The sequence below is a fragment of the Vicia villosa genome, unplaced genomic scaffold (assembly GCF_029867415.1).
Source record: "Vicia villosa cultivar HV-30 ecotype Madison, WI unplaced genomic scaffold, Vvil1.0 ctg.003431F_1_1, whole genome shotgun sequence".
NCBI classification, from domain to species: Eukaryota; Viridiplantae; Streptophyta; class Magnoliopsida; order Fabales; family Fabaceae; genus Vicia; species Vicia villosa.
The window spans coordinates 77199-149287 of record NW_026706204.1 but is presented as its reverse complement, the minus strand read 5'-3'; the positions used below and the strand labels follow the sequence as shown (position 1 = coordinate 149287).

At 36.1% G+C, this 72089-nt stretch overlaps 5 protein-coding genes across 5 annotated transcripts; 4 read left to right on the top strand and 1 right to left on the bottom strand.

The window, feature by feature from the left end:
* The first annotated feature begins 21124 nt into the window (after positions 1-21124).
* Positions 21125-22760, top strand: LOC131640975 (cyclin-dependent kinase A-1-like). The gene is made up of 8 exons (XM_058911320.1): positions 21125-21177; positions 21273-21515; positions 21603-21717; positions 21801-21959; positions 22069-22232; positions 22325-22412; positions 22506-22559; positions 22674-22760. Exons 1-8 carry the CDS (start codon positions 21125-21127, stop codon positions 22758-22760), a joined length of 963 nt encoding a protein of 320 aa, XP_058767303.1.
* A 2425-nt stretch (positions 22761-25185) lies between these two features.
* LOC131640974 (cell division control protein 2 homolog 2-like) lies at positions 25186-26859 on the top strand. Its single transcript, XM_058911318.1, has 8 exons — positions 25186-25238; positions 25335-25577; positions 25662-25776; positions 25872-26036; positions 26133-26296; positions 26389-26479; positions 26575-26628; positions 26737-26859. Exons 1-8 carry the CDS (start codon positions 25186-25188, stop codon positions 26857-26859), a joined length of 1008 nt encoding a protein of 335 aa, XP_058767301.1.
* A 6179-nt stretch (positions 26860-33038) lies between these two features.
* On the top strand, positions 33039-35825 carry LOC131640971 (ribulose-phosphate 3-epimerase, cytoplasmic isoform-like). Its single transcript, XM_058911316.1, has 8 exons — positions 33039-33312; positions 33495-33499; positions 33942-34004; positions 34107-34213; positions 34331-34428; positions 34601-34693; positions 34991-35032; positions 35439-35825. Exons 1-8 carry the CDS (start codon positions 33196-33198, stop codon positions 35583-35585), a joined length of 672 nt encoding a protein of 223 aa, XP_058767299.1. The 5' UTR covers positions 33039-33195; the 3' UTR covers positions 35586-35825.
* Positions 35826-42302: 6477 nt separating this feature from the next.
* Positions 42303-44653, top strand: LOC131640970 (protein LYK2-like). The gene has a single exon (XM_058911315.1). The coding sequence runs from the start codon at positions 42454-42456 to the stop codon at positions 44548-44550; it is 2097 nt and encodes a 698-aa protein (XP_058767298.1). The 5' UTR covers positions 42303-42453; the 3' UTR covers positions 44551-44653.
* An 18091-nt stretch (positions 44654-62744) lies between these two features.
* LOC131640972 (putative calcium-binding protein CML19) lies at positions 62745-63466 on the bottom strand. The gene has a single exon (XM_058911317.1). The coding sequence runs from the start codon at positions 63302-63304 to the stop codon at positions 62870-62872; it is 435 nt and encodes a 144-aa protein (XP_058767300.1). The 5' UTR covers positions 63305-63466; the 3' UTR covers positions 62745-62869.
* Positions 63467-72089: the final 8623 nt, after the last annotated feature.

Below are 72089 nucleotides of genomic sequence, written 5' to 3'. Positions count from 1 at the left end.
ATGATGATGAAGCCAGTGAGTTCTCGAAATGTGTCAAATTTGAGAATGGTCTTCGTGATGAGATCAAGCAGGGTATCAGGTACCAGAGAATCCGGAGGTTTGTTGATCTGGTAGATTGTAGCAGGATTTTTGAGGAGGATAACATCAAGCTGAGGTCATCTCACTCTCGCGAGTTGGTTGACAGAAAAGGAAAGAAACATATGGATAGAGGTAAGCTGTATGGTCGCGGTAAACCTACTGATTGGAAGAAACCCAGTGGGGGAGATTCCAGTGCTCGTGTCAGATGTTACAATTGTGGTGAGATGGGGCATCGTAGGAATGAATGCAAGCTTGATCAGAAGAAGTGTTACAAGTGTGACCAAGTGGGTCATATTGCTGCTGACTGCAAAAAGAGGGTTGTGACTTGCTACAACTGTGGTGAAGAGGGTCACATCAGTCCTAATTGTCCTAAGCCGAAGAAGAACCAATCGGGAGGAAAGGTTTTTGCTTTGACCGGGTCAGAGACTACTCCAGAGGACAGGTTGATTAAAGGTACGTGTTTCATTCATGGCACACCTTTAGTTGCAATTATTGATACTGGGGCAACTCACTCTTTTATTTCTTTGGATTGTGCTGAGAGGTTAAATCTTGAGATATCTGACATAAATGGAAGTATGGTTATTGACACTCCTGCGTCGGGTTCAGTAACTACTTCGTCTGCATGCTTGAATTGTCCGGTTGATATTTTTGGTAGAGAATTTGGGATGGACTTAGTGTGCCTTCCGTTGAAACAACTCGATGTAATCCTGGGAATGAACTGGTTGGAGTTCAACCGTGTTCATATCAACTGTTTTGCGAAGACGGTAATTTTTCCTGAAGAGGTTAGTAATGATGATCTGGAAATGACAACTAGACAAGTGAATGAAGCCATCGGAGATGGGGCAACAGTGTTTATGTTGTTCGCATTGACGAATGTGAAGGAGAAAGTGGCGAGTGGCGAATTGCCTGTGGTGTGTGAGTTTCCAGAAGTTTTTCCAGAAGATGTGAATGAATTGCCACCGGAAAGAGAAGTGGAGTTTTCTATTGATTTGATTCCGGGAACTAGTCCAGTGTCGATGGCGCCGTATCGTATGTCGCCATCTGAATTGGCTGAACTGAAGAAGCAGTTAGAGGAATTGCTTGAGAAGAAATTTATTCGTCCTAGTGTTTCTCCGTGGGGTGCGCCTGTGTTACTGGTAAAGAAGAAATAGGGTTCAATGAGACTGTGTGTAGATTACAGACAATTGAACAAGGTTACTATCAAGAATCGGTATCCATTGTCGAGGATTGATGACTTGATGGATCAGTTGGTTGGAGCACGTGTGTTTAGTAAGATTGATCTGAGATCGGGGTATCATCAGATACGTGTGAAAGATGATGATATTCAGAAGACTGCTTTTAGAACGAGGTATGGACATTATGAGTATTCTGTAGTGCCGTTTGGGGTTACTAATGCACCTGGTGTTTTTATGGAATATATGAACAGGATCTTTCATCCTTATCTCGACAAGTTTGTAGTGGTGTTTATAGACGATATCCTGATATATTCTAAGAGTGAGGAAGAACATGCAAAGCATCTTAAAACTGTGTTAGAACTGTTGAAAGAGAAGCAACTTTTTGCCAAATTGTCGAAGTGTGAATTCTGGTTAGAAGAAGTCAGTTTTCTTGGACATGTGATTTCTAAGGATGGTATTGCTGTTGATCCTACAAAGATAGAAGTTGTGTCTCAGTGGGAAGCTCCGAAGTCAGTGTCAGAGATTCGTAGTTTTCTTGGTCTCGCAGGTTATTACAGAAAGTTCATTGAAGGATTTTCAAAGTTAGCATTGCCGTTAACTAAATTAACCAGGAAGGGATAAGCCTTTATTTGGGATGCAAAGTGTGAAGAAGGATTCCAAGAGCTTAAGAGGAGATTGACTAGTGCTCCTATTTTGATTTTGCCGAATCCGACAGAATCATTTGTGATTTATTGTGACGCATCACTGATGGGTTTAGGTGGTGTATTGATGCAGAATCAACAAGTGGTCGCTTATGCGTCGAGACAACTCAAAGTGCATGAAAGGAATTATCCGACTCATGATTTGGAGTTGGCAGCTGTGATTTTTGTTTTGAAGTTGTGGTGACACTATTTGTATGGTTCGAGATTTGAAGTATTCAGTGATCATAAAAGCCTGAAGTATCTATTTGATCAGAAAGAGTTGAATATGAGGCAGAGAAGGTGGTTAGAATTTCTGAAAGATTATGATTTTGGTTTGAATTACCATCCGGGTAAGGCAAACGTTGTTGTTGATGCATTGAGTAGGAAGACCTTGCATATGTCTAAGCTAATGGTGAAGGAATTGGATTTGATTGAGCAATTCAGAGACTTGAGTTTAATGTGTGAAAGTACTCCTACTAGTGTTAAGTTGGGTATGCTGAAACTGACCAATGGTATTCTTGAAGAAATCAGAGAGGGTCAGAAGGCTGATGTCGAATTGGTTGACAAGATGACTTTGAGTAACCAAGGCAAGAGTGGTGAATTCAGAGTGGATGAGAATGGTATACTGAGGTTCGGTGACAGAGTTTGTGTTCCTGATGTTGATGAACTCCGAAAACGTATTCTGGAAGAAGGACATCGTAGTGGACTGAGCATTCATCCTGGTGCTACCAAGATGTATCATGATTTGAAAAAGTTGTTTTGGTGGCCTGGTATGAAGAAAGAAGTCGCTGAGTTTGTGTACTCTTGTTTGACTTTCCAGAAGTCGAAGATTGAGCATCAGAAACCATCTGGGTTTATGCAACCGATGTTTATTCCTGAGTGGAAGTGGGATAGCATATCAATGGATTTTGTTTCGGGTTTGCCGAGAACTGTCAGAAATTGTGAAGCTATCTGGGTCGTGGTGGACAGGTTGACGAAGTCTGCACATTTTATACCGGTGAGAATGGATTATCCGATGGAGAAGCTAGCTCAGTTGTATATTGAGAAGATAGTTAGTCTTCATGGTATTCCTTCAAGTATCGTGTCAGACAGAGATCCGAGGTTTACATCTAAGTTCCGGGAAGGGTTGCAGAAAGCTTTGGGTACTAAGCTGAGATTGAGTTCTGCTTATCATCCGCAGACTGATGGACAGACTGAGAGAACGATTCAGTCGTTAGAGGATTTGTTGCGTGCTTGTGTGTTGGAAAAAGGAGGTACTTGGGATAGTTATCTGCCTTTGATTGAGTTTACCTGCAACAACAGTTATCATTCGAGTATTGGTATGGCTCCGTTTGAGGCTTTGTATGGTAGGTGTCATACCCCAATTTTTGACCTAAGATACCACCTCATATCATTGCATATGCATCATTTGCATCTCTAACAAATTGCATAGCTTGTGTTTGTTACTTGTGCTCAGCAGGGTTTAATCAAGAGATCACTCATCAGTGCAAGAAACAGTCAATTAGGGTTTTGTTCTCCCTCCATCTCAAAAGAACTATCTTCATCAACAATCAACGTTTGGTCCTCAGATTCATTTCAACAAGCTCAAAGGCTCTGAACCAACCAGATTAGGGTTTTGACTGAAGATAGTATACTCCTGACTTTTGCTCAGGATTTGATCTAATGACTTGGGACATGACCTCAAGAACCCAAATGCATCATTTTGGCTTAATCCATTGGCTCAAGACATCTCCTACACAAGGATTGATCAACAGTGAAATTTCAAATCATCAGATTAGGGTTTTGAACTATCAGGGACTGAAATCAGGGATCACATTTGGGAAACCCTAAAAATCCCCAGGAAGTCAATCAAAGGTTTCAATCATCTTCAAATAATCCCTATGACAATATACAATGGAAATTACATCTCAATTCAAGACCTACAGTCATCAATTTCATCAGGTCGACAATTAGGGTTTTTGACCTAATTCATCTGAACAACTGACTTTTTAATCAGAACATGGTGCCACAACTCAAACCATGGCTCAATATCCTCTAATGCTTCAATGTGATCCATTCATACCATTCATTTGATGAGGATAGCCTGTTTCATTTGAAATCTCCAGAAACGCGATTCGTCTGAAAAAGTCAACTGTACAAGATCACCATTAACTTTTGGGGAATTTTGGTCAACCATGACTTTTGAAGTTTTGAATCATCAATATATGATATATGAAGTCATTTGATCAAGAAAAATCAAGAAAATCAATCAAGAATCAAAAAGTCAAAAGTTTGACTTTCATACTTAGAAAATTTTTCTAAGTGTTTTTCATGGTTTTTTCCAAACTTTGGAAGGGAATTTCTCAAAATTTCACCTACAAACTGAAAAAAACTTCCAACATGAAAGTTGTAGATTTTGATCCAATAAACAACTTTGACACATATAAATTTTTTCCATAAGATCAACCATTTAAGAGATATGGAGCTTCAAAGTTGGCATCTTTGGAAAATTTCACTTGAAACTTCATTTTTCTCAAAGTTCATGGATCTTTTTCACCCACTTCCTTAAAGATCTTGAAGAAACTTTCAACTAGGGTTTTGAAGTATGTAATATGAGCTTTCCAAAATGTCCAAGAGCATGAAAAAATATGGAGTGTAGCTATGGTTTTGAATTTTGACATTAGTGAACTTTTCACTTGAAATTTCAAGTCATTTTGCCAAAGTTATGAACCATTTTGCCAAATGATCCAAGTAATGATGCATAGAAGCAATGATTGAATGATATTTTCTGATTTGAGATCAGAATGGAAAGAGATAAGAAGCTTGGCCAAAATAACCATGGTTTAGTTACTTTAACCATTTGCATTAAATGTAAAGATTCCACTTTATCTCCAAATGCCAAATCACCAATTCTTGAGCAAGTTGCAAAGCTCTGCATTCAGAACTCATGGCCTATAAATAGAGGTCATTTCCACTCTTCAATTCACACCAAAACCTCACAATTATAGGTTTTCTCTCTTCTTTCTTGAATTGCAAGTTTCATGAGTTTCAAAGAGGAGAAAGTGCAAGTTCCATCCCTTGCAAGTTCTGAGCAAAATGATGCTTCCCACAACTCATAAACATCATTTGGAAGTTGTTTGATCCATCCATACACCCCAAAAACACCAAGAACTCAGAATCACTACCTCACTTCTCAAATATGCATAACATAAGCCTTATCATGCCAATTTTCATTCAAGCTCAATTCTGTCCAATCTAACCATCCAGACACCATCCATGTACCATATATGAACTATTCCAACCATCATCCATGATCTGAAACACCAAAATCATCAAGCTTGATCCTCACTTGAGCCATACTGCAGATCGAGTACCATGGATTGATCAAGAGGTTTTCAAATTGTGCCAGGCATCCAAACATGTTCCATAAGGTCCACTGAAGGTGTTCAGATCAAGAAACAACAACTGGAACTCCTCATTTGCAGAATTCGATTCTCACTTTTGCCGTTTTTGAAGGTAAGCTACTTGAACTTCAAACTCTATCATGCACGCATCATAAATGAAATATTGATATACCATCTTGTTTCTGCACCTATGAGGATCATTAACCCTCAATCAATTGCATCATATCATGATCATACATGATTTCACAATGATTTGTCATATTAGGGTTCTTCGTGTTCATCAGAGAATTGATAGCCTTAGGGTTAAAATAAATGAAATTAAACGCTACCATCATGTTCCTCGTCCAAAACCGAGTAAAATAGACCCTTCACTTGATCAATTTGGTTCAGTTTCAAAGAATTTCAAAATCCAGTTAGGGTGTGTTCTTGGCGCCAGATTTTGTTCAAAGTTTTCAAATATTTGTTTTAAAATATAATTGAATGGACGCGTGTGAATAACAAGTTGCACGCGCAGCTCAGTTGGTTGTTGTTTTGGCTGGTAAGTATAAGGGCGTGGGTTCAAACCCTTGTGAAGACAAACCATTTTTTTAACACTATTTTTCTTTCTTTTTTCACACAACTTTAATTAATTATTTAACACATCAAATTAATTCATTTTTCATTCATTTTTTACGCACTTCTTGTTTAACACATATATTTTAAGAATATCAAAAAAGATCATCAAAAAATATTTATTTGATACATTTTTAAATAAGTTTAAAATGACTTGTTTTTAAGTATTTTTAATACTTTTAAATATTATTTTTCATTTGATTTTCAAACTTAATCACTTGTAAATATTTTTTGAGCAAACCCTGATCATCTAAGTGTTAATTAAAGATAATCTTTTTTGTTTATCTTGATTAATTTGACTCCTTTCAAAATTCAAACCATTTTAAAACAAGCAATCGCAATTCTTTTCAAAAAACGATAAACCATTTCTTTTTGAAACTATTGATTAAATCTTTTTAATTGATCAATTGATTTTCAAAACGATGTGGGGCCTCTCGAATATTAGAGAGTATAAGACCCACTCTTTTTTTCCTTTTATACAAGTTTTTCTTTATACAAAAAAACTCTTTCAAAAACAAAAACTTTCAAACAGTTTTTTCAAACAACGCGTCTGTAAATAAACAATCAACCATGTTTTGTAAATACCATGGGCCTCCATGTAGGTATAAGTCCCAAGCCCCTTTTGTACATACCCATTCCTGTACATGAAATTAGGTATTTCATTGTACACACACATTTTTGTACATATCTCAATCTGTTTTTTAAACTTTGAATAACAAACCAAAAATGAAGGTTTCTTTAAATCTTCCCAAAAATATACCATGGGCCTCCATGTAGGTATAAGTCCCAAGCCCTTTTGTAAAAACCTGTTTACATAGCTTTGAATAAACTCAAAGGGACCTCTCCTCGAGTATAAGTCCCGAGCCCCGTGTATACAAATGGATCATGCTTACAGGTATATTTCCTTCATAAACTCCATTATATACACACACTTTGTCATATATATAATTGTTCATACCTGTTCATGTTTGTTCATACTTGTTCATGTTTGTTCATATGTGTGATATATGTGCTTGTTCAACTTAGTACAACACTAGGTTCCCCATAGCCTCCTATTGGGCTTCGTGCAAAGAATCTCCCTAGTTTAGGTTAGGACATAGAGTATGGTTTCCCGGTGAAATCGCTCTAAGAGCTCAAACCAACTATACCATGCCTCCCCTTGGGCTTTGTACAAACGAGTGACCCTCCCATAGCCTCCTCTTGGGCTTACAATGCAAGGACCCTGGATTGTCCCTCCCATAGCCTCCTCTTGGGCTTACAATGCAAGGACCCTCGGATAGCCTCCTCTTGGGCTTCGTACAAGGACCCACGGGCTTCTTATAAGCATCCCCAATATCCAAATCAAATACCCTAGGAGATTAGACATTTTTCATCTCTATGATAGGAGTATCTCTTCTATATCATCACAAACAATCAATCAATCAAACTTTTTTGCCACAAGGCTGGCTAATCAATCAAATTTCTTTTGCCACAAGGCTGGCTAATCAATCAAACTGTTTTACCACCGTACTGGATGATTAATCAAAGTTTTTGTCACAAGGCTGACTTCATTGAAACTTTTGCCACAAGGCTGGCTGATTAATCAAAACTTTTTGTCACAAGGCTGACTTCATTGAAAGTTTTTGCCACAAGGCTGGTTAAACCAAAAAAACATCTTTATCATTCTAAGCGCCATAAGTGGCATGGCCCCGGGCTTATAATGAAAAGATTTTCAAACAAAAATCAAACAGATGTATGTGATGATATAGATTAGATACATCGAACATTTAGATGACATTTGTCTCTTTTCCTTTGCTTCCACTAGCATAAGTGGGAACTACGATTGCTTTGACTTTCTCAACATCCCTTTGAGAATACGTAGGCACAAGGTCGATCCTTGGCGAGCAAAACAAAACAAAAAAACCACTCAAACCTTAGCACCCGTAGACCCCGAGCTACAGATGCTCTGATTCCCTCTAGGGGATATGTATGCAGAGGATCGCGATGATCTTTGCGAGCATAATCAAACAAACACCTTAGGTCCCACCTATTTCACAAGAACCTCTCAATAACATGGAATGAAAAACAAAGCAAAGAAACCTATAGAGTACTATAGATACGTTGGGTGCTAATACCTTCCCTTCGTATAACCAACCCTCTTACCCAAGATCTCTCCCCCCCACTTTTAGGTTATTGCAGCTTTTTTCCTTTTCCTCCTTTGGAAATAATAAAAAGTTTGGTCGAAACAAAGAAAAATCATTTTTGAGCACTCGAGCCCAAAGAAGGCATCAGGTGTCTCATCCCGAAAAAGGAACAACGATTTTTCGCCCGCGATAGTAGGAGATGTAGGACGCCGTTGTGTTGGTACGAATCTGGTGAGAGTGTTGTGATTGGTCCAGAAATTGTACAACAGACTACGGAAAAGATTAAAATGATTCAAGAGAAGATGAAGGCTTCTCAGAGTCGTCAGAAGAGCTATCATGACAAGAGGAGGAAAACACTTGAGTTTCAAGAGGGAGATCATGTGTTTATGAGAGTTACTCCTATGACAGGGATTGGTCGGGCATTGAAGTCGAAGAAGTTGACTCCGCGTTTTATCGGACCATTCCAAATTTCTGAAAGAGTGGGAGAAGTGGCTTATCGTATCTCTTTACCGCCGATGCTTGCAAATTTACATGATGTATTTCATGTGTCTCAGTTGAGGAAATACATTTCAGATCCGTCCCATGTGATCCAAGTAGATGATGTACAGGTGAAAGATAATTTAATAGTTGAGACTTTACCTGTGAGGATTGAAGACCGAAGACTGAAGCAATTGCGAGGCAAGGAAATAGCTTTGGTCAGAGTAGCTTGGGGAGGACCAGCTGAAGGCAATGTTACCTGGGAGCTAGAGAGTCAGATGAAGGATTCTTACCCAGAGCTCTTTACCTAAGGTATGTTTTCGAGGACGAAAACTCTGTTAGTGGGGGAGAGTTGTAACACCCGTATAATTTTATTATTAATTTAAATTGGATATTTAATTAATAATTAGAATTATTAAGAATTTTGTGGAAATAATAGAAATAATGGTTGATGGCATTTGGGCCATGTGAGAGATTAGTAAGAAGAAGGGGGTGTGGTGTAGTAAAGCCCTTACCAATTTAATATTATTTTTCATAAAATAATCAGAATTAGGAATTGGGAAGAAAAGGGAGAACGTGAAAGAACAGAAGTTGGAACAAGGAACGTGAAAGAGAACTGTAGAGAGAGAGACCAAGAACCAAGACTTTTATCTGAGGTAAGGGGAGACTCTCCGTTTAATCTCTTTTATCGTATTATGGGTGATAGTATGGATTAGGAGTATGATTGGATCCATTGATTCTATATTCTGAATTTTCATCTGTGTTCATCATTGAATTTGGACTGTTAATCCCTAATAACTGATAGATTTAGGGTATGATGAATGAAATTGATTATGGGATCATATACTATGGTTATGGACGAATTCGTATGCTGTTTAGATGTGATTTTTCTGGTTTTTAGACTCAAAATCGTGGACTGGTATGAGTAAAAACGAATGGGTTTTGGACTGTTACGAATTCTGCAGGTTCTGGGCATTTTCTGGTGTTTCGCGTATGAAACAGTGCCATACGCGTATGGGATGAGGTCATACGCGTATGGGGGACACTCCCAATAGGCTATACGCGTATGATACGCAGTTGCCCTGTCCCAAATACCACGTACTGGTGTTTTGCGTATGAGAGCGTATGAGGATGCTCATACGCGTATGGGAATTTGGAAAGAGGAAAATTATTCTGGTGATACGCGTATGGCTATACTGATACGCGTATGAGGTTGCTTGTAGGCAAAATCTGATTCTGTTGAGATGCGTATGATACGCGTATGAGGCAAGGGGATACGCGTATGGACGCGTATGGGCCCTATGATACGCGTATGGCTTCCTGTATGTGAAATTTCTGTTTTGTGATTTTTCTGGAAAGTTCGATGATGTGTAACTTTCGATTTGTAGGCCTGTTTGTATGCTGTTTGAGATTGTGTAAACCTTGTGATGTGATTCTGTGGTTTACTGATGATTGATTGTATTGAATGATGTCAATGTATATATGAACATGCTTAGTATTGATGATGATGATGATGAAATGAGTATAGATGATGCTACTCATAGAATGGTAATGATGAAAGTATGTTATATATATGTTGCATGCATTCATAAACATGGGCTGAATCCTATATGATGAGAGGATTCAGCGAGGGGCAGAATTCCCATTGTGTGGAATTTGTGCTGGCAGGGCCGTATCTGGATGATGATAGATCGGTCGATGGATTATTTCCACTGGTGATGATCGGTACCACATGCATAGTGTCAGTTTCATACATGTGCATGATTTGTTTATAGCATGATGATATATGTTACATGTTGAATGTCTGTTCGTCTGTGGATGTATGAATGATTGATTTGTCTGAATATGAAACAATTGGGTGAATGATATAACTATGATATGTTATTATTTATGATGCAATAACATTGGTTAACTGTGATGAGACTCACCCTTACTTGTTGTCATTTTCAGATTGAGGATAGCGGCGCGACTTGGTGAGGATTAGCTCATAAGTCTGTTTTTAGTTATAGTGTCGGTGTCATGCTCTGGTAGATGTAACACTGGGAACACGTTTGTTTTGAGTTGAATATAACTCTAATTGGCTTTGTTGGTTGAGTCGGATACATTAATGATGAATGTTGACTCTGTGCTTTTAATTCCGCTGTGTAAAACATGATTTTATTTAATGAGTTATAATTTCAGTTGTTTCAGTGAATGCATGATATGTACCGACGTGTGTTTTCTTCATTTTATGAATTGTGACACCTCTTGCATGTTTACTCTGATTAATACTTATTTAACTGCCGCGGGTTATTAGACGGGTGTTACATCGATCATGTCTTGAATCTTGTTTTTCATTGACCAGCAACTATTTGTATCTTGACCAGGACTATCAGAGTGATATGCACATCTCACATTAGGATTATAGCTATGAGCAGAAGTACTAGGATTCTTAGGGGGATCCTTTAAAGTGGTCCACTGCGACTTCAGTAGGTGTTGTAATGATTGAGCCAATGACATATTGATCTTTGTGAATTGACGCTTAGGTACATCTGACTTGCGTCTTTGTTGCGGAACTGGTGTAGAGATCAAAATTGTCCCCACAGATTCGTTTTGTTCATTGCGACCTTTCTGATTGTGCTCAGCATTAGTCAGGTGAGGTTCTTCAGATGAGTTGAAGGCAGTGATCTTTTCATCAATTAAGTCTTGAATCTTGTGCTTTAATTGCCAACAATCCTTTGTATCATGACCAGGACTATTCGAATGATAAGCACATCTCGCATGGTACTTATACCCAGGAGTGGGGTTGGTAGGAAATGAATATGGAGGTAGTAGAGTTATCAAATTCTGATTGAGCAGTTGTTGGAGAACTTGAGACAGCGGTATACGTAATGGAGTAAATGACCGCTTAGGCTTGGATCTCTGATTATCTTGACCACCTTGATGCTTATATCGATTCTTCTCTTTCTCTATCAAAAGTGCCTTCAATTCTTCTTGCCCCTTGGCCAAGTGAAAAATTATTTTCTGGAACTGGTTATTCTGAGACTGAAGATTTTTGACTGATTATTCGAGATTCATGATGCTGAAATAAACAGCGAGGAGGTGAGAAACCTGTGGTAAGAAACCTGTTATGCGATGTTATGAATGCAAATGCAATACTTTCAAGGATCTTTAGGCATTTAGTTAGCAACATTAGAAAATGATTTGACCGCGTCCTTATTTGAAGAAATCTGAACTTTGTCTCTGAACGTCTTTCTTTGAGAATCAAGTTCACCATATCGAGTGGGTCATCGCCTCTGATTCGGGACACTTCTGAATTTGAAGATACATGGCTAGAGGAAAATAAATCCTCTTGCCCCTTGATAGGTACTGAGTCTTTGAATTGGAAGGCATGCGGCTTGAGGAAAATAAATCCCCTTGGCCCTTGATTAGGAATTCAGTCCTTGATAAGAGCACCTGAAATAGTGCGCCCTAAATCCCTAAGATCCTTGAAAGGGTCAGTTAAATCATGTTATGCTTATGATGTCATGATGTCATGAAGTTATGCAAATGCAGTTCATTAGGCATAGTGTGGGGTAGTAAGGACCAACAAGTCCTTTTAACAAAACCTGCAAGGAAACGAAAGTTAGTAGCAAACACAAACAAGTCACGCAAGTCACACAAGTCACACAATTTTGCCTTATGGTTAGGCTTGCACGTGGTCAAAAGGTATGTACCCTCCTCCTGAAGTTTAGTTGGTTCAAACCTGTCCTATATAAAGATCGGGTTCTAGGGAGCTCATATCATTGACCTTTCTCGAAGGCGCTTATCTCAGTTCGGCAATCGAATCGCCAACTGAAAAGGTCCTGAAAGTCCAGTCCATATGAGTGTAGCTTCGAGTATCAACCAACTTCAGTCGGAACCAAAGCCAGCCATCTCGCTACTTTCTAATAGGCTAAAGTCAAGTTCGACTAAGGTTCTAAGGGCAAATTAGTGCTTAATGACACCACGCGGCAGCCAAGCATTTCCTCAGGTCGGATCCCAAGGAACACCAGGACAAACCAATGTGTCACACTAACGATGGCCATCAGATCAACCACATCAGTATACGCTGTGCAGTCTCCTTGATCTCATGCCATATACCTAAGGTACTCAAATCCGGGTTAGGATCTTTCACACATCAAGATACCCAAAACAGTCCTGCAAAAATAAAGCAAGCAAAGCAAACAATAGAAAACATTTAAGGTGAATCCTAAACTTTTAAGGTAACCCCTCTTTTATCGAAATTAATCCCCAGCAGAGTCGCCAGTTCTGTAATACGGTGAACTGACTTTTATAATCGAAGATGTCGCGGTAAGCAAGAGTCGCCACCGACTTTTATTTTATCCAAACAAGTTAGAAAGGCTAAAAGAAACAGGAAAAACCTTTTAAATAAAATAGGGTTCGGGGGGTAATTATGCAAAGGGAAGGTGTAAGGCACCCTTTGCATCCATGGTTTTCCATGGGCTCTTAATTGCTTTGCTCTTTGTTTTTTCAGAAAAAAGTAGAAGAAAAGAGTAGGGACTTTAGCTCGTAAATGAGCGTAGCCCTTTTTTGAAGAATTATGAGAAAGAACATAACAAAGGTTTAAAGCAAGGCAAAGCAATTAGGGGCAATTACCTTAAACTTAGATGATAGGTTTCTTTTAGCCTTTCAGGATGAAAGGGTCTATCCTTGCCATAAGAGGGCAGGAAGCCTTTCGTTTGGAGGTTGAAGGGTCATCGCTTTATCGTTCGCCATAAGACTGACCCATGCCATAGAGAGGCAGGTAGTCTAAGGGAAGGATCAGAATAGCCTTTCGTAGGCAGCCAGAGGATACCTTAGCCTTTTCGTAGGCAACTTTCGAGGGTCGAGATCATGTATATCAAAGGCAGCATCATTAGGGACCATGATCTTAATCGAGGCAACTGGCTAAGGTATCCTCATATTCGAGGGACTGTCTATTCTGCAAAACAACATAAGGCAACAGGCAACAGGCAACAGGCAACAGGCAACAGGCAACAGAGAGGTTACCCCAAAAGTGTGCGTGGGTGCAACAATCACGTGACCATATTCGGTTATTTTATCTTGTAAATTAATGATTCTATGTTAATTACCATCTTGCACTCCCTAAGATTACTAACCACGCAATAATATAAACAATAATAATAGGGAAGGGAAATTGTAACCAGCGGAGGAGAGGGGAATTGAAACCAGCGGGATATAATTAAAACAAAAGGTTTAACATAAGTAATAATTGAAGACAGGGTTTAGGGTTACCAATGTTCGTAGCTTTGGCAATTTGACAAACCCTGAAAAGGCGTAAAAAAGAATAAACAAAGAAGGGGTGAGTGCATTATCGGTTCGGCCATAAATATGGTTAACCTTAATCAATAAAAGTAAAAATACAAGGAAAGAGTAAAGACACTTAGCTTCGATTGATGAAGATTGATGGTCGGAGGTTGCCTGAAGCATTGACTCTGATCATTAGAGGGCTGGCAAAAGAAATAATAGGAAGTAGTGAGTGTATGGCTAATTCAATGGCAATTAAAGTTAACCCTAAAAAAAACAAAATAAAATAGAATGATTATTTAAAGTAAAAATAAAATAGGACTTAGCTTGATTTGATCTGATATGGTTGGCAGTCGGAGGAAGCCTCGGGGTTAACCCTGAAAAATGGCAAAGGCAGAAAAGATGAAGGCCAGACAAACCCTAATTTTAAAAGGAAACAAAATAGACCTTTAAAATAAGTAGGGTACTTAGCTTTGGGTCTTGATCAGGCGCGTAGTCGGAAAGCGTTTGAAAAGTAACCCTGAAAAGGCATAAATAAAAAATATTTTCAGTGTAGGATTAATTCTCGTAAACCCTAATTTGGGTGTAAATTGAGTAAAGTAACGCCATCGATTTAATTAATTATTGGTCTCGCGACCTAATTAATTAAATCGGGGAAAGAAAAATAAAATAAGGCACAAAAACATTTTTATGATTTTTTGAATAGATATAAATAGATAAGTAATTAAATATAATATAATTAAGAAAATAATATAGTTTAAATAAAATAAATATTAATTATAGATAAATGAATAAATAAGAAAAGATAAATATTAAATAAGGAAAATAAATATATATATATATATATATATATATATATATATATATATATATATATATAATAGTTTCTATATAATAAAAGAACAAAAAAGAAACAACTTAAAAAAAGACAATATAACGAAAAATAACCTGGGATTCGAACCTAGGCTCCTCAGCTTAGCAAGAAACGCCTTTTGCCATTCCTGCTGTGTTCGTCAATTGATATTTTCATGCGCCGCTTATAATATAACGAAAAATAAATTAAGAAAAATTTGAAAAAAAGAAGTTTCGCGCCCAGGAGTCGTCTTCTTCGTGAAGACACCCATGAATTGCTACGAACGCCTGCGGATTTGCTACGAAAACTCTTCGTAGCCATGCCCTATAAACATCAAAACCGCATCATATTATAATATAAATTCAATTCAAGACCATGGATCAATTGGTATTGACATCCCGAATACGCTGGTGCCTATATCTTCCTCCAATTTTGGTTAGAACGAGGATCCCTAATTTGGGACCTCTAAACCCTAGCCATGGTGAACTTCAATACCTGCGATTAAAATCAAATCAAACTATATGGATAGCTTCACGACATCAATATAAACACGAATCTATAACCAAATTATATGCAGCGTGTGTAAAAGCATGAAATCGAGTTTGAGAAAGTATGCTCCCTTTGTGAGCGTATATTTACGCTTCTGGGCAGCTCGGGTCCCTGGAGATGATTGAGTTAGCTTCAGAATTCTTCAAGGAATGTATTAGAATCTTTGGATAGCCTCAAAACCTTCTCTAATTCCAGAACCGAATTCTCCTTGTTCTTGAGACTTTATGGACCTGAATAGGTGCCTTGGCTGCAAGAATTCGTCCAATCCTTATGCATGAAGTGTTTGTCCATATATATAGATAGTATTAGGGTGATAATCTTGAGAGAAATCAGATTGAATCTCCTATTTTCATGATGAATCTTTGATTGGAAAAATTTGTATGGAAACTTCTAATTTTGCATCAAATCTCAATTTTTTCAAACAAACCACATGAGCCCGAATTTGAATCAAATATATACCTTAAATGATGATTTAATTTGATTGGAACCAAAATAAAATCAATATTTTCCTATTTTCTTTCAAATATTTGATTAATATTGACTTTTTAATGAATAAAAATTCATATAAAATCAATTAATTATCAATAATTCGTGGTATTGGATATGGACATCATTGGTGACTTGTGGAACAAGATTGGGCCAAAATAAATTGGGTTCCTTTACAAAAAAAATCCATTTTGAGGCATTTTCTTCACATTTTTTCTCTTAAAATCGACCAATTTTGACAAGATGTATCTCCCTCAATTTTTGAGGTATGGAAGTGTTCTAGGACTTTTTAGAAACCTTAGAGAGTCCTCTAACCAGTTTCTTTGGTCTCATATAAAAATAATTTTCCATGCTCCTTGTGTGTCTTTTTGAAAAAAGTGTCTTTTTGTTGATTTTTGAAAAGGACTTGTAATGTTTTTGTCCATATCTCTTAAATGAAGCATTTTTAGACTTGGCATGTGTGACAAAATTTTGTAGATAATCAAATTTCCTTCAAAATGAGCTTTGGATGGAAAATTTTGGGTGTTCCATGTGAGAGTTATGGCTGGTCAAAATTCAGTTGACTTTTCCTATACAAAACCCTAATTTAGAACTTTTGAACTTGTTGATTTCTGATCTTCCCTTGATGAACCATGATCAAGACTTGATCAAATGGTGAATGATACTTCATAATGAGGGTATTGACAAAAAATCAGAAGTTTTGACTGTGGTTTGACCATAGTTTGACTTTTAGGTCAACTAGTCGATTATTGATCGTTTGGGCCATTGAATGAGCAATCTTTTGAATCAGAGCTTGAAACTTGGCATGAGGATTATTTGAATCATATGAGGCCATGGAGTCCATTGGAGGTATCAGAACCTGACTTTTCTCTGAAGAAATCAAAAACCCTAGTTTTAGAGCCTTGTGTAGGAGAATGTGTCTAGGAGCTTTGTGTATTGATTTGAATTGAAATGGGAAAAATTTATGGGCAAATTTTGGGGTATGACACTGTCTGTTGCATATAACCTACGTAACCTGGACAAGAGATCTGGTATCGATGAAGAAAGGGAGAGCAAAACCTGTTCCTCTGTTGTGTATTTGCGGCTCAAAGCATCAGCAACCACGTTGGACTTTCCATGTTTGTAAAATATTTCAAAGTTAAATCCTTGCAACTTAGATGCCCATTTTTGTTGTTCTGAAGTTTGAATTTTCTGTAACAACAAATTTCTTAAACTCTTCTGATCTGTATAAATATGAAATTCTTGACCAATTAAGTACTGACGCCATTTTTTGATTGCTTCTGTCACAGCAAACATTTACCTAACATAGACTGAGGCTGCTTGCATGCGTGGGCACATTTTTTTGCTGAAGAATGCAATGGGATGACCTTCTTGGGATAAAACTACACCGATGGCAACTCCAGACGCATCGGTTTCCACAATGAATTTCTTTGTAAAATTAGGAAGAGTTAAAACCGGCATGTCGATCATCTTTTGTTGTAATTCTGTAAAGGCGTTCGCCGCCTCTGTACTCCAGACAAACTTAATGGAACATAATAAATCGGTGAGGGAAGCGGCGAGAGTGGCGTAATGTTTTACAAAGCGACGATAAAAACCGGTGAGGCCCAAAAATCCGCGGAGTGCCGTGAGAGAACGTGGTTGAGGCCAGTCCAAAATAGCCTTGATCTTTTCTGCATCAGGTGCCACAGTGCCCATTGAAATAACATGGCCAAGGTAATGAACTCTAGGAACTGCAAACACACATTTTGACAACTTCACAACATAAAAATTGGTCATTAGTAAATTAAAGATAACCTGCAAATGAGTTAGATGTTCACTAAAATTTGAACTATAGATAAGTATGTCATCGAAAAACACCAGGACAAATTTGCGTAGATAAGGTCGTAAAAGATCATTCATAGCTGATTGGAAAGTAGAGGGTGCGTTTGTCAAGCCAAATGGCATGACCAAGAATTCATAGTGTCTGTCGAAAGTACAAAAAGCTGTTTTATGTGTATCTTCTGATGCCATTCGGATTTGGTGATAGCCTGAGCGGAGATCGAATTTGGTGAAAATCTTGGTTGAGCCAAGTTCATCTAACAATTTATCAATTGTGGGTATGGGAAATCGGTCTTTAACTGTTAGTACATTAAGTGCATGGTAGTCAACACAAAAGCGCCAAGTTCTGTCTTTCTTTTTGACTAATAAAACCGGAGATGAAAAATGACTATGACTAGGTGTGATTAGTCCTTCCTTTAACATATCTGCAATAATTGTAGTCATGGGTATTTTTTGGGAATAAGGGTATCGGTATGGTTTCACATTGATAGCGGGGGTTATTAGGAAGAAGTGGAATATGATGGTCATGAGGTCTTGGTGGTGGAAGTTTTGTTTGGTTCTGGAAAATTGTTGAGTACTGCTGGATGAGTTTAGAAAGTTGAGGGTGTATATTTAAAGGTAAAGTGGACAAGGGTTGTGTTTCAATTGAGGGTGTTTCTGATGGGGAAGGCTCAAGTATCATGAGATGGAAGGAAGAGATAGAATTTTGGTGGATAAGTGTTTTGAGTTGGTGAAAGGATGTAGGTTGTGGAAGAGAAACAGAATCTCCTTGTAGAGTTATGGGAATATTGTTGTGATTGAAAGTAATAGATGGAACTGAAAAATCTGCTTGAATAGGACCAAGTGTACGCAACCATGCCATGCCTAAAACCACATCAGCCCCTTCTATTGGAAGAAGATAAAATGGTAGTTTGAATTGTTTTTCTTGTAGGATAAGTTTGGCATTGTTACAAATTCCCTCACATTGAAGATGGGAACCATTTCCCACCATGACTGAAAATTGTGGAATTGGAGTAGTATGGAGATTTAGATGATGGGCGATTCGAGGCTGAAGTATGTTATGTGTGCTACCGGTATCCACCAAAACCATAACTGTTAGGCCTCCAATGAATCCTTTGAATTTAAGTGTTTGAGGCGAAAACTGACCCGTTAAAGCTTGTGTGGATAATTGGAAATAAGTGTCCACTGGTTCTGTTTGTTTGCCAATGTCTTGTTGTTCTTCAACCAATTGATTATGGTCTATGACCTCTTCATCACTTAATAGAATCAAGAATCTGCCCGTAGAACACTTATGACCGGGAATGAACTTTTCATCATAATTGAAGCACAAACCTTGGGCTCTTCTTCCTTGGATTTGGACTTGAGATAATTTTTTTATGGGGAGGTGGGAAGGTTGGGTGTTGGAAGGCTTTTGGAACGAAAAGGTGTTTGGGCTGGAGTGTTGTAATGAGATTTCTGGGTTGTGGCAGTGGAGGTATTAGGATTGGTTTTGGTATAAGGACTAACATAGGTTTTAGAGAATTTGGGCTTAGAATCTTTAAGCTTGGCTTCAATTAATTTCGCTAACCCAATGACTTGTGATATATTTATGGGTTTTTGAATTGCCATTTAATTTTTAATATCAGCATTAAGACCAGAAATAAAGCAATTTAATATTGCATCTTGTGTCAGTCCCACCACTTGATTGCCCAACTGTTCAAATTTCGTTTGATACTCAACAACTGTTCCTTCTTGTTTCAATTTGAACAATTCTGCCTGATGGTTTTCATAAGTAGATGGGCCAAAGCGCAACTCTAAAGCCCTTGTAAATGAGACTCAATCAGTTAATAAATGACTATGATGCATCCATTTAAACCAACTTAAAGCATCACCTTTCATGTAAAAAGAAATTAATGACAAACGATTTTCAGGTGACATATTATAAAAATTGAAAAATTGCTTCGCTTGAAATAACCAATCAAGAGGTCCTGAGCCATCGAACATAGGGAGTTCGAGTTTTGGGGTTCGAGGTGTTGGTAAGGGGGAATATGAGAGAGATTGGGATATGAGGGTTGGGGGGAAAATTGGGAAAAAGGAATATGTTGTGAAAAGGGAATGCTGAAAGGTTGAGAGGATGATAAAATAGTTGGAATAGGAGGGTAAGGTACAAAGGGTGTGGAAATCTGAGGATTAGTGTGTCTCATGGTTGTTGGTTGAGGGTGTGTGGTAGAGAAGGTGGAAGAGTATCTCATGGGAGTGTTTGTTGGTGAAATAGAGTGAAAATTAGGTGTTGTAACCCTAGAAATAGAAGGGGGGTTATGTACCATACCTGAAGGTGTTGATGTTCCATGAATAGTAACGTAGCTTGTAGGAATTACTGTTTCGTGAACAGTAGCGGACCCAGCAGTGGTTCCTGTTCCGTGAACAGTAGCGGACCCAACAGTGGTTCCTGTTCCGTGAACAGTAGCGGAACTAGTAGTAAGAGCTTGCTGTAGTTCTTTTTGAAGAGAGATTTTGGTGATGGCAGCCATGAGGGATTCAAACCTAGAATCATCCACAAATTTGTCATTGTCTAACCTTGTTTGGAGGTTGGATAGATATGAAGAGATTTGAGCAAATCTCTCATCCATTTGTTCTTGAGTTTCTTGTTCTTGAGTTTCTTCTAAGATTTCTTTAGAAGAAGGGTTAGGGGGTTTTAGGGGAGCCATGGGAGGAAAGAGAGGTAAGAGATGAAAGCACCAATGTTAGATTCAAGCTAGGCTAAATTTAGATCTAAAAGGCATTAAAAGAAATTGACATTAAACAAACTTCATACTTTCTTCATAGCTCTCACAAAGGAGAATATACACTTAAATAGCTAGGGTTTGTAACCCACTAATGGGCCATGGGCCACACTCACACAACAATACAAATAATAATAGATAAAATTCTGTTACAACACCCCTCTTTAATAATAATAATAATCTTTTAAAGAACTAGGAATTTTCTTAATTCTTTTGGGTCTATTGGGCTGCATAACATAATGCTTCAAGAGGTATATCTACGGAAACATAGACATTTTACGAAACTCGCATGGTGCAAGAGAGACCCAAAAGGTGAGGTAAGATATTCTCAAAATTTGTGGTCATCATGGTCATTAAATCAATATTGATGAAAATTTAAATATATTTATGAATTTTTAAATGAGTCATGCTAACATTTGCGGGTATATGTTATGATACTATAATTACAAAAATTTAAGTATGATAAAATCATGTTTAAAATTTTAAAATATTGAATATACGTCGTTCAAGAGAATATTTTTAATTAATTTCTAATTATAATATTTTTAATATGTTTTCTTATAGCACATGTTAGCATTTTTTTAATAATAATAATAATAATAATAATAATAATAATAATAATAATAATAATAATAATAATAATAATAATAATAATAATAATAATAATAATAAAATAAAACTAATATTTTAAGATTGGTTTTTTTCATTGAGCGAATCACACAGGTAGTTAAAGTTAACGATAATAAGGAGTTGGAGGGAAACTAAAAGATATAAAAGCGACATGCAAATCACAGTAACTACCTCACTTTTCCAATTCTCTCTCTTTCTCTTTGCTCTATCTCTTTCTCTCTCGCTCTGAAATGGGAATCAATAAGCTTGAGGATCTATGGTTGCTACAACATGACATCACGACGTGAGTTTCCATTTCCTTCTCTCAACTCTTTACTTTTCATTCTTCGTTCTTGCATTTCTTCCAAAATTTTCTGATTCATTTTCTTGTGAATGCAGACCCAACCTATCAACAAGTCAAGCGGAATTCCTACTACGTTTGCACAGAGATCTTGAACGTGTACCAATTAACAATGAAAGGTGTTTCGCCAATGTCATCAGGGGCATTCGCCGTGTTTCACATAAGACAGTTGCTATCAAGATTCTAACCATTCCTCAACACAAGCAAAAATACGGAACTCCATCCACCATTTTGAAGCACACCTCTCTCCTTAAAGATTTGAACCATCCCAATATCATCAGGTCAATCATTTGTTTTCAGCTTCAAATCAAGTTCTGATCAATAGATTTATATATATATGTTTGATGTGTGTGATATGATATCTACAGCTTGTTGCAAACTCTGGCTACTGACGAAGAAGTGTTTCTTGTTTTTGATCATGTTGACCTAAATCTTGAAAAATACATCACCAATCCCGTGCTTAGCCTTCACACTTTCGAAAGAGTAATTCATCTTTATACTAAACTAAACTGTTGTTTCTATAGTGTAGTGCAGCTTTGTTTTATATCTACATTTTGTGTTTGCAGTGTGTTCTACGTCAAGCTGTTTCTGCACTCGCGTACCTCCACTCTCACCAAATTGTACACAAAGATATCAATCCTTTTAATATTCTCTTGCAATACCAATGGGGTGGCTCTCCTATAGTCAAGCTATGTGGTATTCCTGCACCCAAAACTTCTATTCATGTATGATACTATATATATACTTTCTCTTTTTTACATTGTTAAAAACAATCCAGGATATGATTCAAACCATGCAAAGTAATGCTGTTGTAATTTTGTTTTCGATTTGCAGACGCCTCATCCTAGCTATACAGCACCTGAACTTTTGATGGGCTCAACCAAGTACTCAACTGCAGCTGATATCTGGTCTATGGGCTGCATATTTGCTCACATCGTTAAGAGCCGACCGCTGTTCAATACTATGGACAAGCATAGGGTATTGGCTGAGATATTCTGGTAATTTCATCAGAGCACAATAACTATTTCTATGATATCTCTGCATGTATTATACAAATAAAACTAATTAATTGGATATTTTCTATGTAAAGGTTGTTTGGTACCCCAACAGAAGAAACTTGGCCTGGCGTGTCTTCACTATGGAATATTCGAGAATTTAACCCTCCAATACAGCCAAAGGTATTCATTAATGTTCTGATTTTTATCAATTTTTTCATTTCATAAATTCAGGCCATCCAATAAGCAATGTATGGAAACTAATTGATTTTGTAGGATCTGGCTCAAGAGTTCCCAAGCCTCGAACCTGCTGGTCTTGATCTTCTTTCGGTAACTTAACTGCCTCCTACACATTACTGTTTAGGTTTCTTCGAATTACTTAACTGTTTTATTGATCAACTGAAAGTTTATTTATAGCCAGTTTTTTTTTTTTTTGTTGGACAGAAAATGCTTTGCCTGTGCCCAAATCGAAGGATTTCAGCTTATGAAGCTATTGACCATCCATATATCTTCGACGTTGACCATCCATGATGAAGCTCTTGCTAATTGACAATCCAAGGGCTTACTCTCTCTTCCTTTGTGTATTTCTAACAGAAAAATCTTATAGAATCTTAGGTATCCTACTGGTATACGACGTACTTGCGGTATATGAAATGTAAAAACCATTGATTTGTAGTAATTCCTTGATCTTTCCTGGACATATATACACAAGCATAGTCAGTTCATGTTGTGTTTTCATTTGAAAAGTATTCCATTGATATATTTTGTTATTTTATGACTTCAACGCGTAATTCTATTTTTCTGTTAAATAATGTTGGACTTAATGATGCATTAAAGTGGTTTTTATGCAGTTTCTGAAATATACTCAGTAGACATCACATAAGTGTAAATTGAGTAGGAGGCTCCTCAATTTCAAAAACCAGTTCTTTAAATGAAGCCACGCATGTTCCCTCTAATTATTCATCGTTTAGCTTTCATAAAAAAAAACTTTATACCTTATTTGGTCTGTCTTGTTTTAATTATTGAGGGTGGCATGTCTCAATGTTTTCATTTTGCGTCCTCTTCGCGGAAATGAGTGTATCTTCTAGGATTCAAAGCCGACGATTCGTTTGATTGATTTTTGAATAGTATAAGTAGGAAAGTGAGATATGGTCTACACACTTATTTATGAGTTGGCCAATAGGTTTGGCCCATCCTCGTGAAGATTAGGTTCCATAGACTCTTTAGTATATCTATGATCAACAAAAACAATCTGTGGGCGAGGTAGGTCGAAGCATGAATGTTGTTCTGGTTTATGATTTAAGGTGAAGGAGATATTTTTTTGTTTATGAGCAAGAGTTGGTTGCCAAATTTCTCGACAGTTTCTACAAGATAAGATCTATATCAGGGAGAACCTTTTTAAGCATGGGATTTTAGTTGATCCACCTAGAGTTTCTTGTGTATGCATATGGATATGGTTGAGTTGGTATCGCATATATTTGTTACTTGTGAGGTGGTTTCGACTCTGATTGATCTGTAAGAAACTGTCTGACTAGAACCCATAATAAGCCTACTTAAAGGAATGGACAACCTCTTTACTTTCTTTCATGATGTAGTTGCTTATCCTTTAGGGAAGCTTTTCACTCCTTGGTGAACCTACAGAGAAGTTTGAATACTATGTTCTTTACTCGAGAAGGGAACTATAGCGGAAACAACCTCAGACGTCTCCCTTAAGGGAAGATTAAGTGTCTATTCCTTTCACAAAATCGAGTTCACAGAATCGAAATAATCCAAGTGAAGCTTCAAGTGCAACACCTCTTTCTAAACCAATAATAGAATCTCCACCTTGAGGTTATGATGCAAACACGGAATATAGCAGGCCTGAGGTAGGAGAATACCGCGAAAAGTGCCTTGTTGAGCAAGGTTTCATAAGATGAAGATATACTGTGGTCAACAACAGGCTGGTTGGTACACCCGATGGATCACCAGAAAATCTGTTCCATGAGTACTTCAAGCAAGATTATCAAGAATGGATGCTTGGGATTACATTGAGAAACACTTTGGCACACCATCACTGACCGAACATGGCTGCATTGAGCAGTGTCATAAAGAACAAACAGCTGAAAATTGGGAGAAAGTAGGCCCGCTCGACTAACTCCTGGTAATTGTAGTGAGCTTATCACCTCCACTGCATTGGAAGAACAGGTCCTTATGCAAAGAGCAAAAATCAATTGGTTATTGCTTGGTGATGGCAGCAACAGGTACTTCCATGCTTCCCTTCGGAGCTAAAATAAAGCTACAGGTTTATATACCCTGGAAGATCAGAATGGGCTGGAATTCAGGGGTCATGAAGAAATTGAGAAAGAGATCCTTAGATTTTATGGAGAGCTGTTGGGGAAATCTAGTAGCCAGCTGAGACACATTGATGTTGAGGTTATGAGGCAAGGTGCACAATTCAACCATAAGCATCAGTCTGATTTGATTCAGCCTGATATGCATAACTAGTGTCTCATACAAGTATGTTATCACTGGACAGCATAGTGATTATCTAACTCCTAAGAGAGGCCTGAGGCAAGGTGATCCAATATCACCTTTACTCTTTGTGCTAGTGATGGAGTATATGCATAGATGTATGAGGAAACTCCAAAACATTCCAGATTTCAACTTCCACCCGAAGTGTGAAAAGTTATGCCTAACCAATATTTGTTTTGCATAACTAAGTTGTTCCAAAAAAATAAAATAATAATAATAAAAATAATAATAATAAAACTAATATTTTAAGATTGGTTTTTTTTCATTGAGTGAATCACAGGTAGTTAAAGTTAACGATAACAAGGAGTTGGAGGGAAATAAAAAGCTATAAAAGGGAATTGCAAATCAAATCACAGTAACTGTCTCACTATTCCAATTCTCTCTCAATCAGTCTCACTCTTTCTTACAATCTCTCTCTCTCTCTCTCTCTCTCTCTTGCTCTGAAATGGGAATCAATAAACTTGAGGATCTATGGTTGCAACAACATGACATCATGATGTGAGTTTCCATTTCCTTCTCTCAACTCTTTAGTTTTCATTCTCCGTTCTTGCATTTCTTTCAAAAACATTCTGATTCATTTTCTTGTGAATGCAGACCCAAGCTATCAATAAATCAGGCGGAATACCTACTTCGCTTTCACAAAGATCTTGAACGGATACGAATTGACAATGATATGTGTTTCTCCAATGTCATCAAGTGCATTCGACGTTCTTCAGATGAGACAGTTGCTATCAAGATTCTAACCATTCCTCAACACCAGCAAAACAACGGAATTCCATCCACCATTTTGAATCACGCCTCTAGCCTCAGAGATTTGAACCATGACAATATCGTCAGGTCAATCATTTGTTTTCTTCAAATCAAGTTTCAATGAATAGATTATATATATGTTTGGTGTGTGTGAATGTGTGATATCTACAGGTTGTTGCAAATTCTGTCTACTGAGGAAGATGTGTATCTTGTTTTTGATCATGTTGACCTAAATCTTGAAAGATACATCACCAATCACTTGCCTAGCATTGCCACTTTCGAAAGAGTAACTCATCTTTATACTAAACTAAACTATTGTCTCTATAGTGTAGTGCTGCTTTGTTTTATACCTCGAATTTCTTCTACATTTTGTGATTGCAGTGTGTTCTATATCAAGCTCTTTCGGGACTCACATACCTCCATTCTCACCACATTGTACACACCGATATCAATCCTTTTAATATTCTCGTTGAATGCCACCTAGATGATGAATCATCTCCTACAGTCAAGCTATGTGGTATTCCTGCACCCAAAACTTCTATTCATGTATGATACTTTCTCTTTTTTACATTGTTTAAAACAATCCAGGACAGTACAAACCATGCAAAATAATGCTTTTCTAATTTTGTTTTCAATTTGCAGAAGGCTCGTCCTAACTATACAGCACCTGAACTTTTGATGGGCTCAACCAATTACTCAACTGCAGCTGATATCTGGTCTATGGGCTGCATATTTGCTCACATCATTAAGCGCCGACCTCTGTTCAATAATTTAGACGAGCATGGGGTATTGGCTGAGATATTCTGGTAATTTCATCAAAACACAATAACTATTTCTATGATATCTCTGCATGTAATAACCAAACAAAACTAATTAATTGGATATTTTCTATGTAAAGTTTGTTTGGCACGCCAACAGAAGAAACTTGGCCTAGAGTGTCTTCTATATGCAATTTTCTTCAAGAATTTAACCCTCCAGTACAGCCAAAGGTATTCTCATTAATGTTATGATTTTTATCAATTTTTTCATTTCATAAATTCAGGCCATCCAATAAGCAATGTATGGAAACTAATTGATTTTGTAGGACCTGGCTAAAGAGTTCCCAAGCCTCGGACCTACTGGTCTTGATCTTCTTTCGGTAACTCAACTGCCTCCTACACATTACTGTTTACGTTTCTTCGAATTACTTAACTCTTTTATTGGTCAACTGAAAGTTTAATTATAGCCCGTGTTTTATGTTGGACAGAGAATGCTTTGCCTGTGCCCAAATGGCAGGATTTCAGCTAATGAAGCTCTTGACCATCCATATCTTCAGCTGTTCTCAAATGGCGAGATTTCACCTTATGAAGCTCTTGCCTATCCATTTTGACCGCCCATAAAGAAGCTCTTGCTTTGACAACCCAAGGGCTTGTACTTCTAACAGAACAATCTTATAGAATCTTAGGTATCCTACTGGTATACGACGCACACGTTTGGTATGTGAAATGTAAAAAATCATTGATTTTTAGTAATTCCTTGATCTTTCCTGGACATATATACAAAAGCATAGTTAGTTTATGTTGTGTTTTCATATGAAAATTGAAAAGCATTCCATTGATATATTTTGTTATTTTATGAATTCAACGCGTAATTTTGTAATTTTCTGTTAAATAATGTTGGAACTAATGATGCATTAAAGTGGTTTTATGAAGTTTCTGAAATATACTTAGTAGACATCACATAAGTGTAAATTGAGTAAGAGGCTCAAGTTCAAAAACCAAGGTTCTTTAAATGAAGCATGTCTCATTGGGAAAAGGCATTAGTCGTCTAAGTTGGACTGGACTGTTTTGTATAATGCGAATAATGCGAGACATATCGTATTCCAGAAACTCTAATACGTGGTTCAAATCCAATTCCTGGTATGGAATGCAGAGATTTTAAAGAAATTCTTGATGTAGTTGCTTATCCTTTAGGGAAGCTTTTCACTCCTTGGTGAATCTAGAGAGAAGTTTGAATACTACGTTCTCTACTCGAGAAGAGAAGGGAACTATAGCGGAAACAACCACTTAGACACCTCCCTTAAGGGAAGATTAAGTGTCTATTCCTTTCACAAAATCAAGCTCAAAATAATCCAAGTGAAGCTTCAATTGCAACAACTCTTCCTATACCTATAGTAGATGCAAACACGGAATATAGCAGGCCTGAGGTAGGAGAATACCGCGAAAAGTGCCATGTTGAGCAAGGATTTCATAAGATGAAGATATAATGTGGTCAACCATAGGCTGGTTGGTGCACCCGATGGATCAGCAGAAAATCTGTTCCATGAGTACTTCAAGCAAGATTATCACGGAATGGATACTTGGGATTACATTGAGAAACACTTTGGCACACCTTCACTGACCGAACAAGGCTGCATTGAGCAGTGTCATAAAGAACAAACAGCTGAAAATTGGGAGAAAGTAGACCCGCTCGACGAACTCCTGGTAAAGCATCCTTAAAATTATTCTCACGGGTTAGGCCCCCAAGACTATGCGGAATATGGCCATAGAACTTAACTTTTCTTCATTTGAGGCTCCGCCACAACAATTGAACATTGAATAAGCTTTACCAAAAGTCAGTATGATTGTGAAATTTAGACTTGAGAAGTAAATGAAAATCACCAACAGCGCTTAGCAACTTGTTTGCTACCATTAAAGAAAAGACGTGAAATGTGTCATTCACAGCTGGATTAGTCTTGTCTCTATCAACCTCTCCCGGTAGGTAAAGGACCTTTGAGTAAGAGTAAGAGGTTCCTGTATGGACTTTGATGGGGAGAGGGCAGAGGGAGTTTCTCTTGTATTGTATGTATGTATGTATATACACTGCCCGCTGCAAGCTAGCAAGGACAAGTAGTTGTCTAACTTGTCTTTATCCATTATTACTAAGTCAGCTAAAAGAAGGGAGTCAATCAATCAATCCTAGAGTGGTTATGACTTATGAGAAAGGGAGTTAACAGGACCGTCTTTGAGGGCGTGCAAAGCGGGCTACCGCACAGGGCCTCAAGTTTTCCAGAGTTAAACTATAGCTAAATAAGGCTTCATAAAATATCAGGTAGGTTAAATTGTGAGTACACAGGGCCTCTAATAATTTTTTATGGTTAAATTGCGGCTAATCTACACAGGGCCTCCAAAAACTTGAGACGGCCTTGGGAGTTAATAATGCAAGTTGTAAGTCCCCTAGTAGGAAAGAAAGCAAAGATAGTCACTGTTGTATAGTGTGTTATTATCCGGTATCCAATCCTTCATCTAATAACCTTTTTTGTATCTCATATTAAGGATACCTTTTGCGAGCATCTATGATCTCCATTCAATGCTTCATGAAAGAATCACATATATCGTATTAAGGATACCCTTTGCGAGTCATATTCAATTCATACTCGAGAAATAATCGTACATGCGAGAAAGGTGGTTATACAGACATACCGTATAATACGAATGATAAAGAAAACATAATTAGGAGAGCTTGCCATCATTTATTCTCTCCGATACTCCTTAAAATAAGAGATTAAGGAGTAGAAAATGACACACAATAGTTAAGTGGAAACCTTCAACAAATAAGGGAAAAATCACGGGCACCGGTAGAAAAGATTTTCACTAAGTGGAAGAAATTACAACACTTCTCTCTAAATATAAGGAGAGAATAAACCATGGGTAGGGGTGTTTATTGGTTAGGGTAAATCCGAACCAAACCATAGTGTTTGGGTTGGATATTTTTTCAGTTCGGGCAAGAACCGAATCAAACCAATGAAATCCAATGACAATCGGTTCGGGCATCGAATTTTCAATTTTCTACCCGCAAGTCCAACCCAAACCAACCATAATTAATTATCATAAAAATTACTACGAAGCATTCAACTTCAATAAGAAAAAAAATAAAATGTTGTGTGTGGACAAGTTATGCTATTTTAATTTGTTATTCAAAAATTGATAGTGTAATATGATAAATGAACATAAAGTTATGAAACACATTTATTATTTTATTATCATATTAATTCAAGTGACTAGTTATAGATTCAAAAGTCTTAATCTTAGATTTTTTTTTTTATTAGATATTTTTGAATCTATTAGAGAAAAATTTCTAGTATAATATTTAAATTTGAACACTATTAATATTATATTTTTTATAATATTATGAAAAATTAATTTTTGTAAATAAGTTATTTTTTAAAAATATTTTTGCATTTTTTATCTACTCGATCAATCCAACCCAAACCAATCCGTTGTTTCTCGGATCGGTTCGGTTTGGGCTTTATCGCAAAAATTTGTAAATCCAATCCAAACCAATCCATTTAATTTTAATCGGTTTGGGTATCGGATTCTCTCAAAACCGAACCAAACCGGCCCGCGAACACCCCTAACCATGGGTGCAAAACTATGATTGTTTCTTTCTTTGACCCACATGATTTCCTTGACCATATGATTTCTTTGACTCACATGATTTCTTTGATCAAAATTGTGACTTTATTCAATCTTTGACCATTTGACTACAATCCATGACAATAATATCTTGGACCATTTGACCATAATCTTTGACAATCCCCGTTTCTACAAATTTCGAGGGAGATTTACCCTTAGGCGACTTTTCTCTTTCTATTTCCCCCATTTCACGTACTTACCGACCTCTCTTATTCAACTCTTCAATAGCATCCTTTAACTAGATGCAGTCGTCAGTGTTGTGAACAAGACCTTTATAAAAATGGTAGTACTTGCTCTTGTCTGTTCTGGATGACTCTCGAATGAGAAAGACGACTCTGATTCCTCCCTTTTAGAACTCTATGTTAGCACAGTCTTGGTAGATCTTTTCTCGCGACACATTTAGTGCCGTGAACTTGTTGTATCGGACCTACATTCCCCGATTGGACTCATCCTTTCGCCTGTGGGACGCCTTTCCTATTGGGCGGCTAGAGGGTGTGTCAACGGAAGCGGGGTTGTCAAACCAGGTGTTTAGATTTTCTTCCACGATTATGTAAAACTGAGTCATACTCAACATTTTATGCGTGGTTCGTGCTCATTTCCTCCCTAAATTCAATCTGAATGGATCGAAGATCCAACACTTAAGGCCTTCTTCGGATCCCTCTACTTCTATGAACACTTCGCTCCATATATATATATATATATATATATATATATATATATATATATATATATATATATATATATATATATATATATATATATATATGAGGAGAGATCAAATTACACCAACAAGTTACACTAATTGTTACACTCTTTTATAACCATTGATGGTACTTTAATCTAACGGTTATTAAAGGACCTCTTTTGGACTCATAATTCACGTGATTCTTTCTAAAGATAGTTTCCTCTATTTTTGGTAATAAATAAAAAAATAATTTTCTAAAAATTTCATAAATCAAAAAATTAAAAATTGTAAATACTTCTAAAAAAATTATTGATTATTAATAAAAAATAATTTTTTCTTATTTTTAAAATAATCTCACGTTTTGTAGTTTCTTTATATTAACTTTTATTATATTCAACTAAGCAAATAATGTATTATGATTCTAAATATTTGTTAAAAAATCACAATTCTTAATAAAAATAGCTTTTTTTAATTTTAACTAAATTTCTTTTTTATTTAATTTCTTTACTGAACGATTATGTAATCTAATTAAAAATTTATAAATTTTATAGTGTGCTAAGTGAATAAATTTTTTTTACTTAGAAAATATTAATAAATATTAAAATTTACTTTTTTTTTAATTTTATCCACTTAAAACAATATTATTTAATTTATTTTAAATAAAACAATATTTATCCACTTAAAATATACAAGAAGACTTATAAGTTTTTAAATAAAATTTAAAAATTTTATTAAAAAACATAAAATGAAAAAACTAAAATAGTAAGTAATGAGTATATAATTATTATGTTGTAAATTGGAAAAAATATTAAGCGAACATTTTATTGAAATTAATTTATATCATTTATTTATTTATTTCATTCAAAACTAAAACATTATAGATGAGTACTAGAGGTGGAAATAGGTCAGGCCGATAACAGGGGCCTACAGGCTAGCCTATAAAGGCTCAGGTCAGCCCACACATTATTTTTAAATAGAAAAAGCCTAGGCTTCTTTATAAGCCTATTTAGTTAAAAAGGCTTGGCCTCAGGCCCTAAAAAAATGGCTTTTAAGCCTATCAGGCCGCCCTATTTAAATAAATATGAATACTTTTTTTATGATCATTATGTTATATTTTATACTTTGAATTAAAATACATAAATAATACTTGGTTATCTTAAAGAACTTGTGAAAATAAGATGAAAACACCATATAAACATTGATTTCATAAACTTTCTTAAACAAATAGTCTCATAGAACTTATGCTAATATGTAAGTTAAAATAAGTTAGTCTATTTAAACATTAATTTAATTACTTATTTACATATGTCTAAAACAAATAGACTTTTATGTAGGCTAACAAGCTAACCAGACCTTCGAAAAGACCAGATTCAGGCCTAAAAAATAAGCCTACGACAGGCTACAGACTAGGCTTAGGTTTTTTTGACAGGTCAGGCTTAGGCTTGGCAAAGCCTAACTCGACCCAGCCTATTTCCACCCCTAATGACAACATAACTTTGTATTTAGATATTCATACACTATCAAATAACAACAAAACTCGTCATATTTTGACAACAACTTTCCATTTAATATGTAAAAATTAAATTAGACAAAAGTGAAATAATAAATATAAAATAATAGCATAAAACAATATAAAAATGATTATTATGAAACCATAAAAAAAAAGAAACAAGAGATTAGTTAAGATGAAAAAGAAAAAACAAAAGAGTCGAGATATTAGATAAGAAGATGTGCGATAAAAATGAAACTGAAATAGGAAACATTTGCATAAAAATGAAAAGGTGAAAAAAAAAAGAATACAAGAGAGTAGAAATTAGAGAAGAAGATGGAAGATGTATGTGACAAAGAATGCGCGATAATGCTATTAGTGATTTGAGAAGAGTGAGGCTGAAATCATATGAGTAAGGATTAGAAAATTGTTCGTAATATCATAAGGTTAAGGTATAATAGATTTAAGTTTGAGTAGGATGTGAGTTAAGTAACAATTAGGTTGTAATATAATGCAATTTGATTCGGTTTCGTTTACAAAATACAAACCGCAAACCGAACCGAACCGTACAATTTTGTTAAAAGATGACCCAAACAAATTCAAACCAAATGCGATTTTTTGCAATTTCAATTTAATTTGGTTTGGTTTACGATTTTCTATTGGATTGATTTAGTTTGAACACCCCTACAAATAATAAAAGTTTGTTTTTTTATAAAATAGTTAAACACTTTCAACTTAATTGAATAACATGATTATCATAATTATCATATACTTTTGAATTTTGATATTTAATTATTTTTTTACTGTAAGAAGGACATATATGTGTCTTGATAAATATTTATTTAGTTTTCTATATATCAATGATAAATAGTATATCTTATTTTTTAATATTATCAACGTTTTGGGGTTTTCGGGTCCAAACTCGCCGCCGCAGAAAATTATTTTAAAAAAACGATTATTTACCTACCGCTTTTTTGACTTATTTAAAAAGCGATTAATTACCTAACGCAGCCACCATATATTCAAGTCGCAATTAAGAAGCTGTTTGGTTTCCTGAGTATTCCGTCACCAACCACCACAACTCATCGACGCAAAAAAATGGCAGTGACACCCAAAATTGCTCCTTCCATGCTATCATCCGACTTCGCTAATTTGGCTTCCGAAGCTCATCGTATGATCAATTACGGCGCTGATTGGCTTCATATGGACATCATGGTACCGCCCACTTTCAATTTATTCTTGTTCTCAAAATTCTTTTTTAATCAAGTTCCAATTTTTGATTTTTATGAAGGATCTTAATTGTTAGTACTGTTATTATGAGTTATTAATTTCTATGATTGTGAATGTTTTGTTTCATAACATGGTTACTGACATGTTTCATTTTTGTTCATTTTCAGGATGGGTAAGGACTCACTCACTCTATTGGTTCTGTAGCATCGACACATCTGAAAAGAGACATGTCTGGTGTCTGACAGGACACCGACACATGTGATTTTGTTCAATTTACTCACTTTCTAAAATTATTACCGGTGCTGACGTGTCTGTATAGGTGTGTGTGGTGTCCGTGTATGTGTCTGCGCTTCATAGTTTATATGCGCCCAAATAACTATGGCTTCTTGAAAAATTGTGTGGGGGAGGGCTGTCCAAATTGTGATTTAAACTTTGAGAAATTAAAAGTTGAGAAACCTGAACATGAATTGGTTGCTATGGATGATTTGGAGCCACCTTGTGGTGCAAGATTTTGTTTATTATTAAGCTTCACATTTTAGTTGAATGCTTGTGATGACCATTAAATTATTGAACATGTTTCTTTTCCTTTGCCCTTTTTCATCTATTTTGTGCAGGCACTTTGTTCCGAATTTAACTATGGGTGCTCCAATCATTGAAAGTTTGAGAAAGCACACAAAGTAACAATCTTTCTTCAAGTTCTTTTGTGCATTGCTTTTCTCTTTTTTTGCTATTGGCATAATATATGGTGAGTTTGAGTTAAAAGTGATTAACCCTTGTAGGGCTTATTTGGATTGTCACCTGATGGTTACAAATCCTCTTGATTATGTTGAACCTTTGGGAAAAGCTGGTGCTTCTGGGTTTACATTCCATATAGAGACATCAAAAGGTTGGTCTCGATACTTTTCCTTTGTGTTGTTCTTTTTCTCGGATGCTGTTTTCTTCTTCCTACCTTTTTATATATGATTTCATTTTCTGCTTTCTTAAAAGTGGTTTTTGTTGGCAGACAACTGGAAAGAACTTATCCAAGGTATTAAGTCGCAAGGCATGAAGCCTGGTGTAGCGATAAAGCCTGGGACATCGGTTGAAGAGGTTTATCCTCTGGTATGCATTTCTAACTGCCCTTGTTCTTGTCTGGTCATACCTGCATAGCTTCATTTTTGTGTATAAACTAGAGATCAGATACATCTTTGACTCTGAGATTTTAGGCTTTAGAAGGTCTTTCTCTCTCCCTCTCCCTCTGTGTGTGTGGTTGTAATGTTAGTTCTTTTCACAGGTTGAATCCGAAAATCCCGTGGAAATGGTTCTTGTCATGACCGTAGAACCTGGATTTGGAGGACAAAAATTCATGCCAGACATGATGGAAAAGGTATTATATTACTTTCTTAAATTTTGTCTTTTGGCTGATGAGTGATGACAGTGTTATCAATTGCGAATTATGAAAAATGGCGGTTTTGCCAAGTTTAGCTACACTATAGTGCTATAGTTGCCCTTAGTCTATAACCACTATTTGAAGACACTTTGTTCTAAATCGTTTATCACAGAACAATACTGTTTCTTAAAATTCAGGTATGCTAAAACACTATCACTATTATAGCCGCTATTTGACAACACTATGCATCTTTTTTTATCATGGTAGTTAATTTTTCCCTCATTTTCAAACCAGGTTCGAATACTGAGGAAGAAGTATCCATCACTTGACATAGAGGTATCTCTGCCTATTATCTTGTTTGCAACTTCTTTCCTGTCAAATACATGCATATTTTCTTCATGGTTGTAAACTCACAATAATATCGAGATTTTTCACATTATGAATTCATGAACTTCTTTAGTCCTTTATATTTTACACTTTGTAAATGTTCTCACTATTTGTCCAATGACAGAGGCAGTGACAGTGATCTTTTATTTACTTCTTGTTTCTTCTGCTGTTTTAGCTTTTTACTTTTTATATAGGATCTTGACCAAAACAAAACTTTCTATTTTATTTTTCTGTCACGTTATTGTATTCATGAAGGTGATGGAATGCTTGTGTTAGACCATGCAAGTATGCATAATGCACCGCCAGTGATAATACTATTTTGTAGTGACCAAGACATGTCCAATTTTGATTGCAGGTCGATGGTGGATTAGGGCCTTCAACCATAGACGCAGCTGCATCAGCAGGAGCGAATTGCATTGTTGCTGGAAGTTCAGTGTTTGGAGCCCCTGAGCCAGCTCACATTATATCCTTACTGAGGAATTCTGTAGAGAAAGCACAGTAAACAGAGTTATCTGTCATTTATATTGCGGTACACGTCGCAACTTCACATAATCAATATGCTTGGTGTGCTAACATTTTCAAGTCAAATAAGAGATCAAGTTTACATGTGTCTATTCATTGTGCAATTAACAAATACTGTAAAGGCATAAAAGGAATGACACATAACGCTGTCACCTAGATCCTTTGTTGAATATTTTGAAGTTTACATTTAAATTTTGATCTACTTGTGGCTTTTTATTTATTTTTTGTGATCGTGTTATCGAATATTAATATAAGTCACGAGTTCAAAGGGTTTGTCTCTATTTTGGTTTTGATTGTGTCATTATATTCGTTTCCTTTTCCGTGGCTGCTGTTTTTTTCCTTAAAAACTTTTGTAATGCATTCTCAAAACTGAATATATTGTTATTGTGCTCTAATTGACATCACATAATGATACAATCAACATTATTTTTACAAAAAATAAACTTTAGCCACATAAGTAGATTGGGCTAGGAGAAGGTGAACAGGGTGTTTTAAGAGGTGAACTAGGATGTGGATGAACAGGGAGATGAGATGCGTTGGCTGTTAGGAATGTCTAGAATTCCTGGGATTTCAGGTATATCTTGAATCCCATGTATGAAAAGATCAGTACTTGGACCATCATTGTTTTGCTTGATTTCAGGTATATCTTGAATCCCATGTATGCAAAAATCACAACTTGCGCCATCAATATTTTGCTTTGAAGAACTCCGAACTCTAGGAAATACAGAAACCGGGCGAGGCGCTTTGGGAGGTGGGCTGGCCATCTGGGGATGCTTGGAATGGGTGGGATTCTAGGTATCTCTGGAATTTTAGGGATGCTTGGAATGGGTGGGATTCTAGGTACCTCTGGAATTTTAGGGATGTTTGGAATGGGTGAGATTTTAGGATTATTTGGAATGGTTGGGATTTTAGATATATGTAAAATCCTAGGTATGAAAGAATTAAAACCTGCACCATTAGTTTGCTTTATACAAACCTCATTCTCATACAATTTGCCAGAACTATCATAATTTTGCTTTATATAAATCTCTCTAGCACCATAATTGTTTTGCTTTGTAGCAACCTCAAACAAATTGCTAGCTTTCTTCATAAAAGAGATTAAAACAACTGTGATCAAGAAGCATAGGACTAGTTTAGACCACATTTTTGTAGAGCAAAGTACTAGAAGTTTGCTCTGATCTTCTGTGGTTGAAATAGTACTTGTAGTTGTATTCCATTTTAGTAGTAGTAAGTAGTAATTAATTAGTTTTTGATAGAAGTGTATGTTATTGTTTCAAGATTTGTTGTTCCAATTATATTTGTTTTCTCCATACATGGGTCACATGTAATTTTGTCCATATTTTGATTAAATGGATGCTCATCTCAATATTTGGCTCCAACTTTGACACATTCGAATCCTTTGGACGGTTATAAGTTGAAACAAATCTAGTAGGATTTTGTTTGTTGGAACTCTATATTCCTAGACACTAAAAATTAGAAATATTTTTAGGAGCGGGTTTGGTCTCCTACTAGTGCTTCCAAAATCAACTTAAATTTCTGCCTACCAAAAAAAGTGAGAGGCATATATTCTCACGTGCATGTGCTAGCTTTATTATGGCCCTCGAATATCATAATGTCTCTATCCTAGAATATTTCATGGTTTGAAGTTTTTTTTTTTTTTTGGGTTTTAAATTTTTTAACTATGTTATTTATTTTAATTATAGCATATATTTTTTGTCATTCGTAAAAATGCTAATTAATTATACATTCTAAAGAATAAATTTATAAAATCATACTCCCTCCGACCTGAATTATAAGCAAATATTCTCTTTTTAGGTTCATTGAGTAATGAATGTATCTGGTCTATATAAAAGACCAGATACATTCATTACTCAATGAATCTAAAAAGAGAATATTTGTTTATAATAATGATCAGAGGGAGTATCAATTACCAATAAATTTGCTACTACAACTAATATTTATTCTTATTATTTATTTAAAAAATTTATATTTAAAGACAAATGTCAATAAAGAGTTGTCCATTTTGTGAGTATCTTTAGCCACTCACGACTCTAACATGAAAAACAGAGTGGAAGATTGATAAACACACTCAAGACATATGGAGGAGGAGGTCTTTTTGTAATGAAAGTGGCATCTTGCATGAATTAACCCTCTATACACCTCAACACAATGGTATGGTTGAAGGATGGAATAGAAGCTTGGTTAAAATGGCTAGGAGCATGCTAAAACAAAAGTCATTGCCTCGTAAATTATGGGGTGAAACACTGTCTATTGTTGCTTATGTTTTAAATAGATGTCCCACCAAGAGCCTAAAGAATCAGGTGCCATAATAAATTTGGTCGAGAAACAAGCCTTGCGTCATTCATTTCAAAGTAATTGGATCACTATGCTATATATATGTGCCAGATGAAAGAAGAACCAAATTTGAAGATAAAAGTGAACATAAGAACTTGATTGGTTACCATCCAACTAGAACCTACAGGTTATACAATTCAGTTACTACGAAATATGTTGTTAGTATGGATGTCATCATCAGAGAAGCAGAATTCAGGGATTGGAACCAAGATGGAGAAAGAACAAGAGTGGTTCAAATACAGGAATTAAATGCAGTTTGACCCCAGAGAAGTGAATCTAGTGATAATTGAAACTGCATATTGATGCAGTGAATCCTACTCAAAATACAAGACCAATCAGAAAAAACAAATACCTGCAAGGTTGAATGATTATGAAATCATGTCTGACAATGCAGCGAATGAGGAAGAAGAAATAATACACTTGACAATGTTGGCAAGTGCATAACCATTGGACTTTCAAGGTGCAATGAAATACAAGGTGTGGATAGATGTAATGAAGGAAGAACTCAGTTCAATTGAAAAATTTGACACATGGAAACTAACTCAACTACTAGAAAGAAAGAAGTCAATTGATGTGAAGTGGATTTTCAAAGTAAAGTTGAATCCAAAAGGAACAATAGTGAAGCACAAAGAAAGACTTGTAGCAAGAGGTTTCCTTCAAAGAAAAGGTCTGGATTAATCTGAAGTGTTTGCACCAATGGAAAGGTATGAGAATATAAGACTTGTTGGGCACTAGTCTGCAGTAGAAGGTGGACTTTGTCACACATGGATGTAAAATATGCCTTTCTAAATGGTTTTCTTGATATAGAGGTATATATGTGTTAACCTCCAGGCTTTGAAGTAAAGGGAAAAGAGCATATGGTGTATAGACTATACAAGGCGTTGTATGATTTGAAGCATACACTAAGAGCCTGGAACTGGAGAATTGATACATTATTCCTCAATCATGGTTTCAAAAGGTGTTCAGTTAAGCACTGTGTGTTTGTAAAATACAAGAAGGGTGAAATACTAATGTTGATATGTTTGTATGTGGATGATCTCTTGATAACTGGAGAATCTCAACTGCAAATTGAAGAACTCAAGAGTACAATGAAGTCAAAATTTGAGACGCCAGATCTAGGTAATTTGTCCTACTTCCTTGGTATGGAGTTTCTATAAAAAGAATATGGAATGATCTTGCATCAGGAAAGTATGCTACAGACTTGCTGAATAGATTCAACATGTTGAACTACAATACTGTTGTGACTCCTGTTGAGTCAGGTCAGAAGTTGGAAGGATATGAGGATGAAGAAAAGTGTACAAGAATCATTGAGGTACTTATTGAGGATAGGAGTATTGAGCAAATTCATGCATGATCCAAGAAAGTCTCATTTGCTGGCTGGAAAAAAAGTACTAAGATACATCAAGGGAACACTGAGGTATGGTGTATTTTTTTCATATTGAAGAAAGGGAAGCAAGGAAGAGGTGATAGGATTTTCTGATTTAGACTGGTGTGGTGATAGATTGGATAGGAGAAGTACCACAGGTTATATTTTCAAGTTTCAAGGAGCTCCAATCTCTTGGATCTCAAAGAAGCAACCTGTTGTGGCTATGTCTAGTTGTGAGGCAGAATATATTGCTAGTTGTTCTTCGTCTTGTTAAGCTGTTTGGATTGAATCTGTTTTGGCTGAACTTGGAGTAAATGTTCAAGTACCAATCAAGCTCCAAACATAATGAACCAAAGTTTCATTATTATATAAAGGAGCAAGTGAACAAAGGAAGGTTAACAATGACATATTGTCCTACCAAAAACCAAAGTGCTAATATCTTGATTAAAGTTGTAAGGGAACAATTCTCTAAGCTGAAGATAGAATGGTGGAATTTGATTAAGAGGTTAGAACTGCTTATGGACCTCTAGCCTTTGAAGCGTTGATAGCTTCTAGACCACCAGTCTCTGAAGACCTCAAAGAATGGAATAGCCTCTGGTGAAGCAGCTTATGAAGAGTTGATAGAGTCTAAAGACGCAAAGTTTGAAATTGCTTATGAATAGCCTCTGGTGAAGCAGCTTATGAAGAGTTGATAGAGTCTAAAGACGCAAAGTTTGAAATTGCTTATGAAGTGTCGTTGGAGTCTGAAGATGCAGAGTCTAAAAGTAACTCTGAAGTATCAGCTTCTGATCTGTATCACTTGGTAAAAGTTTGAATTAAGGGAGTGTGTTGTGTATTAATTCAAACTTAGTTAGTTAGTTACATGCAGAATGTATAGTTAGTTATTCCATATATATAATAACTACTTGTATAGTTTTGTAGCAACTCTCTCTTATTCAATAATCAATAATATCTTTCTTTCCTACACTACTCTCTCAATCTCTCTCTATTATCTTCCGCATTGCGTGGTGTTTGATAACACCAACAATAATTATACTTCAACATTATTATCAAGCCTTATCTATCATCATGATAGGCACAATTCATTGAGTTTTTACATGTGCCATATTTTAGTTATATTCTGTGTTCTTCTGGTATAAATATAAAGGTAGGTTCTAAATCTTTAAAAAGAAAATTTCAGTTGTTGTTATAATCTTTTGTAGTTTCTATGAACATGTAGCCCAATTACAGTCCCAACAAGTATGATTTATATACAAGAGGCATTGATTTGGAGACCCCTTTATTTATCTTTTATATCTTTTTGATAATTCTAAAATTAAAAAGAAGATTTTAGAGCCGCTCAACACTAAGATATTATAAAAAAAAAACTTTTATTATCAAAAGATCTCTAGACAAAAAAGTAATTAAAAAGGAGAATATCATGCAAAAAAGAAAGCAAATTATAGTGTCTCTTATCTCTAACACTCATACTACTTTTGACTGCACTGAATCCAAGCATAGGTAAAAAGTTGGTACAAAAAATAATGGTTCTCAGAATCTGACCAAAAATCCACCAGATTTTCAATATTATGTACTTTATTGCAGGTAAAGTACCAATCACAGTTAATTGCAACAAACATGGCCAAAATCATCAGCTCAAAGCTTTTGAAACAATTACGATGTACTCGTACATCTCACTGTCACTAAAGACTACCTAATATTACAGTCGAAATTACAGATGCAGATTGCAATTTAAAACCAGCGAACTCATACTTATACTTATCAAGTATAGAGAAAAATATTTTTGTTGTTACCATCTGAGTTGTAATTTGGACACACAACAAAGTAGATAACATGGCTTGGCATGGTTGGTGGGTGGTTTTTTGTTCATGGTAATGGTTTTTGTCAACTTAGGATATCAATGGTCTCAATGGTAGCCTTTCTTTTGTGCCTTAACTTTACCATACATAATACTTAATATTCTCTTGTCTCATTTTCATATATAACCCTATCTTTTCCATTTCTTCCATCATTTCTATCCACACTCCTTTTCATATATTTTGAATTCACATCTTAATTATATCATTTAGAAATTTCATAGATCTCTTTGCTTTTACATGTAAAAAGAGTTGCATGTGTACATACTTTTCCATTCACGGCCGACCGTCCGTACTGTTTAGCGTGTCAGACACTAAATATGAATATTTCTCCCTCGTTTCGTTACGTTGTAAAATTTTATTTATGTCTGATTGAAAAAAAATACTTTATATCATATAGTCTTTTAATTTAAACCATATGGGACCATTTGTACCAACTTCAACCCTACCCTTAATCAGAAAAATTGATAACTGTTAATTTGTACAAATACACCTGTCAGATTTGACAATTAAATCTCAAGTACTATTCCCTCCTGGCCCTCCCTCATATACTATCTGATTAACTGTTGCTCAGTGAAGTTTCTTTAAAAAGCTATGCATTGTTTTAAAATCATTCATATGTGCATGAACTCACTGCATAAATAAATCATTCCTATGATGTAATAGCATCTCATCACCATCATAACATATATGATATATGCAACAAAAACAAAACTCTAGTAAAGTATATAATACTTACACCTATATCTGCGACCGCGACTACAATTTAAAAGACTGTCTAACATCACATATTATTATCGACTTTAAATCACTTTAGAATATAAATTATTCTTTAAAATAAATCTCTAAATCCGAGATAGAAAAATAATTCGTGTGAGAACTACATAGTCCGTTGCAGGATGATGCGGTTTAATGCGATTGTTGCATCCACTACATGCCATCCCTTACACCGCAATATCAATATTGCAAGTGCGTTAGGCGATGTGATCCGCAATTTTAAACCAATATCCAAAAAAAACATTTTTGATAAAACAGTTACCTTCTTGACATGTATAAGTAGATGCATGTAAAGGGTTACCTAAACAGCTGTAATAATAAACTTTGTGATTCCCAATAGTCCTATTTCAAACTTGAAAAAAATTCTTTTATCTTCCACATGCTTATCTTTTGTATTGATCCAAAATTTTGAAGTCTCCAAGATAAAGAGAGAGAGAGAATAAAAAGGCTTCTATTTTAATAGAACACTCCATGTTAGAGATAGTTGAGTGGTTATGGACAGGTTAGAAATGATGATTACATTCCACATGAGAGTTTTGTTCTTTTTCCTTTGGATCTTCCTCTCTTCATTTGGTAAAAGCCTGTTAACCTGTGAAACAACATCACCACATGATTCTAGCTACCATTGTAATGAAAATGAGTTACAAAATCATCACTGTGAAACATTTGCACTCTTTTTCACAAACTCTCACTTTTCCTCCCTCTCCAACCTCACCCTATACTTAGGACTCAACAGGTTCTCCATAGCAGAAACCAATGGTTTCTCTGCGGAAACCGAGTACCTTCCTCAAAATCATCCCCTTCTAATACCAATTGATTGCAAATGCAAAAAAGGTGGTTATTTTCAAGCTGAATTGACAAAAACTACCATCAAAGGTGAGAGTTTTTTTGACATTTCTCAATCACTTGAAGGCTTAACTACTTGCAAGGCTATTAAAGATAACAACCTTGGTGTCTCACCTTGGAACCTTGATGCTAATCACAAGTTGATCATCCCTTTGAAATGTGCTTGCCCTTTTTCTTCCTTTGTCATACCAAAACCAAAACTTCTTCTTTCTTATCCTATAAGTGAGAATGATACTATTTCAAGTTTGGCCTTAAAGTTCCATATTACAAAAGAAGCTATTCTTATTGCCAATAACTTCTCATCATCATCGTCATCATCGTCAGAAGTTCTTAGAACTAGAAGCTTAGAGCCTTTTACCTCTATACTAATTCCATTGAACGGTAACCCTTTCCTTGATCCTTTAACTAAGCCAAAACAACCGAATTCGGATTTTCCAAGAACCAACAATATTCCAGGAATTAGGCCACACAAGAAGTCAAAAATGAAGAAGAGTGAGCTTTTCATTGGCCTAATTGGTGTTGCAATTGGAGTTTTCTTTTCTGTCGTGGTAACCGTTTTCTTCATTTGGTTGAAGAAAAGAAAGGTGGAAGAAAATTCATGCAAAGAAAGAGATATGGAGCTACAACATCTGAATCAAAGTGTGAGAACCACAAGTGATAAGAAAGTTTCATTTGAGGGGTCACAGGACACTCTTGATAGTAAAACCATCGATGCAACGTCGCGTAAGATGTTGTTGGAGACATACACAATTGAAGATTTGAGAAAAGTAACAGAAGATTTCAGCTCAAATTTTCATATTGAAGGGTCAGTTTTTCATGGTTGTTTAAATGGTAAGAACATGGCAATCAAAAGAGTAAAAACCGATATTCTGTCAAAACTAGAACTTGGCCTTTTCCATGATTCACTTCATCATCATCCAAACATATTGAACCTTCTTGGTATAAGTATCTCAGAAGAGTCATCAGAGTCGGAATCTTTTTTGGTTTTCGAGTATGCTAAAAACGGTTCATTGAAAGATTGGCTTCATGGTGGCTTGGCCATCAAGAATCAGTTCATTGCTTCTTGCTATTGTTTCTTGAATTGGAAGCAAAGGCTTAGAATTTGTGTTGATGTGGCAAGTGCTTTGGATTACATGCACAATGTTATGAATCCAAGTTATGTGCATAGAAATGTGAAGAGTAGGAACATCTTTTTAGATGAAGAGTTTGGTGCAAAGTTAGGAAATTTTGGGATGGCAAGTTTTGTTGTGAATGAAACTGAGGACCCTCAATTTTATTCAAGCAATTATGCTTCTTGGAGCATTGGTTATTTAGCACCTGAATATGTTCACCAAGGTGTGGTTTCAACAAGCATTGACATCTTTGCATTTGGTGTGGTTTTGTTAGAAGTTTTATCTGGTCAAACACCTATAAATGGATCAAGTGATAGAGGTGAAGGGAGTGTTTGGCTTAGTGACAAAGTAAAGAGTATTTTGAAGTCAGAGAATGATGATGTGAATGAGTTGTTAAGAGAGTGGATAGACAGTGCATTAGGTGAGAGTTACTCATTTGATGAAGCTTTGAAAGTTGCTTATATTGCAAAAGCTTGTGTGGAGGAAGATGCATGTTTGAGGCCTAATGCAAGGGAAATTGTTGAGAAGCTATCAACATTGTTGGAGGAGGAAGTACCTAATGAGGAAAATCAAGTTTTGATGAGTGAAAATTCTTGCAAACCTCTTGTGGATGCACTAGGAAGCAATATGTGACATGAATAATCCATTATAAATAAAATACATTAAGTGATCCATTATATTATTATGTAGTATATATTATATGTAACATATAATAGTATATTAAAATAGACCTTTATTCTGATTGTTTGATGTCTCATTTCATCAAGTGCTGTGTGATCTCATTCTTGCCATCTCACAAATATTCCTAGGTGGCATCCATAAAATTATATTGAAACCCCACTGACATACATTCAATGGTAAATCATGAATATAATGCATTTAATTCCCACCTTTTTCTATTCAAAATCTTCCTTATATTTTGTTCATGTGTTCATTTACAGTTTCACAATTGAGAACAACATAGTTTGCATCTCAAACTACACATCGATTTATCATTGTATAATTGTTTAGATGAATAAAATGAACAATAATAATCAATGAATTTTTTTATAAAAAAAGTTATCAAAAAATTTAATAACAAATTTTTATCACTTGACCTTGGGACCGACTAATCTAAGAACACAAGGATGTTAACACCTAACACGATTCGAACTTAAAACTTTGAGAGAAACTCATTCTCAAGACCCAAATCTCCACCATTAGACATATCCTTGGAGGTTTTTATCACTTGTTAATGTTACCTTCAAAAGAAATATGTGTTACAAAATAAATTATTTATATAAAAAAAAACAAAATTACTCACAACTTACTCTCTTTTAAAGATTTTGGCTACCTCTTTCATGCTCTTTTCTAAGTTTCATTGTTGCACCGCACTAAGACCATGGCATGGCAAATGCCAAATCAGGCCATCAACATAGAGACATGTTGTGGTGGGCCTGCATCCTTTTGCGTCTTTCTTGCCATCCTTTTACGTCTTTCATACAAATCATGATGGTTCTAATATGATTACTAAATCGTCGGATTGGCGATTTCCTCCACATAGCTGTGAAGGGGAGATTTGTTGGGCTTGGGTTCCCTTTCTATGTGGAGAAAAATCCAAACATGAATAGCCTATTTAGCTCAGTTATTTAAGTGGAGAGTGTCAATTTAAGGTTAAGAAAGATAGAGAGAAAATAAGGATACAAAAGGGAGAAAAGAGGAGATAAACCCATTCTAGTTTTTTTTGCATCAGTCTCATAAATTGACGATCTTCAATTCGTTCACTGTCGGATCAAGGTGAAATTTTGTGGGTATGTTTGCAACTCATGTATCTAACTTTTGACTGTTCAGAATTTTAAAACAAGGTATGAGCTGAGAAATATGTATCTCGCATTGGAGTTGAAGATTTGGGTTATTTTTTTAGCTTTTTGATTCTTATTTGTAAGTTAGTTTTTCTTTGTGATTTGTGGTTGTTAGCACTTGTTTGTGAATCAATTTAAGACTCTCTTGTACCCTCAATTGATTATCGTGGAGCTATTTCTTTGGTCTGGACGACTCGTGATTATTACTCACATATTGACGAATTTTCCACGTTAAAAATACCGATGTTCTTTTGTGCGTTTATTTGTTTGATTTACCGTCTTATATTTGTTGTTGATCCTCAAAGTTCCTACAAGTGTGAAGAATTTTATATTCGCTGTGTATTAGTCTGTTATTGTGTCTTAAATTTCCATCACTATTTTGATGACTTTCGCAAGGTCAGGTCTCACTGTGACCTTGAAAAACTCTCTGTTAGGCTCTGGCCACTTAACCTTATTTGTTGCCTCCAAAGGCGGTGTTTACTCTTTGTTGTATTCTTCAATAGGCTGTGGTTCTAGATGAGTGCCTATTTCAAGTGGTTTTCTGTCTGCAGCGTCAACATTCTCAAATTCTTGGGATGATTCGTAATTTTCTAATAATGGTAGAAAACAGATGCAAGCCACTTCCAAATCCGTTTCGAACACAACAACCTTGTAAGTGTAAGTGTGAAATTTTACCTTGAGGTGTATCATCGAGGAATCAATACAAAGCTCCACCAATGTTATTCTTTTGACAATGCAGTTATGGACGGATTGACATCTAACTACTACGTATCAAACTATCATGGTCCTTTTATTTATGTTTTCTCTAAATGCTACTAGAAACTCTACATACCCGTAGGGTTTGGTATCAAATCCCTCAAACTCCTAAAAATTACAATTGTGGTATGGTTTAAAGTTATGCACGAGCCTTGATACGTCGAATAACTTCATGTACAGGATGTCACAAGAACTTCCTTGTTCCACTAACATGTTACAAATATCTAACTATCACGAGCCTTATCAACAAGGAGATGAAGTTATTTAATACTCAATTGATCAAATCCTTGTCCTATAAAGACATAGGATCCCTTCTCCTTTTTGCATTTAGCCCTTACTCGTATTTTTTGATGGTGTCCTCCAATTGCTTCCCCTAAAAGGAATAACACGGGAAGGAAAAAGCCTAAAAACAATAAGGGAATGATACTAATTCCTCGTTTTTTACTTCATCAAGGCGTTGATGAGTAAATCTTTTCAATACATACAAAGTTGTATTGGGACGCAAGCTACAGTGTGAATATAGTCCCCCTGGTTGAACGTTTTTTCTAAAAATGTGAGTTTAGGGAGAAAGGTTCTTATCCTCTTATTCCAATGCCTTGACTATCATGATTGTACATTTTTCTTTCAAATTTGTTTTGTTTGCTTCTAGGTCTTCTAAGAGCATAATTATCTCGGTGGTGTCTTGCATATTTCAAAGCCACAAGTGTTAAAAAATATTATTATTTAAAGAGAAAAGGGATGGTGCACTGACAATGTAAATTATTTTTAGATTGTCAACCAATGACGACTATATAAAGTGCTAAGTCACACTGTAAATTTTAAAATACTTTTATGATTTGACACTTTAAACCATTCTAATTGGATGTATGTGTAATATTTTTTTACACTGACAGTGTACCTCCATTAAACTCTTATTTAAATATAACTAGACCAAATTTCTAAACCACCATTGCCGCATAAAACCACCACTGTTTTGAACATTTTTTTTATAAAGCTAATACTTTTTATATTTTGCATTAAAAAGCATAAAAAGTTATAGTATATTGTGAGACTAGTAAGACCCAATTTAAAATTTTGAATGAGTGACATAAATATTTTAAAAATACAGTTTTTTTTAACAGGGTTCTATGGTCGGTCCGCGACTCCTGGATGCCGAAGGCGTCCTTGGGGTGATCTCGATGTTTAAATAATTAAAAAATAGAAAGAAATATAATAAATAAAGTGAAATCCATTTATACCACAATTTTTTTTTTGATTACAAAGAGGGCCTAAGCCCAAAAAGAAAAACAACTACTCAGAAAGAAAAAAGGGAGAAACAATCCCAGCATCATCTAGCTCTAAAAACATCCTCACAAAATGAGGTGCCTCTTTATAAATAATTAGCCTCCTATCAATGAGACCGTGCTTGGCCAAACAGTCTGCACAAGAATTCGCCTGCCGATAAACATGTGAAACAACCACCACTTCTAAGGTTGACATAATCTCCAAAATTCGCCGCAGGATAGCAACACACTCCACCATACCCACCTTGCCTTCCTCAATAGCTTTGACAACAATCATGGAATCGACATTAATTTCCACTTGCGTATACCGTAAGCTTTTCACAAGCTTTAAGCCCTCTAAAACTCCCCAGAATTCGGCAACATGAGCACTACAAATTCCCACAAATTTAGAGAAGCCTCCTTTCCAAATGCCCTCGTGATTCCTCAACACACCGCCACATCCAGCAGCATTATCCGAATTACTAGCACCATCAGTGTTTAATTTAACCATGGTTTTAGTAGGAGGTTTCCAAGAAATAAACCTCTTATCACTAGCATCAGTTCTAACAATTTTGAAGAGACTAGCAGTCTGCGAATACTCATCCCCTCTCCTCAAAATGTGAACAATGGGATCTAAAGGTCTCTTAAAATTCTCATTATGTTCTTCAAGATTACGCCACGTTCAAAGAGCATGACACGCGGTAATCCAAATATTGCTCCAATTCGGGTTAGCATTACCCCTATAATTAAGATTCAACTTGATCCAACTGTCTTGATCCGCTGTGAAAAACTCCATAGCAATATCACTAGGAACCACACTCTTCCAAGTCTGAACACAAATGGGGCAGTCCCTCATTGCATGCATGGTATCCTCACAGGTGCTTCCACAGAGATTACAGCTCGAGCTCCCAAGCCCTTTTTTACTCTTGCTGAGATTTGTTAATAATCTATTATGCTTGAGCAGCCACAAAAAACTTTTACACCTCTCCGGTACCGAAGCTTTCCAGATCCTTTTCCAATCACCATAACCATGGTTGTTATCATAACCACTAATCACCTTATACGTTTCTTTAATCGAAAATTCCTCCATGCCGGTACCTGCAAAATAAAAAACGTCAGCGATTGGTTCCATGCTAGGGGGCACGCAAGCGGTGATTTTCTCCAGCCATTTGTTCGGCAGCCAACTTTGTAAACTTTCAATATTCCAATCTCCATGCTCATTAACAAGGTCACTGACAGTAGCTCCTATAAATTGAGCTGGGATGTCAACATTCTCATTGCAAATCCGGAAATCACCCCCTAACCACTTATCTTCCCAAGCCCTAATGTTCTTTCCATCTCCCACCACCCAACCGCCAGTGTTCAACAATTTGGGAAGCGTTGTAACCACCTCCTTCCATAAGCTGGAAGCATTAGTTCTTTTCCTCAATAAATCTTGACTGCCAAGGATATTGTATTTACATCTCAAAACCGTGCACCACAAATCTTCATCAAACACACTTGGTTCAAAGTATGCAAATCTCTTAATCCCGTTCCTCCCATCTCTTTCGGCAGCTTGACAGTGTCCCACGCCACCGCGTGAATTTTCCGATTACCACAATTTTGAATAACATAAATATAGATGCTCTAATACTTTCTTTAAAAAATCATTATTGTCTTCAAAAAACGCCTAATTCAAATAGTTAGATGTGAGAATTATTGAAGAGTAATTCAATATTCAGAAGATGGACTGATCTTCTGATGGTTACTCAGAAGATAGTATTGACCAGAAGATGCTGTCTGGGTCCCATTAGCTTAGCTGTTTAGTAGTAAGGGTACTTTAGTATTTTGTAGTACTGTTTGTACCTTAGACTTGTTCACTAAGTTTACTGTTTTAGGGCTTATGTGGCAAGATTTTCTTTTCTTATAAATAGCCTTGTAGTAGCTGTCATTTATTAACAACGCAAGTAGAATACAACATTTATTCTCTCATCTCTTTTGCGCCGTTATTCTATTATTCTCTTTGTCACCATCTTTATTCTTTGTGCACCAACAATTGGTATCTAGAGCTCCGGTTCCAAACACAGGGAAACACGAGTGAACGTGAGTTTGTGTGACTGTGTGATTGATTTTGTTTCTGGGAAACAAAGTTGTGTTGAATCACATTTTTTCTTGATTGTTTGTGGGTTGGGAAACACTGTGTGAGTGTGAGTGAAATCTATTTTTTGTCTGCACAAGTTTAAAGATGAGTGGAAGCAACTTGAATACCAAACTTCTAGTTCTTGATGGTAAAAACTGGAATAGATGGATGATTCAAATGCGTGTATTATTTGGTGCTCAGGATGTTCTAGATCTTGTCACTGGAGGATATATTCCGGTTGCAGCGGATGCAACGGAAGAACAAAGAGAAGCGCAGAGAGAGACGAAGAAGAGAGACCAAAAGGCGTTGTTCTTCATCCATCAGTGTGTGGATGTGAATGTGTTTGAGAAGATTGCTGATTCTATGACGTCAAAGGAGGCGTGGGATATACTGGTCAGGTGTTACGGTGGTGACGTATCAGTGAAGAAGGTGAAGCTTCAATCCCTGAGAAAGCAATATGAGAATCTCAACATGAAGAACAATGAGAAAGTCTCTGAGTATATCTCTAGAGTGATTGTGATCACTAATGAGATGAAGGCTTGTGGAGAAACTCTTTCTGAACAAGTAATCATAGAGAAGATATTGAGGTCACTTACTCCTCAATTTGATTATATTGTTGTATCCATTGAACATTCTAAAGATCTGGAAACCATGAGAATAGAAGAGTTGCAAAGCAGTTTAGAAGCACAAGAGTTGCGTCTGACTGAGAGAACTTCTGAGAGAGAAGTTGAGCAAGCTCTGAAGGCTTCTTTTGTCAAGAAGGACCAGAAGCATAGACGTGGTGATAGATTCCAGAAGGAAGCCTCAACTTCTGATGATAAGAGATATCAGAAGGGAAAGGATAAGAAGAAAGTTCAATGTTACTGTTGCAAACAGTTTGGCCATTTTGCTAGAGACTGTTTGGCAAACAAAGGAAGGAGATCAGAAGAAGCAAATATAGCCAGAGGAGGATCAGATGATGAACCTGTGCTATTGATGGCTTCAGAGTCGGACAAAAGATGTTCGTCAGAATGGTGGTATATGGACACTGGGTGTTCAAATCATTTGACTGGAAACAAACAATGGCTGATAGACTTTGACTCTGAAAGGAGGACAAAGATCAGATGTGCTGATGATAAGTACCTATATGCAGAAGGTATGGGAAATGTCAAAGTCAAAGTGAAGAATGGAAAGACTGTTCTGATCAAGGATGTTTGGTATGTTCCTGGAATCAGAAGCAATCTGATGAGTGTGGGTCAGCTCATTGAGAAAGGTTTCTCAGTTGTTATGAAGAACAACCTCTTGAAGTTGTATGATTCCAATCAGAAGTTGATTATGCAATCTGAACAGGGAAGCAACAGAACATTCAAGGTGAATGTAGAAACAGCTGAAATAGAGTGTCTGAGTGCTGAAGGCTCAGAAGGTGATAGTAAGCTGTGGCACAAGAGGTTGGGGCACTTGAACTATAGAAGCCTGGGGCATCTAAGTTCTAAGAAGCTTGTACATGGCATTCCAAAGATTGTGAAGCCTGAGAAGTCATGTGAGGTATGCATGAAAGGCAAACAACCCAGATTGCCATTTGTATCAGAAGTTGCTCCAAGAGCAAAGCATGCTCTGGGAGTAGTGCACTCTGATGTGTGTGGACCATTTCCAGAACCTTCACTTGGAGGAAATAGGTATTTTGTGTCTTTTGTGGATGAGTTCACAAGAATGACGTGGGTAACTCTCATTAAGTTTAAGAATGAGGTGTTTACAGAATTCCAGAAGTTCAAGGTGAAGGCGGAGAAGCAGAGTGGTCAGAAGATAAAGATTCTCAGAACGGATGGTGGAGGCGAGTATAACTCTACAGAATTCCAGAAATTCTGTGATGATAATGGAATTGAGCATGAAGTTACTGCTCCTTATACTCCTCAACACAATGGTCTTGCTGAACGTAGAAACCGTACTTTGCTTGATATGACGAGAAGTATGCTTAAAGAGAAGAAGCTTCCTCATAATCTATGGGGAGAAGCTGTTGCTACTGCAGCATATGTGCTCAACAGGTGTCCAACGAAAAGGCTGAAGGAAATTGTTCCTTTAGAGAAGTGGACTAAAGAGAAGCAAAGTGTTAGTCATCTGAAGGTTTTTGGTTCTGTGTGTTACAAACACGTTCCAGAAGCTAGAAGGAAGAAGCTGGATGATAGAAGCAAAGTGATGTTATTGGTAGGGTACCACAGTACAGGTGCATACAAGCTCTATTGTCCAGAGACTAACAAAGTTGAAGTCAGCAGAGACGTCATTGTGAAGGAATCAGAAGTTTGGGATTGGAAAGAGTCTCAACCAACTTCTGATGTAGAGATAACTTTTGAAGAAAAGTTAGAGTCAGAAGATGAATCTTCTGAAGACGAGTCAGAAGATGAAGCATCTTCTGAAGATGAGCCAGAAGGAGAATTTGATTCTGATCCAGATTCTGATGATGATCCAGATTCTGGTGGTAGTCATGATTCTGGAAGGGAAAACTCTGAAGACATAGGGTCTGGAGGACAAGCTTCCGTAGATGATCATGGAGGTGGTGACTCAGGAGTAGCTGACTCTGAAGTAGCTCAGCGACCACAAAGAGTCAGAACTATACCAAGAAGGTTTGCAGATTTTGACATGTTGCACGACACAGAAGTTGACTCAGAAGGAGAGGTCATTCAGTGCGCCATGTTAGTAGATTCTGAACCAGTGAGTATAGAAGAAGCGCTCAAGAAGAAGGTCTGGCTAAATGCCATGAAAGAAGAGCTTGAGGCTATAGAAAGAAACAAGACTTGGAAGCTGACAGAACTTCCAAAGAAGAAGAAAGCCATCAGCGTCAGATGGGTTTTCAAGGTAAAGCTGAAGCCAGATGGATCAGTTGGTAAACACAAAGCGAGGCTAGTGGCTAGAGGTTTTCTTCAGAAACCTGGACTAGATTACTTTGAGGTGTTTGCTCCTGTAGCTAGACATGAAACAATCAGGCTGGTGATTGCGTTAGCTGCGAACAGAGGATGGTCCTTGATGCATCTGGATGTAAAGTCTGCATTTCTGAACGGTCCATTACAAGAGGAGGTATATGTGTCACAACCCCCTGGCTTTGTGAAAAAGAATAAGGAAGGGATGGTGTACAAATTACACAAAGCTCTATATGGACTGAAGCAAGCGCCCAGAGCTTGGAATTTGAAGATTGATTCATTTTTCAAGAAGCAAGGGTTTCAGAAGTGTGAGATGGAATATGGAGTTTATGTGCAACATTCTGGAAGCAATATGATTCTGTTGTGTCTGTATGTTGATGACATATTGCTTACAGGGAGTTGTCCAGAAGATCTGATGAAGTTCAAGAAGGTGCTGATGAATGAGTTTGAGATTACAGACCTTGGGAAAATGTCATATTTTCTAGGGATGGAGATTCTGTACTCAGAAGATGGTATCATTCTGCATCAGTTGAAGTATGAGTTAGAACTTCTGAAGAAATTCAAGTTGGAGAATTGCAAAGCTGCTGTTACACCGTCAGAAGTGAATCAGAAGTTGGACTCTGATTCTGAAGGTGAAGATGTTGATGCTACGGTATTCAAACAGCTGGTTGGTTCTCTAAGGTATTTGTGTAATACCAGGCCTGATATATGCTATGCAGTTGGATTGGTTAGTAGGTTCATGAGTAAACCTAAGTGGTCCCATTACCAAGCTGCTGTCAGAGTCTTGAGATATGTCAAGGGAACTCTGAAGTTTGGCATATTGTTTCCTTCTGGGAGAAAGGAAAAATCAGAATTATTGAGTTATTCTGATTCTGATTGGTGTGGAGACAGAGTTGATAGAAGGAGTACTTCTGGATATTTGTTCATGTTTCTGGGAGGCCCTATCTCTTGGAGTTCCAAGAAGCAACCTGTTGTTGCTCTATCAACCTGTGAAGCTGAGTACATCGCAGGCGCTGTAGCTGCATGTCAAGCTGTGTGGCTTCTGAATCTATTAGAAGATCTGAAGATTAGAGTGAAGAAGCCTTTGAAGCTGATGATTGATAACAAGTCTGCAATCAATCTTGCCAAGAATCCGGTGTTACACGGAAGAAGCAAGCATATTGAGACTAAGTATCATTTCTTGAGAAGCCAAGTCCAGAATGGAACATTAGAAGTTGTGCACTGTAGCACTCAGAAGCAAGTGGCAGATGTTCTGACAAAGGCGATCAAGACGGATCAATTTCTGCTCTTGAGGGATGGAATTGGCGTTGTCAGTTTTGATTGAAGAATATGAATTAAGGGATGGTATTGAAGAGTAATTCAATATTCAGAAGATGGACTGATCTTCTGATGGTTACTCAGAAGATAGTATTGACCAGAAGATGCTGTCTGGGTCCCATTAGCTTAGCTGTTTAGTAGTAAGGGTACTTTAGTATTTTGTAGTACTGTTTGTACCTTAGACTTGTTCACTAAGTTTACTGTTTTAGGGCTTATGTGGCAAGATTTTCTTTTCTTATAAATAGCCTTGTAGTAGCTGTCATTTATTAACAACGCAAGTAGAATACAACATTTATTCTCTCATCTCTTTTGCGCCGTTATTCTATTATTCTCTTTGTCACCATCTTTATTCTTTGTGCACCAACAATTGGTATCTAGAGCTCCGGTTCCAAACACAGGGAAACACGAGTGAACGTGAGTTTGTGTGACTGTGTGATTGATTTTGTTTCTGGGAAACAAAGTTGTGTTGAATCACATTTTTTCTTGATTGTTTGTGGGTTGGGAAACACTGTGTGAGTGTGAGTGAAATCTATTTTTTGTCTGCACAAGTTTAAAGATGAGTGGAAGCAACTTGAATACCAAACTTCTAGTTCTTGATGGTAAAAACTGGAATAGATGGATGATTCAAATGCGTGTATTATTTGGTGCTCAGGATGTTCTAGATCTTGTCACTGGAGGATATATTCCGGTTGCAGCGGATGCAACGGAAGAACAAAGAGAAGCGCAGAGAGAGACGAAGAAGAGAGACCAAAAGGCGTTGTTCTTCATCCATCAGTGTGTGGATGTGAATGTGTTTGAGAAGATTGCTGATTCTATGACGTCAAAGGAGGCGTGGGATATACTGGTCAGGTGTTACGGTGGTGACGTATCAGTGAAGAAGGTGAAGCTTCAATCCCTGAGAAAGCAATATGAGAATCTCAACATGAAGAACAATGAGAAAGTCTCTGAGTATATCTCTAGAGTGATTGTGATCACTAATGAGATGAAGGCTTGTGGAGAAACTCTTTCTGAACAAGTAATCATAGAGAAGATATTGAGGTCACTTACTCCTCAATTTGATTATATTGTTGTATCCATTGAACATTCTAAAGATCTGGAAACCATGAGAATAGAAGAGTTGCAAAGCAGTTTAGAAGCACAAGAGTTGCGTCTGACTGAGAGAACTTCTGAGAGAGAAGTTGAGCAAGCTCTGAAGGCTTCTTTTGTCAAGAAGGACCAGAAGCATAGACGTGGTGATAGATTCCAGAAGGAAGCCTCAACTTCTGATGATAAGAGATATCAGAAGGGAAAGGATAAGAAGAAAGTTCAATGTTACTGTTGCAAACAGTTTGGCCATTTTGCTAGAGACTGTTTGGCAAACAAAGGAAGGAGATCAGAAGAAGCAAATATAGCCAGAGGAGGATCAGATGATGAACCTGTGCTATTGATGGCTTCAGAGTCGGACAAAAGATGTTCGTCAGAATGGTGGTATATGGACACTGGGTGTTCAAATCATTTGACTGGAAACAAACAATGGCTGATAGACTTTGACTCTGAAAGGAGGACAAAGATCAGATGTGCTGATGATAAGTACCTATATGCAGAAGGTATGGGAAATGTCAAAGTCAAAGTGAAGAATGGAAAGACTGTTCTGATCAAGGATGTTTGGTATGTTCCTGGAATCAGAAGCAATCTGATGAGTGTGGGTCAGCTCATTGAGAAAGGTTTCTCAGTTGTTATGAAGAACAACCTCTTGAAGTTGTATGATTCCAATCAGAAGTTGATTATGCAATCTGAACAGGGAAGCAACAGAACATTCAAGGTGAATGTAGAAACAGCTGAAATAGAGTGTCTGAGTGCTGAAGGCTCAGAAGGTGATAGTAAGCTGTGGCACAAGAGGTTGGGGCACTTGAACTATAGAAGCCTGGGGCATCTAAGTTCTAAGAAGCTTGTACATGGCATTCCAAAGATTGTGAAGCCTGAGAAGTCATGTGAGGTATGCATGAAAGGCAAACAACCCAGATTGCCATTTGTATCAGAAGTTGCTCCAAGAGCAAAGCATGCTCTGGGAGTAGTGCACTCTGATGTGTGTGGACCATTTCCAGAACCTTCACTTGGAGGAAATAGGTATTTTGTGTCTTTTGTGGATGAGTTCACAAGAATGACGTGGGTAACTCTCATTAAGTTTAAGAATGAGGTGTTTACAGAATTCCAGAAGTTCAAGGTGAAGGCGGAGAAGCAGAGTGGTCAGAAGATAAAGATTCTCAGAACGGATGGTGGAGGCGAGTATAACTCTACAGAATTCCAGAAATTCTGTGATGATAATGGAATTGAGCATGAAGTTACTGCTCCTTATACTCCTCAACACAATGGTCTTGCTGAACGTAGAAACCGTACTTTGCTTGATATGACGAGAAGTATGCTTAAAGAGAAGAAGCTTCCTCATAATCTATGGGGAGAAGCTGTTGCTACTGCAGCATATGTGCTCAACAGGTGTCCAACGAAAAGGCTGAAGGAAATTGTTCCTTTAGAGAAGTGGACTAAAGAGAAGCAAAGTGTTAGTCATCTGAAGGTTTTTGGTTCTGTGTGTTACAAACACGTTCCAGAAGCTAGAAGGAAGAAGCTGGATGATAGAAGCAAAGTGATGTTATTGGTAGGGTACCACAGTACAGGTGCATACAAGCTCTATTGTCCAGAGACTAACAAAGTTGAAGTCAGCAGAGACGTCATTGTGAAGGAATCAGAAGTTTGGGATTGGAAAGAGTCTCAACCAACTTCTGATGTAGAGATAACTTTTGAAGAAAAGTTAGAGTCAGAAGATGAATCTTCTGAAGACGAGTCAGAAGATGAAGCATCTTCTGAAGATGAGCCAGAAGGAGAATTTGATTCTGATCCAGATTCTGATGATGATCCAGATTCTGGTGGTAGTCATGATTCTGGAAGGGAAAACTCTGAAGACATAGGGTCTGGAGGACAAGCTTCCGTAGATGATCATGGAGGTGGTGACTCAGGAGTAGCTGACTCTGAAGTAGCTCAGCGACCACAAAGAGTCAGAACTATACCAAGAAGGTTTGCAGATTTTGACATGTTGCACGACACAGAAGTTGACTCAGAAGGAGAGGTCATTCAGTGCGCCATGTTAGTAGATTCTGAACCAGTGAGTATAGAAGAAGCGCTCAAGAAGAAGGTCTGGCTAAATGCCATGAAAGAAGAGCTTGAGGCTATAGAAAGAAACAAGACTTGGAAGCTGACAGAACTTCCAAAGAAGAAGAAAGCCATCAGCGTCAGATGGGTTTTCAAGGTAAAGCTGAAGCCAGATGGATCAGTTGGTAAACACAAAGCGAGGCTAGTGGCTAGAGGTTTTCTTCAGAAACCTGGACTAGATTACTTTGAGGTGTTTGCTCCTGTAGCTAGACATGAAACAATCAGGCTGGTGATTGCGTTAGCTGCGAACAGAGGATGGTCCTTGATGCATCTGGATGTAAAGTCTGCATTTCTGAACGGTCCATTACAAGAGGAGGTATATGTGTCACAACCCCCTGGCTTTGTGAAAAAGAATAAGGAAGGGATGGTGTACAAATTACACAAAGCTCTATATGGACTGAAGCAAGCGCCCAGAGCTTGGAATTTGAAGATTGATTCATTTTTCAAGAAGCAAGGGTTTCAGAAGTGTGAGATGGAATATGGAGTTTATGTGCAACATTCTGGAAGCAATATGATTCTGTTGTGTCTGTATGTTGATGACATATTGCTTACAGGGAGTTGTCCAGAAGATCTGATGAAGTTCAAGAAGGTGCTGATGAATGAGTTTGAGATTACAGACCTTGGGAAAATGTCATATTTTCTAGGGATGGAGATTCTGTACTCAGAAGATGGTATCATTCTGCATCAGTTGAAGTATGAGTTAGAACTTCTGAAGAAATTCAAGTTGGAGAATTGCAAAGCTGCTGTTACACCGTCAGAAGTGAATCAGAAGTTGGACTCTGATTCTGAAGGTGAAGATGTTGATGCTACGGTATTCAAACAGCTGGTTGGTTCTCTAAGGTATTTGTGTAATACCAGGCCTGATATATGCTATGCAGTTGGATTGGTTAGTAGGTTCATGAGTAAACCTAAGTGGTCCCATTACCAAGCTGCTGTCAGAGTCTTGAGATATGTCAAGGGAACTCTGAAGTTTGGCATATTGTTTCCTTCTGGGAGAAAGGAAAAATCAGAATTATTGAGTTATTCTGATTCTGATTGGTGTGGAGACAGAGTTGATAGAAGGAGTACTTCTGGATATTTGTTCATGTTTCTGGGAGGCCCTATCTCTTGGAGTTCCAAGAAGCAACCTGTTGTTGCTCTATCAACCTGTGAAGCTGAGTACATCGCAGGCGCTGTAGCTGCATGTCAAGCTGTGTGGCTTCTGAATCTATTAGAAGATCTGAAGATTAGAGTGAAGAAGCCTTTGAAGCTGATGATTGATAACAAGTCTGCAATCAATCTTGCCAAGAATCCGGTGTTACACGGAAGAAGCAAGCATATTGAGACTAAGTATCATTTCTTGAGAAGCCAAGTCCAGAATGGAACATTAGAAGTTGTGCACTGTAGCACTCAGAAGCAAGTGGCAGATGTTCTGACAAAGGCGATCAAGACGGATCAATTTCTGCTCTTGAGGGATGGAATTGGCGTTGTCAGTTTTGATTGAAGAATATGAATTAAGGGATGGTATTGAAGAGTAATTCAATATTCAGAAGATGGACTGATCTTCTGATGGTTACTCAGAAGATAGTATTGACCAGAAGATGCTGTCTGGGTCCCATTAGCTTAGCTGTTTAGTAGTAAGGGTACTTTAGTATTTTGTAGTACTGTTTGTACCTTAGACTTGTTCACTAAGTTTACTGTTTTAGGGCTTATGTGGCAAGATTTTCTTTTCTTATAAATAGCCTTGTAGTAGCTGTCATTTATTAACAACGCAAGTAGAATACAACATTTATTCTCTCATCTCTTTTGCGCCGTTATTCTATTATTCTCTTTGTCACCATCTTTATTCTTTGTGCACCAACAAGAATACCCACATGTGTAGCGCCTTAAACCACCCCATTTTGACCGTTGTGAACTCTAAAAACTCGTTTTCAGATTTAATAAATCAAACAAATTCTCACAAATATCTTAGAATTGTTCGCGGGGACTTTATCCATTCATAAAAGATCTTGTTTGAAGCCGTTTATGGTGATTTGTTGGAGGTTTTGTGAGCCATAAAATCCCTTCCTTACTTTTGTAGTGGAAATGGTTCGATATGCAAACTAAAACGTAAATGAATTAAAACAGAGTGCAGTTTAATTGGTCAATCCAAGGAACCCCATATTCCAAGAAATAACGCAAACTCAAAAAGAATAAAGTATAACAATCGTTGAAGCTACCAAATATGTTAAATGGGAAAATGTCAAATTCGCGCACACAAAAAAAGAAGTAGAACATGAGATTCACGCAACCGCAATATTGGAGAAGGAGATAATTTTCTTAATAATATAAAATTTGTTTTATTTCATAGAACGGCGGAGGAGCAGCTATTATGTTTTAAAAAAACTAAGAAACCAATTTTCATAACTACAATCGCCAGCATAATGATACCTCTTCTAGATTGTCTTTTGTAGATAATGAACACTGTTGACCATTACTTAAAAATTGTTATAAAATTAAACACAAACAACATATGTTATTCGTTGAAGTAGAAGTTTACATTCACCTTATTCTTTTTTGTTCAGATAATGATATATTTATGTCATTTTGACAAATAATAAAGGAAAGTACATAATCACGACTTGAAAATAATATTTCTATTTTGATTTGTTGATTTTAATGGACTTGATCGGTTTCTCTTTCTATGATCCTTAATATTTATTTTAAATCAACATAGAAAGAGAAACTAATCTAGTTAATTAAAATCTACAAATCAAAATTTAATGCTCGTGATTCGTTGTTCTCATTTCTCATAATAATCAAGTGTTCTCACTTGAGTCATCCCTATATATATATATATATATATATATATATATATATATATATATATATATATATATATATGGTTAAATTACTCTCATGGTCCTTTAAGTTATTTAATTGTAACAGTTTGGTCCTTCAAGTTTTTTTTGTAACAACTTGGTCCTTTTAGGTGATAACTGCTTCATTTTCCTCTCATTTTAATCATTTAGAAATGTTGATTGTTGTGTTTTTGGAAGCACTTCATCATTTTTACATCCCTCAAAATAGTTGCATGCACAATTATCACATTTTCTTGGTTAAAAAAGGATAATGGTGCACACATTTGATAACATAAAGGACCTAGTTGTAGCGAAAATAACATGAAGGACCTAACTGTTACAATTAAATAACTTAAAGGACCTTGAGAGTAATTTAAACTATATATATATATATATATATATATATATATATATATATATAATTTAATATTAATAAAGAAATATTTAACATGTTAATGAGATGCATAAAAATTAACGTTTTACGAAATTTCATAAAAACCATTAATTTTGATCTTTCTCTTTAAATAATTTTTTATTAATGATAAATTTTATAAATATGATCTATATGATAATAATTTTCAATCTAACGATGGATTTTGTTATAAAGATATGCGATAAAGAATTATTAGACATGTCATAATATTAAGTTTGACATGTTTTTGATCATTTTCATAATCATTTTCTATCGTTAGCGGTTGATCTGCCAAGGATAGACGATTTATCTTTTAAATCTATCTCTACGGAGGAGGGGTCAATATTGATGTAACCTTTTTCAGAGATTGAGATTAAGTAGACAATTTGGGATTATGACAGTTTTAAGAGCCCCACTCCAGATGAAATTAATATTGGTTTTATAAAAGATTTTTGAGATCTCTTGGAAGATGAGTTGATGTACATTTTACTACCTTTCACCATAATAGAAAGTTGACCAAAGGGATAAATAGTACTTTTACTGTTTTGATTCCAAAAGTTAAGACTCCTTAGTAACTGTCGGATTTTCGACCTATTTCTTTAGCCCATTGTCTGTATAAAATTTTATATAAAATTATTGCTAATAGGTTAAGACTGGTGATTGGAAGTGTTATTTCTGAGTTTCAATCAGCTTTTGTTAAAAATGGGCAAATTTTTTACGGCATTCTTATAGCTAATAAATGGTGAATGAAGCACGAAGTTTGAAAAAAGAATTATTATTATTCAAGGTTGATTTTGAAAAGGTCTATGATTCAGTGGACTGACGATATTTGGACGACGTTATGTGTAAAAACTTGTTTCCAACTCTGTGGCAGAAATGGATCTTAGAATGTGTTACTACGACAATTGTTTATGTGCTTGTGAATGAGAGCTCAACTAATGAGTTTAAGTTGGAAAGAGGTCTTCGTCAAGGAAATCAGCATTCCCCTTTTCTTTTCTTTTTGATAGGAGTTGAAGGGTTAAATGTTTTGATGAATGTTTTAGTGGAAAAAGGAATGTATACAGGGTATGGGGCAAAGGAGCAACATTTTGTTAATGTTTCTCATTTATAATTCGTTGATGATACGTTATTGGTGGGGATTAAAATTAGGCTAATGTCCGAGGTGGAAGAGTCACTTTCTCTCTATGGGGGTCGTTTGATTCTTATAAAATATGTTATGTCTATGATTCCAGATTATTTTCTTTCTTTCTTCAAGGAGCCATCGGGTATCATATCTTCTCTTGAATATATTTTTAATGCTTTTTGGGGGGGGGGGGGGGGGGGGGGGGGGGGGGAAGAGGGGGTGTGAGGGAGTGAGAAAAATTTTGTGGCCTAATTGAGATACTATGTGTTCGAAAAAAAGAAAGTGGAAGGGTGGGGGTTAGGAGGTTGAAGGAGTTTAACTTAGCCTTCCTTAGTAAACGGTGTTGGAGCATTCTAAATGAGACATATAGTCTGTGGTATAGGATTCTGAGTGCTTGGTATGTAGAGAAAGGGGACAATTATGTGTTTGGGGTAGCGGTGGATCTGTTTGGTGGAGGAATTTGAAAAACATAAGGGAGGGTGTTAGTTTGGATGATGGAGGGTGGTTGATTGATAACATGGATTGGAGAATAGGAGACAGGTATTCTACTTTGTTTCATATAGATCCTTGTAAGTTGGCGTGTTTTTTATTTTCGTCCCTGTATCTTATTTTTCTTAAAAATGGTCCCTGAATGTTAAAATTCTTTTAGTTTTAGTCCTTAAATTTGAAATCTGTAGGAAAATTTGAAGAAAAATCTGCAGAAAACCTGCAGATTTTCCTGCGAATTTTCATTTTAGGGACTGAAATCAAATGAAATTTAACATTTGAGGACTTTATCCTCAAAAATAAAAATACAAGGACGAAAAACAAAAACAAGCCAATTTACAGGAACCAAAAGACTATTTAAACCTAAATTTAACTAATTATAAAAAAAATTGATTTGTAAGATGAAATACATCACTCTAAATAAAATTAAAATTTTATATTAAACTTTGTATTGATAAAAGTTGTAAGTGATTCATAGTCTAATTAAACTAATAAACTATATTAAAATTATAATTTGATCTAATCTAAACTTTAAAGAACAAACTTTCAAGATGAGGATTGCACATCTAAACTTTTTAGAGACTATATCCAGACTTTTCCAATAGTTATCTTTTTCAAACCAAATGTGAAACAAAAATGCCTCAAGAAAAGGGGCTTGGTGAATCCAAAAAAATAAAACAAAACAAACATAAAAGAAACATAATATCAATTAACCATTCAAAGAATATGAACAAACACAAACATTACAACATCATGACCTTAAACTCCTCAAAACTAATTTTCCCATCCCCATCTAAATCAAACTTAGAAATCATAAGTTGACATTCATCCAAACTTCTAGAATCCCCCAACTTCCTAAGCATTTTCTCAAGACTCCTAGGTGTTATACAACCACTTCCATCCACATCATACAACTTAAAAGCCTCTTTCAAGTCATTCACCTTATCTTCCTCTTTTACTCCCTCCAAAAACTTCACAAAATCATCAAATCCCAATAGTCCATCGCCATCCGAATCCAAATTCATCACCGCCGCCTCCGCATCCTCCGTCGATAGCTTCTCGCCGCCGATGGCTTCAACGCACTGCCGCAGCTCCGCCGGTGATATCTTGCCGTCTCCATTTTCATCAAAACGGTTGAATACTCGTTCATATTGACTTACCTTCTCCATAATAACCATATCACAAATAATACAATTTTTTTTTACATATGATATGCACGTTTATAAACTTATATGCTCCCCTCAAAATCTCAGATTCAAATTCTACTGGACACAAATCGTAGCAATAAAATTAATATATTTTTTATGATATGAGAGCTTAGAAGGAAAAAAAATACCAAGTTTCTTGTTTTGCTCTAAAAGATGCTAAAATTTGAAGGATGAATTTTAGGTAAAGTATTTATATAGATTAAATGCGCGTGGCGTATATTAATTGGTCAACATAATTAGTTAACTTGTACGACTAAGTACCCTATATTGGAAATTTCTGGAAACTTTCTTATTAAATGTGACGTGGATATATAGAAAATCACTTAATGGAATTTTTTATGGTAAGTTCTAGAATGCCCATTATCATAATTTATTAAATATTATTAAATGTTTTAATTTGAATAAGTAAATCTTTATTTACTGCTGCATGTCTATTAGTAGGACCGTCGTTGAGGGCGTGCAAGGCGGACTACTGCACAGGGTCTCAAATTTTTTATGATTAAACTGTTATTTAATAGGGCCCCGTAAATCTTTGACACTATTAAAATATAGTTAAATAAGATCTCTAATTATTTGTCATGGTTAAATCCTGACTAATCTACACAGGGCCTCTAAAAAATTGAGACGCCCTGTCTATTAGTATTTTATTATTTTAATTAAACTCAAAAAAATATTTACAAATAATTTTTGAGAAAAATATAGGATTATTATTAGTAGAATAATTTTTCAAACGGAATTTTATTAGAAATATTTTGTTTTTATTCAATTGTGTGTGGAATGAGGAGCCGCCAAAGATTTATGCAACACAAATTAAATAGAACATGATTCCCATGGTATTGATATTTTAATAAAGGCGTGAGAACATAGACTTAGAATTGGAAAATTTGGCGACCGACTTTGAAGTTTCGAACTTTCTGGAAAATTGCTTAAGCAAGCAATATACGAATTACTCTATTCTATATTCTATAATACTAATAACTTACAAGAGTGAACATTATTTTAAAACATGTATCACATGTATCATTTGATTCAATTTCTTTCAATTTTTAATGTAAAATTTTTTGGTTGATTCTTTCAGTTTTATTTATAAAGAAAAATTACAATTTTTAAAGTGCATCTATTTTTAAAAGACATTTTTATTCTCATTTAAATTTTTTTTTTTTTTAATATGAATATGTGCATTTAATATCTTGCAGTTTTTATTAAAGTATATTTGGCAAAATATTCGAATAGTAATAAGTAATAATTTTATTGATTTTAATGTTTTGTTTTTCTTTCTTGATCGGGGAAGGATTTTTCTGATTCACTAATAAAAGTGTGAATATAATTGGGATTAGATGGTAATTTTTGTTGTTGAAGGTTATTTTTATTTTGGTTTATAACTACCGGTTTAGTCCGGTTCAGGGGAACAGCTCTGGCATCAAGGTTTTGATGTTCTTATGATCAAGTCTGACGGCAGGGTATTTGTACACACCTTAACTTTCAAGTTAATGAGGATCGAAAGTGAGAGATTTTAGAGTTAAAATAGTATAAATATGTGTGAGATCTTCGTTAGATTTTTATAGTAGGGTTTTAGGGTTTTTCATGGATCTAAAACCTTTTGTTGATTACAATTGTATGGGAGGACATGTGTTAGAAGATATCTAGAAACTCGATTTGGTCATCCTCCATCTCTTGGTGAATTAAAGGTCCTGCCAGAATTATCTTTAAGCTTTAATAGTTTTTTTTTTTTTGAGATTTCCACTAATCATCTTTGAGCTTTTACATCAGGTTCAACCCTCAACCTACTTACACCAAACATTTACATGGGTTTATCTTGAAATCTTTATATCACTGACAATGGTATAAGATAAGTAAGATCTTGACTTACAATTACATCATAATTATGATCAGAACAATAGAATTACACAACTCTACCTTAAGCTAACATTAACATAATAAAAGTTGTACTTGCTAAAAAATTACTGATGCATACAACCCTTAGCTGGTAATGATTTTAGAGGCTTTAGTATGGTTGTGAGGTTAGAGCAGGCCCACGAGGGTGAAAAACTCTGTTTTAGGGGAGTTTTGTGTGAATGTGAGATTGTCCTGCTCCATCATAAGGGTGAGGCATATATAGAGACATATGGGCTTGGATTTGAGGACTCCTAAGTATTAATCGTCCCACCTTGACCATGAAACTCGGGGACGACCTACTTCTCAGGAACTCATGGGCATGACTACTTCCGCACGTGGTTAAGAAATGTGGACACATCGTTGTGAGTGCCTACCTCAAGTAATTTATTTTGAGTGATGTCAAAACTAGGTCTTTAGAAGTAGAATGTATTGGAAGGTATCCTCTTAGCCTAACGTACACAATTGCATGAAAATGTTTCCATAATCATTATAAACTTGTTCATATGCATGTGGACCAGTTTCCAAAGTCAAAAATATGGTTTTGGGTGAGTATGCATACCATAGGTCGATGCATAGCTCTTAGAGGTCGACCTCCACTGAGTGGAAAAATATTTGAAACATTCTGGCATACATGCACCGACCTAGAGATCGATGCACAGAAGTCACACGATTCTGCCACACATGCACTGACTAATGTATCGACCCAGAGGTCGTCGACGCATGCTATGTTGAACAAACACTAGGCCTCACTGCCTTGTGTAGGACGACACATAGAAGTCCAGAGGTCGACTTGCCGCTCAATTCTAGGCATTTTTGTGCACGAATTTTCCAGTTTTTGCCTCCTTTCTCACACACATATAAATACATTCAAGCATCTTTTTCAAAATAACTTTGAAACTTGAAAGAGAGAAAATTGCTTCTCATCTTCATTATTTCACTTGTTCATTCATCAAATACACATAATCATTTTTGCTTGAGTGATCATAAATTTAAAGTGATAACGTCCAAGGTTAAGAATTTGTAGATTCCGATTGGGTGAAGAATTTTGGGGGATTCATTGAATAAAACCATTGGGGTTTTATCCTTTAATATCAGATTGATTTGAGGGTTTTTGGAAATAAGCTTTTGATTGGATTTAGTCGAGTGAAAGCCTTGAAGAATGGTGGGTTAGGTTAAGGGATTAATGGTAGACGGAGGATCAATCAAAGTTCTTGGATGATAACAATTTGCGATTACAAATTCAGCCTAGTGAAAGCCTTGAAGAACGGTGGGTTGGTCAAGGGAGTAGTGGTAACTAGAGGATTAATTCGAGATTGTTTGGCGAGTTGATATTGTTTAAGGTCAAGGGGGGAGAAGATAAAGAATCGACATCAAAAATGAGTTTGTTTGTTTATTGCTTTAACTTCTCTTGTAATAACATTTTGCAAAGAAATAGAAAACTATCTCAATTCCCGTTTGGAATTGGGGGCAGACGTAGCCGTAGCAAGGACGGACAGTGAACTGCCTAAACAAATCTTTGTGTTCCTCTCTCCCTATTTCTCTATTACATGCTATTGATATTGGTTTACAATTGTTAACTCGATAATAATTCCAAGTGCTAAATTGTAATATAAACTGTTTTCGTATAGAGAATTGCAATTGTTAATTTCAATTGGATTTCACAATTAACCACATTTATATCACATTGACTTGTTAACTATTGCACGCCAACTGTTTGTGAAATTGTTTGTGTATAACAACATTTGCACAACAAGTGTTTGATAAATTGACCAAGTCAATTTGTCAAATATATTTTAATGGAAGTAGGTGCTTGAGTGATTAATTGTTCAAAAGAATATTTTTTGTAAAGCCAATTGATTCAAGCTTCTTCTTATTTTTAGTAATTCTCACTTTTATTTAAGGTTTAGCCGCATATCTGATTCTACCAATAGCGGTTCGGAATAGACACAAGTCGATCCCGGAGCGCTTCCGCAAGCCATCTTTGAAAATATTTTAAAAAGTGAATAAATTTTTAAAGGGATATATTCACCCTCCTCTAGATCATAAGCCTAGCGTCTAACAGTCGTTATCCATAATTTCTCATCGAAGCAAGCCATTGGTGAGGGGGAGTCGCACCTAGGCAGCATACCCTAAAACGGGTGTTTAATAACATTGGTCTCTATGTTGGCCAATACACACATTTTACAAATATATCCCTACATAGTCCCTCATGCACGGGGAATTGTAGTGTGTGAAATGATCAAACTTGTCTTCTATGTAATTTTGAACCTTTCCTTCTTTCTAAATGAGTCCTATAATTGGAGGCGAGCCCTTCAGTTAGAGTGAGTCCCTTAGTTGAGGGTGAGTCCCTCAAATAGGGGCGAGTCTCGCAGTTAGGGAGAGTCCCTTAATTGAGGGCGAGTCTCTTTGTTAGGACAAGTCTCTTAACCTAGGGCGAGTCTCTTAGTTAAGGGCAAGTCCCTTAGTTAGGGTGAGTCCCTCAGTTGAGGGTGAGTCCCTTAGTTAGGGATGAGTCCCCCAGTTAGGAGTGTGTCCTTCAAGAGCAGATGCATCGTGATGGGGGCTCTAGTACACCTCGAGAGATCGCATGAGTGTTATGTTATCATTCAATCAATTATAGAGATATCAAAACGTCATGTAGTTATGGAAGCTCAATCATTTAAAGGGAAAGAAACGTGTGTGGAATTTAATGCCGCTCATGATGGTTTTCATATGGAAACTCTGTTTAGGTTTTCCCTTACGTATGTACTTGACGTGTGTAACTTTTTCTACTTCTCAAAACTGTTGTGCTTCTAGACAAGTATGTTTCTTGCGTTCTTGATTTTCCCTTATAAAGGGCCTTGGTTCATTTTTTTAGAAAAAACCTTTCCATATCCCTCTTATTTTTAGAATTTCCATTGTTCAACAAAGGAGACTCGCAGGTGTGGGAACGCTTTTCTAATCTTTAAACCTGGATAAGAGAGGAAAAGGTCACAGGGTGCATTAAGCTTATATGGATCCAAGTACTCTAGGGGTCCTAACGAGGATTTTCCAATCTCTTTTATTTTTATCAAGAATTGATGACGAAGAAGAATGCAAAACATGTCCATGTTCGAAATATTGTATCTTTATATTCTAGATCGTAAAGGATCACAAGTTTACGTGAGAATATTAGGTTCTCAAGTATATGCCATGAAGATGATGCGTTCTTGGAACTGTGTTCTAAAACAGAAAGAGCCTATATGGCTACTCTAGATGGTTTATCCACCCCTTATTTATACTTTCACTTTCCTGTCATCCATGAATTAAGGTTCTTGATACCTTTTGCACCATTTAAAGTGGATATTCTGGTGACTGCTAATGTTCTCCAATACCACACCTAATGTTGGATCATCATTATGGCCTTTGAGATCATTTGTCGCCACTTAGGTGTCTTCCCCATCGTTGGGGTATTCTTTTATTTTTATAGCGTAGAGGTCATATGTTCCTGTGATTGGGTGACCCTATGATATTTGTCGGTAGAGGTTTGTTGGAGCCCTATGCAGAATTGTATGAGAATTGGAAAGATATATTATTTAGAGTTACAAGGTGATATGGTGCTTCTATAGTGACCACATAGTTAAGGTGAGATGATGCTCCTATTACATCTTTGTTGCTTGTCTCCTAAGCTTTTGTTTCATTTATTATTGTTTATTGAGTCTCCTCTTCAATTGTACATATTTGGATTAAGTTTTGAATCCATTTGTTTTATCATGAATAATTTAAGTGTTTGCATTTGAGTATGATCATTGTGTTTTAAGTCAATTGGTTGAGTTAATGTAACAAGAACCATGTTTGATGTTAGTTCAAGTTATTTGGGAAGTGAAATCTCAAATTATTTTGAAAAACATGAAAAATTGAGTTTTATTGTGTGTGACTTGAATCACTCACAAATCATGACTCAAATCAAATAGAGGAAAACATGAAGAATTCTGCATCTGTGACTCGAATAAATTTGTTCCCTTGATTCAAATCATGCAAAACTGTGACCCAAATCACAAGTTGCACATGCTTGGAATAACACAGTTCTTGTTAGCCACAACCTAATTTGATTCGAATCACTACTTACACATGACTTGAATCACACAGTTTTTTTACATTTTTCTATTTGGCTCCATCCAAATTGATTCAAATTAGGATTTCAACATGACTCGAATCATGACCTTTCATGACACGAATTATACATATAACTTGACTCGAAACACAAGAAATGGGTCACTTATTCTATGTTGATCTTGTTCCACTCTACTTGTTCACTTGACTCAATTCAACAAATGTTCTTGACTTCAATCAAACAACCATTTTTCATCTACTTTTGTGCTTAATCTCCAGCACATATAAATCCTTGTCATCTCATATTTTTCATAACGAACTACGTAACAACAACTTCCATTTTAAGAAAACTCAAATCTCTTACAAACAAAATTATTTCATCTTCAACCTCATGTTTTGAATTCAGATCTTGAGTGAGAAGATGTGTAATTGTTAGGAAAGACTTGTCCATACACTAACATTTCTTTGAAGGTTGTGTAAAGATTTTCAAGAAGCTTGCAAGATTTTTGTAGTTGGGATTATTGGTGACAAATTCCAATGAAAAGAAGGAGTTTCTTCTCTCCAGGTTGACCTTGGTAGTGTTGTGCGGAAGCTTATAGAAAAGGTAGGAGTTATTCTTTATCTTCGGAAAGTTCACCACTCAAGAAATCAGTGGGATCAAGGGGATTTCCAAATACAAAGACTTTAAGCATATTGGAGAAGTTAAAAGAGTCAAGAAGCAAGAATTGAGTAAAAAATTTGTAGAGAGTTCGACATCAAGGTTGTATACAAGTCAAGATCCAAATATATGATTTATTTCCTCTACTTATTATGGATTTTTTGATTGTATAAACCCGTGTAGTATTTTTCAAAACATGTTATAAGAAAAACTTTCAATGGGAAACTATTGGAGAGTGGAGTAGGCTTCTGCGAGGACGATAGATCTGAACCACTATTCATATCGGTGTACTGTCTCTCCCTCTCTGTCTTGCATTTTAATTTTCGTATATTATTGCATATTTAGGTAATCGTTTCTTAGTGTAGTTTATCGTTAATTCTTGTTGATAGTGATTATTACATACTTTTAGGTTTTGAATTGGAACCCATTTTTGTTTTAGGGATGATTAAAATTTGCAAATTGTCATGTTAGAATCCTATAGTAATTGGACTTTGTAAAGAACACATCTCATGCAATTTTGGAATTTTTAATTCATTGAAGTTTGTAATTCTTTGGACACACTCTCTAATCAATCTGAGATAGTTGTTAATTGAGTAACTATATCTGTGATTAATTTCCAATTCAAGCATACAGTCTTTAGTTTTTACTAAGACTTCTGCTTTGAAAAACTATGATATTTAATTTTGAAAATCGGTCAAACTGTTTAAAAGGGTCTATTCACCTCTAGACTGTTCTTCTAATCCGTATTATCACTCAAAAATTGGCCTTAGAGCTGGTCTTTTGATCAAGTTTAAGCGACTCAAAAGTTTGGGAATATGGGTGACGACGATCCAAACGGAGCGTGCAATAGAGCACCAATATTTAAAGGCGAGAATCATGCTTTTGGAAAGAAAACATGTATGTACATTTACTATCAGTTGACAAAAATTTATGAATAACAGTTATCGACGGGTTTTTCATCCCTAGAAGCGAAGTTGATAAATTTATTAAACACCCAAAAGATTGGTTAGATGATGAAACCAAAAATGCTTTGTTTGCCTTGAAAGTGAAGAATATATTTATCTTAAATTTAAGCGTGAAAGTATTATACTTTATTTCACATCATAAGAGCGCATAAGCTATGTGAGACGCTCTTCAAACCCTTTACGAGGGAACTAAAGACGTCAAGGATTCTAAGATCAACATATTAATAGAGGAGTTCGAACTTTTCGGTATGGAACCCAAAGAATCTGTGGAATCCATGCATACTTGTTTCCTCCACTTAATTAACAAAATAAACAACTTAGGAAAGTCTGTTTCTAACAAAGATTGTGCTACAAAATATTAAGGTCAATGTGTAAGGAATGGCAACTATAGGTTACCACCATAAAAGAATATAACGATCTTAAAACTTCGAACATCACAAAGCTATTTGGGAAACTTAATTAACATGAAATAAGCTGAAACGACTCTTGGATAGCGAAGTAAGTTCGGAAAAGAAATATAAATGAAAAGAAGAGAAAAAGGATATTTCTTTGAATGTAATGTCATATAAAGTGAAGAATTCAAAGGGAGAAAGTGATCATTGTAGCGGATAATCTCCTAATGAAGAGGATATGGGGTTATTTGTTATACGCCACAATCGACACTTGCAAAGAAACAAGCTCAAGCATTTCGATAAAGGTTTGGTAAATTTCAAAAAATCTTATCCGCTTAAAAGTTAACATAAGAAAAAGGATGAAGATATCACATGTTATGAGTGAGAATAATAAGGACATTGTAGAACTAATTGTAAACTCAAGCTTCTCAATGAAAGATTTTGTTTTGATGAAGACAAATCTCTTAGTATCAAGAAGGCAAAGATGTTATTCAAACATAAAACATTTAGTCAAGACTATGGTTCAAGCATAAAAAAGAAGGTATAACAATAACTCTCACAAAATATTTAAGTCTTAGTTGCTCAAAACATCAAAATTCATTACATATCTTATCCATGCCCATAACACAAAAGTCTTAGGAAAATTTATCAAGTTTTCCTCTGCAATCGATTGCTGCATTGGTGCAATCGATTGCTCACTGAAGCATTTTCAAAAATATTGCCTAAAAACACTTAGCAGATTTTCTATCTTATTTGTGCAATCGATTGCTGTT

Excerpts from the sequence above, each read along its gene's own strand:
- LOC131640975 (XM_058911320.1), top strand. The coding sequence starts at position 21,125 with ATGGGAATCAATAAGCTTGAGGATCTATGGTTGCTACAACATGACATC. Across the intron at positions 21,516-21,602 it reads AACCATCCCAATATCATCAG|CTTGTTGCAAACTCTGGCTA; the intron begins GTCAATCATTTG and ends TGATATCTACAG. Across the intron at positions 22,560-22,673 it reads CTGGTCTTGATCTTCTTTCG|AAAATGCTTTGCCTGTGCCC; the intron begins GTAACTTAACTG and ends TTTGTTGGACAG.
- LOC131640974 (XM_058911318.1), top strand. The coding sequence starts at position 25,186 with ATGGGAATCAATAAACTTGAGGATCTATGGTTGCAACAACATGACATC. Across the intron at positions 25,578-25,661 it reads AACCATGACAATATCGTCAG|GTTGTTGCAAATTCTGTCTA; the intron begins GTCAATCATTTG and ends TGATATCTACAG. Across the intron at positions 26,297-26,388 it reads GTATTGGCTGAGATATTCTG|TTTGTTTGGCACGCCAACAG; the intron begins GTAATTTCATCA and ends TTCTATGTAAAG.
- LOC131640971 (XM_058911316.1), top strand. The coding sequence starts at position 33,196 with ATGGCAGTGACACCCAAAATTGCTCCTTCCATGCTATCATCCGACTTC. Across the intron at positions 34,005-34,106 it reads AGTTTGAGAAAGCACACAAA|GGCTTATTTGGATTGTCACC; the intron begins GTAACAATCTTT and ends TAACCCTTGTAG. Across the intron at positions 34,694-34,990 it reads TGCCAGACATGATGGAAAAG|GTTCGAATACTGAGGAAGAA; the intron begins GTATTATATTAC and ends TTTTCAAACCAG.
- LOC131640970 (XM_058911315.1), top strand. The coding sequence starts at position 42,454 with ATGGACAGGTTAGAAATGATGATTACATTCCACATGAGAGTTTTGTTC.
- LOC131640972 (XM_058911317.1), bottom strand. The coding sequence starts at position 63,304 with ATGGTTATTATGGAGAAGGTAAGTCAATATGAACGAGTATTCAACCGT.